At 39.1% G+C, this 60,948-nt stretch overlaps 1 long non-coding RNA gene across 1 annotated transcript; it reads right to left on the bottom strand.

Moving 5' to 3' along the window:
• Positions 1–21,572: 21,572 nt before the first annotated feature.
• LOC128634273 (uncharacterized) lies at positions 21,573–55,741 on the bottom strand. Its single transcript, XR_008397604.1, has 8 exons — positions 55,664–55,741; positions 55,183–55,220; positions 54,691–54,770; positions 43,571–43,671; positions 43,350–43,383; positions 26,957–26,983; positions 23,642–23,716; positions 21,573–22,115 (listed from the first exon to the last, which is right to left on the bottom strand). It is a non-coding gene; the product is annotated as an uncharacterized LOC128634273 (long non-coding RNA).
• Between the last annotated feature and the right edge of the window lie 5,207 nt (positions 55,742–60,948).

Below are 60,948 nucleotides of genomic sequence, written 5' to 3' on the forward strand. Positions count from 1 at the left end.
GTGAGTTTCACACTGTGGGAAGCGCACTCACACATAACCAGAATCTGAAGCTTGTGTAACATTATGCCTATTTATAGGCCTGCTGTGATCAGGTAACATGGTAATTATGCGTGTCCTGTGATATAAGAACGGCACCTGTGAACCACGCCATCAGCCTTATGATCTTCAGTGAGACTGCATGTCAGTCAGAAAAAAGCTAGACCCAGTGCAGTCAGTCAGCTAGACCCAGTGCAGTTCACTGGGTCTAGCTGACATTCCTCACACAATGTGACAAAAAGTTGCCACTTGAACGCATACAATTTCCACCTGGATGGTGCTCTAGCGTTCAACATGTTCAACAGTCTCGCTATGCCTCTGGGCATTAGGGCTCATTCCACTAGGAGAGTCGCCTCCTCAATGGCTTTGTCCAAAGGGGTACCCTTACAGGATGTGTGTGCTGCAGCAGGGTGGTCTACACCACACACATTAATTTGATATTACAGTCTGGATATACATTCCACCCCAGGCTCGAGTGTCTTACAGTGACTCTCTGGCTCGGATCTTTTTAACAGGCCATGCCCATAGTATGATGGAGGGGTATTCTCGTTCCCACAGCATGAAGCTCACCCAATGTCAAGTTCCCTTTGAAAGGGAGTGTCTGGGTTACCCTCTTCCCTATGAAGAGAACAAGACATTGCGTAGTTTTATCATACTGCTGCATGCCTGTGAATTGCATCTTCACTTCAGATAATAGAGGTTGATGGCGCAGATCACAGGTGCCTTTTTTATATCACCTGACACACTTAATTGCCACGTCACCTTATCACGGCAGGCCTATAAATAGGCATGATGTTACACAAGCTGCAGATGCCGGTCACGCACGAGGTCACTTCCCACAGTTAGGCTCACACAATGTCTCATTCCCTTCTCAGGGAACAGGGTAACCCAGATGTTTGTGCATGCATAAGCTCTGCAAAGTCCCAAAACTCATATTTTCCCCAAAGGTATTAATTCTATCTAACAGGGACACTGCTCCAAACATGTTGGTTGAGGTCCAGATTTACTGTCTACATCACAGTGTGCACTATCAGCATAATCCTGCCCAAAAGCATAAGAAAGAAAGAAGGCGAGGCTTCAGTGATATCATGATACGAAGTTGTGATGGATGCAAATGCAGACTTTTAAACATTTAATACGGTGCACGGTGCAGTGGCTGCTGGGAACTGAAGTCCAGAGTTCCTTCCCTGATACATAACAGAACCCCCCCACGGACACTTCTTCCGGAGCGCCAAAATACACTCCCTCCCGCTGGCGGTCCTGGCCCCCTGGGCCAAATGTCCCCAGCTGAACCAGAAGACTGAGCAGCGTCCTCAGCGAAGCAAGAAAGCAAAGCGACATCCTCTGTGGAGCAGGTAAGCAGAGTGACGTCCTCAGTGGAACAGGTAAACAGAGCCATGTCCTCAGCTGGGCAGGAAGGCAGAACTTGGTTGTCTGTGTCAACAGACTCGGGCATGATATCCCCGGCCCGGCTTGAATGCAGAGTGATGGCCACTGCACAGCCAGTGGGAGGAACAAGGCTCAAGGCGGAGCCTGAGGGGGAAGTGACATTCCCCATGATGCTAGAAGGGAGAGTGCCGCTCTCAGCATGGTTCACGGGGGGAGTGAAGTTCTCCGTGAGGCCAGAGAGGAGAGCGAGGTTCTCCGCGAAGGCCAAAGGGAGGAACGATGCTCTCCGCGAAGCACAAGGGGGAAACGATGCCCTCGGTGGAGCAGGAAGGGGGAGTGACATACGGCATGAAGCAAAGAAGAGGAGCGACGTCTTCAGCAGAATATGGAGGCAGAGTGATGTCCTCAGCGAAGCAGGATGGTAGAGCAATGACCTCAGCCGAGCAGGAAGGCGGAACTACGTCCTCAGCTGAGCAGGAAAGCGGAGCGAAGTCATCAGCCAAACAGGTAGGCAGAGCGACGTCCTCAGCCGGGCAGAAAAGCAGAGTGGCTTCCACAGCGGTGCGGTAAAGCCGTGCGATGCCCTCAGAGGAGCAGAAAAGCAGGACAAGGTCCTCAGCGGAGCTCATAGCGGAGCAGGCAAACAGAGCAGAGCACTTGGGCATGTCGGGACGCGGAGCAACGTCCTCGGTGAAACAGGAGAACAAAGTGGAGCACTTGGGCATGTCAGGACACAGAGCAACATCTTCAGCAAAACAGAAAGGCTGAGTGGCGACTTCGGACGAGCAGGGAGGCTGACTGACATTCTCTGTTGGCTTGGTTTGCTGTACAAGATCCACAATAGGGGAGGGAGGGTGGGAGGTGGTTCCAGCCCGGTTAAAAGGCTCCCACTTGTACAGGAACTCCTGGACCCTGAAAAATTCTTCTGCATCCATGTGTCGGTCTCACATTCTCTCATGACACGAAGTTGAGACTGATGCAAGTGCAGATTTTTAAACATTTAATACCAAACAAACAAAATACAAAAGACTCTACAACTAGGATACAAAACACTGTGGCAAAGACAAAACACAGTAGCAGAGACAAAGGTGTAGTTAGACGACATGAGACAAGGAAGCAGTGCAAACAGTGGCTATATATAGGAGTGCTCGTTTACCAGAAAGTGATTCAGGTGCCGGTGGTCATGTGACTGATGAGTACGGTGCAGTGGCTGCTGGGAATTGAAGTCCAGAGTTCCTTCCCTGATACATGACATACATTCAGGTGCCATGTCACAGGGACACTGTGTCTTTCGGTGCCAAAGCAAAACCTTGTTTAGTCTTCCGAAAACAGACAAAATTAGGAATCTGTGGTTACTGTTTATTTATAATGCTGTTCCTGAGCAGTACAACCAAAACGTTTGTTTGTGCACAGCTCATTTTGTGGAGGACAGCTTCCTGGACAAGGCAGGCTACACACAGTGGCTACTCCTGAAAAGTGGGGCAATTCCCATTTTGCTAGGACAATCTTGTGCTTCTGAATCAGAACCTGTAAGTGTGTTTGATTATTTTATGGCGTATCTGCTGTTGACTGTTCACAATACAAAATGGAGTTTTGTATTTGACAAATAATGTTTTAGTAAAAATGTTTTTTTTTAAATCATGATCTGACCCATTTAAAGAAGTTCTATTTGGAACCTTTTGTGATCGAGAAACTCACTGGTCTAAATTATATGTAGAACATTAAGGCTTTCCAACATACAGTCTAATTAAAGAACCCTTTAGACTTACTATAATTGTGCTCTCTGATTACAGTCTTAGAAAAATGGTTCCTCAAGGGTTCTTTGTGTGGTTGAACAGGTCTAAATATTCTAATGAAGCTTTTGTGATAGACAAACTGTTTGGTCTAGATTCCAGATAAAACATTAAGAACTTTCTGATCACACTGTTGGAATAAAGGTTCGTCAAGGGTTCTTTTGATGAATAAATGGTTCTGAACTTCCTTAAGAAGTTCCTCAGTGGTCCCTTAAGTTTTAAGGGTCCCTTAAGTTTTTGTTGTTGTTGTTGTTGTTGTTTAAATTACACTCTTTTCAGAACATTTTTTAGGTTATCATTCAGGTTCTTTTTCTCTAAATTGTTCACCCAGTCAGGTTTACAAGGTGTTCAAAGAACAACTTTATGTCACACATAAGCTACAGTGTTGTATGAATAAATGTAGAAACTTTTGTACAATGTTATTGCATCATGTCTTCGTTATTATTTTTTTAATGTTACAGCCTCAACTTCGTAACCTTGTGTTACATATGTCAGAAATTAGTGAAGGTTCTGCTAAAGTTCTGTGTGAGCTGGGAATATGCATAATGTAATAGTTGTGGGAAATTTGTCAGTTTGTGAACATATTGCACCTCTGTGACATTTAGTCACCTAATGATTGATATATATATATATGTATATATATATATATATATATATATATATATATATATATATATATATATATATATATATATATATATATATATATATATATGATATAGGAATTATTTCAGCTAAATTTATTTTTGTGGTTGATACTGCAGATTTAACAGAGGCATGCGCGCGCACACACGCACACAAACATACACACACACACAGCTCTACTGCACCAACAAACAAGCTAATTAGAAAAAAAAATCACAATGATGCAAATGGCTGCTGTTTGCCTTTGCTTCTCTATCACACCCATCACACTGAATTGCACACTCTATCACACACACATGCCTTCAAACACACACTCATTTAATATGACATACTGAGTGAATTGACTTGTCACGTCTCCAATGAGCTCCAGCAAGCCGCATGAGCTGATCGTGTGACCGTTTGCCCTCAGGTACAGCGGACAGTGAGCTCTGGGTGGCGGCCAAGTGCAGCATCTGTCCACCCGGATTGACCAATAAAAGCACACCATTCTCATAAACAACAATATTCAGACAAATGGAGAGCAATGAAGGACACATTCATATCCAAATCCACACACACACGACGACGAAGGTCATCGGCAGTCCCTTTGGCTCAGCCAGTGCAGTAATTGTCTCTCTCCTGACAACTCTGCTGTGAAGACATTGAACACGACGTGAGGGAGTATTTCTGTGTGTGTGTGTGTGTGTGTGTGTGTGTGTGTGTGTGTGTGTGTGTGTGTGTGTGTGTGTGTGTGTGAGAATGATGTGAAAAGATCCGGTTTTAAATAAATGATTCAAACACAAGAGGAAGGTAATGCCACTTATGCTATACTTCTCAAACTTCTCTCTGCCAGCATCATCTCTCTAGGGACAGCTGGGGACCTGCCCCTGCACCTTCACATGCGCATACACTCAAATCTATCACACACTCTAATGATCCCCGGCTTGGATATGGCAGCCATGCCATCGTCGGCCAGTGGTCATAGGTGTGTATGAGGGTCTCGAGAGTGCCACACTGGCCTAATGTGAATTTAATGACCTGGTGCTGCTGAATAAATGACAGGGATGTGGGCTGAAGGTGACAGTCGCTCAGCTTTGGGGACTTTATTCTCCTCATGTTTTATTAAAGTGATGAGAACGAAAACCTGGCGTTCATGCCCGTTTATTAGGTAGGAGTTGCCTAGAAAGTTGCCTGGAACCCCATGACACAAATTGTTCTCTTATGGTCTCAATGGTGTCATCTTACTGTACTGACACATTGTGTCATGAGGAAATCGCTCAGACAAGGCTGCCACCACTGAAGAAAATTCAATTACACATGCAGAAATGACTTGTCAGATTTTGAGTATGGACTGAGACACATTTCTTGGCATCATGCTCATCTCTGAGCTTTTTGCTTTCCTTTGGACATCAATTTAGAATACCAAAATTAACCTAAAAGATAAACGTTTGTATTATATACGACAGGTACTGTATAGAGAGATTTATAGTTTTATAGATGTATAGACTAATAGTTAGATATGTGTTGTTTTGAAACATACACGAGACAAGTTAGTTCTTGTTATCATTTACATTATAGGAATGATATCAGGCGCAAAAAAACGCAGCTTGTAATTTTAATGAGAAGCCAGAAAGCATAAACTCCTCTCTCTTAAAGGCTTTTTGTTTGGAAACTTTGTAAAACAATGTAACTGACACTCGAGACTCTGTCCAAAAAATGTTAAATAAAGGTCACAAGACATCGTCATCATCACTACATCAACAATTATACATTTTCTTGGTTAAACAACATTTGTTTATTATTATTATAAAGAGATTTCTGAGGACCTCAGAAAAAGAGTTGTTGATGCTCAACAGGCTAGAAAAGGTTACAAAACCATCTCTAAAGAGTTTGGATTCCACCAATCCACAGTCAGACAGACTGTGTACAAATGGAGGAAATTCAGGACCATTATTACTCTACCCATGAGTGGCTGACCTCTTAGTTGTGTAATAGTCTGGGAGGTCATAAAGGAACCAGTGTTACGGTACCGCCGGCAGATGACGCTGTGGCGGCAATGTGCACGAGTGGCTCGAGAGCACGCACGTGCACATTATTGAAGTGCGCATGGACACTAAAGCTGTGTCAAATGTTGCCAGCTGTCAGCAATCAAGAGACTGGTTACTTAAACCCCTCGCATTGCTGCGCACATCGCGCGACATTAACCTAACGTCAAGTAAAGTAAAGCGGAGAAAGGACTAATGGTGTAAGGACTAACAGAGAAGACGACGGAATGAATAATGGTGCCAGGTTGTGATGTTGCCATTCTCTGTCTGTTTTCCTGTTCCTTAGCTTACGCTTTTCTAAGAGTGTGTATGCCATTCCAGAGTTAAGATTGTGTATGCCTTGTCCTAGTTAAATGATGTGTTCATGCTCTAGTTGAATGAAGTGTTCATGCTCTAGTTAAATGATGTGTCCAGGCCACAGTTAGATGTGTTCATGTCTTAGTTCAGAGGAGTATTACTGCCTAAGTTAAATGTATGTTTGGTGCATGAGTTAAGCTACTGGTTCTCGGCATACGCCTGTCCTTACTTTTGTGTTTCATGTTTCATCCCGAGTTGAGGGATAGGTTTTTCATTGTAAGTCTTTAGCGTAAGTTCAAATAAAGACTGTACTCCTGCACTTACTTCCTGTCTCCAAGTCCTGTTTTGTAACAGAATGCCGCGCCAAACCATGGAAGTAGCAGGAGAGCTCCTGGTCGGGAGATGCTCGGATTACTGGCCGTGTTTCCTCTCAGTCCAGATTCCACAGAGGACGGCCACCGAACTCAGGAACCACAGGAACTGTGGAACTGCAGGAACCGCCATTCCTGTTCCTCAGCCAGGTGTACTTTGCCAGCCTGGCTCCCCCCAAGCCTACCAAGAAACAGTGGCTGGGCTTCCTAGTATCCCAGTTTTATGGCCCGGCCCGGGATTGGGAAGAGCAGCTGGTCCGATCAGGGTCCAGTGCCCTCCATGATGTCACCCAGTACTCTGAACTTTTTCTGAAGGACTTCTTGCAGCCCTGGCAACTAAACTGCCTGGATGTGCTGGAGAGGGGAATCGAGGTGACGGACAAGGAGAACTGCCCATTCCACCTCTATTATGCTAGGCTGGACCAGATTGAAGCAGCAGCTTCCCTGAGGTTCCAGTCGACGTGGTGGAGAGGACGTCTAGATGCGTGTCTGAGGGCTGCGGGAAGGAGACCAAGCTACAATGCCCTACCTGAAAAAATCTGGGTCTTCAGGAAGCATTCTACAGCTCAAAGGAATGTTTCAAGAGTAGCTGGCGGGAGCATAAACAATTACACCGGCTCTAGGGATAGGCTCTAGGCTCCCAGTGACCCTGTGTAGGATAAGCGGTACAGAAAATGGATAAATGTTTTATCTGAGGAGACATTTATTTAATCTTTTTGGAAGGAGTCTCCAGTGCCAGTTTTTCATAACAGTCAGAGATAAAGCTGTAACTTTCTTGGTAACATGATATGCTGAATTTTTTCTTAGATAAATATAAGCAACTGTTTATAGCTGTTATACTGTGAATGATAACAAATACTATCACGTTTCCCAGACATTAAACCTATGCATAAACGTTACTTTTATTTCTTAAAATAAATGTAATAGATTTTATTTGCTTATTTGTTTGTTTTTGTTTGTTCATTTATTAATGAACGTACACATTCTAAAATGCTTCAATATGGGTCAAATTAAACTTTCTTCCACCACTGCAGCCAGTCATAAAGATACATAGCTTTTACTTGAGCTAAGACACAAATACATATTTATGTCCAGCAAAAGCTTGCTTTCATACCAATACAGGAAGCATCACCCTGCCATAATGCTTTTTTCTTCAACTCTGAATTAATGCTTAACTCAATTAGGATTTAGGCCATTAGGGAACATTAGAAGAGTGGGAGAGCAATAGCTCAGCTGCTGAATGCTCTCTCAGATACGTCTAGTCCTGATTTACACACTCCAGACTCTGTGATCTGTCTCGGCGCAAGAGCACATGATGGTAAACGTCACAGTGTTGCACTGTAATTGAGATGCTCAAGCACTTAGTGCCAGGTCTTGATGTTTTCCTCTGTCCCAGAGACATTCCAAGATTCATAATAAGCCAGTAATTTATTTATCAATGATGAAATAAACGCACGGAGTTCATTATTGGTCCCCAGTATATTCACATGCCGAACATGTAATCGCCTTAAGGCAATTAGGCACTTCGTAATGAGGCCAATCCAGAATTATTGCTCCTTTTGGAACAATGTATATACGTTAGCTGTGTCAGAAGATGCACACACACCACATAATGTGTGTAAAGTGTATGGATAAATCTTCCCTCCAATGTTAAACATTCTCTAACATTTCTCCATTTGGGGTTTATTTCATGTCATTTTAAATGAGTATTTTTCCTTGGCTGGTTCGTCAATCAACCTGTCAGTCAACTTCACTGGACAAGATCAGTTATTATTACGGTAATGGGAAAGGAAAATAATCTGTTCAAGCAGCAAATAGCCTTAGAAAGTCTGCCAGTGGTTAAACTCCAAACCAGTAAGCTATGCTATGTTCGTGACAAAGTGAGAACTGGGAACTTTCAAAAAAAAATTTTAAATTCTCTAAAATTATAAATTCTCCACATCGGAAACTATTTTGTGAAGTCGTACTTGACTGAAGTGGAATTTTGGGATATGCTAAGTGCTAAGTATGAAAAAAGACATATTAACATGTAAACCTTTTGAGTATTTTTGAATTTTTCATTACATTTGTAATTTACACTGAAAAAATAATCCTCAGAGCAATGTATTTAAATTAAGGGTGGAATTTCCACTTAAGTTTAAAAAAAAAAAAAAAAAAAGTAAATAGGTGTATAATGGCAAGTTTATATTAAACCCATTAAATAGAAATACTGCATGTGCATTTATAAACTTAATTTATTGTAGTAACATGGACATTATATTAATATAGAAAAGCTACATAAGGTCATCACTTTTTAGAGTGTAGTTGGATCATTTAAAGGTTCGTTCATTTTGTGTAAGATTGTGTTTTTAATTAAACTGAGAGATATCACAAATAAATTAGCTTAGCTTACATCGTATATATCTACTTTGAAAAATTAAATTAGCATTCAAATCTTCTCAGTTAATTTAATTCTGTTTTTCCCCCACCTTAAATAGTTGAGGTCGTGTGATCAAATCTCTAGTCAAAAAATAAATGCACTGTAAGTACCATTGCTAAAGCTGCCAACATAATGTTAGTTAACATAATATCTATCTAAAAGAGTATAGTGTACCTGTGTTGGTACTCTACTATACTGCACCTTACCATACTCTCCGATTGACTTTGATGTATTGGTCATTGTACTGAAGAGCTAACACTGGCTAATGTTACAACAAATAGGACTGCAAAAACCTTCCTAATTTTACATGAAGTTGACAGACAAGCCGATTGTAAGTGATAACAGGTGCAAACTTGTTTCGTGGATGTTCACAACATTAAATGTAACTAGAGTATAAGCAGCTAAAAAGTATGACGTTCTTTAAAAAAAAATAATTTTAAGCAAATCGTCAGCTTCGGGCTGGTAACATTTAATTTAGCTTTTAATCAGGTTGCACCCCACCAATATGTTATTGATTATTTTCCTATACAGTGTGTATAGATGTTCCCTTTACTTAGTCATCTTTGTTCCTATATATTAGTTCCCTGTCCATACCAGTTCATCCAGTGGTAGTACAAATGGCACTTTTATGTTTGCCTACAACATAAAATGTAACAATAAAGGGATTAAAAGTATGATGTTCTTTAATAAATGAAAATAATTGTTGGCAAACTGCTATACTATAAGTGGAATAACATTCATGCTGTTATATGAAAATAATCAACTTCTGGTTGGTTACAGTTTTGCAACAGGCCACTGCTGATTACTTTCTTGTAACAGCACACCCTCAAACTATTTTATTCCTCTCAATGTTTATTTAGTCATCTTTGTTCCTATACTAGTTCCTCTGTCTGCAGATAAACATCCGGCACAGATAAAGCGCCCTGTGGCTAAACAGTGACCCTGGTGTTTGACACTGTAAATAATTTGTCAATCACAGATGCTTATGGCTCCATTTAGTGACCGACGGCCATCAGACACATGGCACAGAACGTGTTGGGGCAGTGCCCTCGCCAAGGCTTTATCCAGTCGACTCCATCGTTCAGCCGTCGCTGTGCCCTCCGTATGCCCTCCGGATGAACACCTGCCTGGCTGTGCGACCCTGCCCTCCTCTCTGTCGCCTTCCTAATGTTGATGAGCTCTCAGCAGTACAGCAGGAGAGGCCATTTCACCCCTCTCAAGCCATTAACGCCGCACTAATGCCCCTTCCTACTGCTACAACCAGCGCAGGCCTGATGGATGTGTGTGTGTGTGTGTGTGTGTGTGTGTAAGGGGGGGAAATATGAGATGCTGCTCAAGGTGGAGGTCTCGTGCTGTGTGTTTTGGTGTGGTTGCAAATTTGTGCTCATCTGTTATGAGTGTCATGAATAAATTCCCTTGGATGTATTATATTTCACTTTATACCACAGTGCTGTCGAATTCTCAATTCCGATTGGCCAGAAGGTGTTTATAATTTTCTATAACAGCAGTTCTGACAGTAGTTCCAGCTACAAGGCAAAGCACGGGGTTATATTAAAGTGTTTTTTTCTAATATGTTATCGGTTCTATAGCAACAGTTAATTCACGTGGACTTTAAAATGGACACTCAACATAATTTAAGCCTTAAAATAAAAAATAAAAAATTGTGTTGTTATTTAACATTTCTTTATGGAGGCATTTCTTTATTATTTGTGGAAGGAGGCCTCACTGTCAGCACTTTGTAACAGTCAAAGTGTGTTTGTAACACACACACACACACACACACACGCACACACACACGCACACACACACGCACACACACACGCACACACACACACACACACACACACACACACACACACACACACACACACACACACACACAGGGAGTACAACCCAGCCCGGCCTGTTTTTGCATAATTATATAATTAACAAACTCAGTTTATTTAATGTGCTCTGAATACATTAGGTTAACTAGTAGGGCATAATTATTACTAATTAATTACAGAATAAATAATAATTACTTTGCAAGGGGCTTGGCATCAGTGTGGGTGTACACATGTAAATAAGTGTTATCAATTATGTTTTGGTAATTAAGTTTTCTAGTCTGCATTGTTGCTGTTGTTACTGTACAACAACGAAACATTTATAATAAAGAAAGAGGACCGATCAGTAGCAACAATGATCAGCGCATTAGATAGGACAGTATTAAGAGTAATCACAGCATATGTGTTTAACCTTTAAGTCAGCATGGCGGAATAATAAACAGTCATAGCTCAAGCAAGAGAAATATGTCAGTGTCTTCGCTAATACATCGTCATTAACCTTGTCAAAGAGCCGCCATAGAAAGAATGGAATCTCATGCAAAGGCAAAATCTGTGAAGCAACCAATCTTTTTTTTCCGTCTTAAGAAGTCAAGGACAAACTGGCAATTAGTTGCAATGCTTCTCCTATACCCCACTCTGCTCTTGTCTACTCTATACTTTCTTATACTCTGGACTTCAGTAAAAGACAAGGTACGTGGCGTTCATATGGTGCCGATTATCATCCACAGACAGAAAGCAGAAAACTGAGGAATGATGAATTCGCTCACTTATCCGACGTCCGAATGAAATATGAGCACAGATAATAATCAACATTTAGTCCTGCCATATGCTCGTGATGTCCTGCCAAGCGCTTAGGTACAAGGGCTCTGAGCGTCGATGTGAGATTTAAAAAATTGCCCCAATGTGAAAAAAAAACGTTATATCGAAATGTCATTCCTTGACTGTGAGTCGTCTCCAAAAACGTCCTTGCCTATATTTATTTGAAATGATCATTACACAGCATTGATAAGTGGCTGCATTGTAGGAATTGACTGATTGCACTGAGTCACATCTGTTGGCTCAGCTCTCTAATTAGAGCTCCCAAATGCTTCTTTGTTCAGTAGCACTGCCAGATTTTTTCTGTCAAATCTGTCAAAGTTAGCTATATGATGACCCATGATTGTCTATTTTGCTTGTCTGTTCACTTATATTGTTCGGTGAAATATTTAATGTTAACTCATCATTATTTTGCATTTTGACACTATAGTAGACATTATGTATGTAAAAAGAAAAAAAAAACTTAGAGTTAAGTGAAAAAAATATATTATGTGTACATTATCGGTGGGATTTACAGTTTTCGGTTTCTCTGTAGCATGGCAAACAAAAAATTTTTTGTCTTAATAACTTCAAGGGTGAGGTAAAGAGGGAATCTGGTGAGGGAATGACTATATGTAGCTACTATAACGACTTCTTTCGCAGACTTTCAGTAATGTTAAATGTAACTATAAATTCTGGGTTCCATTCCCACCATGGCCCTGTGTGTGAAGTTTGCATGTTCTCCCCGTGTTGCGGGGGGTTCCTCCAGGTACTCCGGTTTCCTCCCCCAGTCCAAAGACATGCATGGTCAGCTGATTGGCATGTCCAAAGTGTCCGTAGTGTGTGAATGTGAATGTGTATGCGATTGTTCCCTGTGATGGATTGGCACCCCATCCAGGGTGTACCCCGCCCTGTGCTCCATGCTCCCCGGGATAGGCTCCAGGTTCCCGCAACCCTGAAGGAAAAACGGTATAGAAGATGGATGGATGGATGGATAATAATAATAATAATACAACCCCAATTCTGAATATTTATATATCTGCATAAATATGACCTAAAATATCATAAGATTTAAAAAAAAAAAAAAAAAACAATTAAACAAATCAGACAAAAACTTATTCATTTATTTATTGAGGAAAATGATCCAATATTACATATCTGTGAGGGCAAAAGTATGCAAACCTCTAAGATTAGCAGTTTAATTTAAAGGTGAAATTAGGCCACATTTACACTACATGGTTGAAGTGACCCAATTCCGATTTTTTCCTCCCATGTGGCACAGATCGTATATGATATAACTTTGCAAGTTGTGGGAAAACGCTGTAGAATAAAAAGAGGACTGAACCTTGCTATTACTGGAAAGTAATCAACTTTAGGATGGTAAGAGTAACTATACTTTGCGTCAGGCCACATCACAGCACCCTGTCGTTGATTATTTTCCTAAAGCAGAACAACAACAAAAAGGCAGGCTCATTGGCAGATAGTTTAGCATTGTACAGTGTGTGTGTGTGTGGTGTGTGTGTTTGTGTGTGTGTGGAAAACAGCGAGTGCCCTTCAAACGTTCTGTGTGAATGTAGTCGTTGAGAGACAGTCCCCGAAGCAACGTGTATGCCAACTCTCCAGCAGTAGCAGCATTAAGAGATTGGGTTTGTGAAATGCCGACAAAATGCCTCTTGGACATTTGCGCTGAAGGTAAACAAAACCGCTGGCAGCCGAGCCAATCCCTCTGCCCACGGCGCTGTCTTCATCATGACAATGCCAGACAGACAGAGATGTAGAGGGGGAGAGAGAGAGAGAGAGAGAGAGAGAGAGAGAGAGAGAGAGAGAGAGAGAGAGAGAGAGTCTGAAAGCTTTGTGCTACTTTGGAGATCTGGCTCCTGAGAAGGAGTTTCACTCAAGTGTGTGTTTGTGGTTTTCTTTTTTCTCTTCCCGAGAACTCTCTGCTCGATATTCCATCAGAGAAATTGTTGGCACCATGCAGTCCAACTTGGCAAATTCATTAAGCGCTCAGTAAATTCATGAGTATTTGCTGAGCTCCTCATTCAGGCAGACAGATACAGAATAAAGCTGCGTTCACAAGGAATATTTGGATGTGTTGCTGTTTTGTCAACTGTATAAGTATTCACCCACCCAACCCCCAACCCCGCTTGAACGTTTCCACATTTTGTACTGTTAAAACTTGGAACTGAAATGGACATAATTTGAATTGTACATCATGAGTTTACACATAAAAGCCCAAACACAAAATCTATATAGTTAGTAAAGGTATTTCCCAATACAAAACCATAAGGTTGTGATTGCATTCCCAGTATTCACCCCCATTGCTATGAAACCCCTAAAGTAGTGTGCATTAGATGTCACATCAATAGTGGAAGTTAAACTGTGTGCAGTTAAAGTGTCTTGTGATCTCAATATAAATACACTTGTTCCTGGAAGAACCCAGAGTTTGAAAGAGAACACTGTACCTAAACAAAGAGAAAAAAGTTTTGGAAAAGAATTAGAGTTACTTTTTTTGTGTGTAAATCCAAATGTTGAACACCCTGTATAGCATGATTAAATCTGAGGAGGTCATCCACCAAAACTCCTTATGCTAAGATATTTATTTGCAAAATACACTGATTTTTCCCTCCATTTTCCCTCCATTATTGGTTATGTTGGGTAGATTCATGGCATATTACATCCCAATTACACCTATTTCAGTTCCAGGTTGTAACACAAGACATAGAAAAGTTCAAGGGGGTGAATACTTATGCAAAGCACAATACATATTTTGTGCTGATCGGAAAGTTGCCATGAGTCGAACCAAACCGATGAATTTAGCTTCTCCTACTTTTTACTTAAAATCGGCATGAATGATTGACACCCCACCCAAAAGCATTACCTAATGGTTATGTTAGAGTATGTTCTATCATAAGTTCAAGTCTGATGAACTTTAAAATGGATGACAAAGAGTTATGCCAATATTTTGTTTATGATTATTACCAAAAAATGACTTGTGAATGCAGCCTAGGTTTCCCAGTCTCCCCTTTGCATCACCGTTCAACATGTGCTCATATTTTCTCTTCTGTTTTAGTCCCATCTCCACCTCTGTGCTATCATGTGTTTGTTACTTGATTGTGTTCACCTATTCTGTGTTTCTTCTTGATTAGTTTGTCTATGTATACCCAGTTTTTTAATGTATTGTTGCAAAGTTTAATCTGACATTTCCTGGTTTTGACCTTTGGCTATGTCATGGAATGGTGGTTTGTCCAAAGATGTGCGTTTTAGGCTGACTGCCATCTCTAAATTGTCTGTAATGTGTATATGTGATTGTGCCCTGAAATAGGTGTGCCCCGCCTTGTGCCCCGAGTCTCCTGGGATTGGCTCCAGGCTCCCCTGTAACCCTGTGTAGGATAAGTAGTACAGAAAATGGATGGATGGGACCTTTTGGCTGTTTTCACCTTTTTTGGAAAATGGATTTCTCTTGCTTGACACTGGCTGCCTTTGTTTTGACTCATGTTATAATTACGATTGGTTGGATTTGCATGCTTCCTCTCACAGCACATTAAACTAGGGTTGATTAGGCTAATATAGGTGTACTTATGTGCAGCCAAGTCGATGTGTATCCCATATGATCATGTATACTTCATTCATTGTTTAATGCAAACTTTTAGGGGTTAGGGGCATGCTATCATTAGTATGAAATCAAGCAATATACAACTGCTGGATTAGGATCCGCACCAATCATTGACTATGTTTACATGGACAGCAGTAATCTAATTATTGACCTTATCCTGAATAAGACAATATTGTTATTAAGATGTTTACATGAGTCACTTTTAGAATATTCCTTTCATGTTCCCGTTTTACATGTTACAGAACAAAGTTCGATTAACAGCACACGTCATTACGTCACCGCGTCACGCCATCCAACGTTCCCTCCAGAATTTCACGTATCAACATATAGTTCGTCTTCGTTATGATACCATATACAGTTGTGGGTGTTTTTTATTATTATTTTTACGAACACTTCAAGTGCAGTTAATTATCTGTCATGCTGTACGTGCAAATAGACGACCGCTTGAAGCCGTGGGCTGCGTGGCCTACTATATGCATGTGTTTCACCTACTGTGTGGTAGGTAAGTACATGGTTTCGGACACAGCCGTACTGTCTTGTTTGCCATAAAACGGTTGAGCACTGCCGTGTGTGATCATGTCCTGTCGCAAAATGCGGTGAAACTCTCACACGACGTTAATAATGTAATTAAGGTGTTTACATGTCTGTAATGCACTTCAATAATGAGACTAAAACAGGAGTACTCCACATAATAAAAAATTGCTGTTTACATGGTAGTTTCTTAATCAGAATATTGTCTTAATCGGGTTAATGTTGGATTATTGTTGTCCATGTAAACGTACTAATTGACTTTGCTGCTTCTATTTATGAAAAGAAAATGGAACGTGGTCAATCAGTTTGTGAATTTAAAATTTTCAAATATTCTGCCAACATATAGCAAGGATGCAAAAACAGTGCAACAATTCTTAACCAAATAGATCAAATAAAGAAACACAAACACGCCCAAACAACACAACCTCATTTTAAATGAACAGGTAATCTAATCAGGAAAATTAAAATGAGTAAATTTCCCAAGCCCTCTTACTTCCTGCACTGAGCAGTGCTAATGGTTAATAAATCTATGCTAACATGGCTCTCTACATCAACTCAGGAAATTCATTTTAGCTCTCGGAACCATAAAACAACTTGTACTGTCTGTCATGTATTCACCAAATTAGTTATACAGAGGACTTTAAAAGCATAGTGATGTCACTAAAGTGATTGGCTCAGCACAGCCAATCAGATTCCTCCCAACTATACTGCAACATGAGACAGGGTTAACTTTGAAATTATTAATCACTATGGTATTAACAAAGCGACTGAGAGTCGTCCAGACAGCATGACCGCTCGACTCTGCAGGACAATTCCCTTTTATTTAATGTCTCCTTTCACTTTAAGGGGCACACGAACAATTATCATTAACTTTCCATCCTGTAGGGAGCAATCAAGTCATCAAACCATCAAATCTCTCTCTCTCTCTCTCTCTCTCTCTCTCTCTCTCTCTCTCTCTATCTCTCTCTCTCTCTCTCTCATACACACACACACACACACACACTTTGTTGAGGTCAGGTCTCTAAATAAATGATGCACTGGGTGTGTGTGATCTGTGTCACATGCTTGGTCTTTCTGTTATAGGAAAATAATAAACGACAGGTTATATATGATGCAACCTTACACAAAATGTGGAGTTACTCTTACAACCCCAAAGTTGATTATTTTACAACATCAGCAAACTGTTTATTCTTCTTATCCTACAAGAATTTAACAAGGATTGCATTTTTTTGTTTTTTTAGAAATTAAAAAACAACATGTTGTACTTTTGGTCAGTGTATAGTTTTGTTTAGTGTTGTGGATCATCCATGAATCAAGTTAGATGGGGCAAAAGACATCCAGTGCGAACAGATCTGCAGGTGGAAACCCTTGTTGATGAGAGATAAATAACTGCAATAACGACTCTTTACAACCACGGTGAGCTGAAAAGCATCTCAGAAAGTGTAACACGTCAAACCTTGAGACAGATGGGCTACAACAGCAGAAGCCCATCGGAGTTCTACTCTTTTCAGTGGAGGCTATCTATCTATCTATCTATCTATCTATCTATCTATCTATCTATTTATCTATCTGTCTGTCTGTCTGTCTGTCTATCTATCTCTCTATCTATCTATCTATCTATCTATCTATCTATCTATCTATCTATCTATCTATCAATCTATATATATGTCTGTCTAGTATCTAACACAATTCCCTCAGGAAAAACACAAGCGAAAAAAGAACAAAACACTGCTACTCTCTTCTCTCGAGTCTTGATGCAGGCCACTTCATACTAAAACGAGCATCTCGTGCCGAGAGTCAGATGTAACACTGAGCATTTACAGACCCAGCTGCGCCTACCCATAATGCACAGCAGGTTAACCATACCAGAACATATTTAGAATCCTTTTTATAGCACAGTTTCTGTGCGCTGAATATAACTATGAGTGTGGTCTTTGTTTTGAAGTTTTATAAATGCTTTCTTTTGAAGGGAATAAGTGAGTGTCTTTTAGAGACGAATGCGACTGCGTCCTTATTCTCCTCCACGCCGGTGTCACATGCTTGTTTCTTTGAAGGCCAAGACCATGACGGGTGGAACAGAGGCATTTCTGCGCTTTCTCAATGACCTCTTTTAATGGAGCGCACAGAGTGTCATCTGTCTGCTTTGTCTCATTATGTGGAGCCAGCCGTTCTTAGTGTCTTAAGGCTGTTTTAGGAATAAAAGAGGCATTTAAATGCACCACTCTTTGAAAAATACAGATCTCCCAGAGAAATTTCAGGCTAGGATGCAGAAAACTTGGCTAGTTTCATTTAAAAAGCAACCACATGCTCCCAGCTTTGCACTTTTCACATCTAGTGTCAACCAAAATACAACTTACTGATATTTCTTTTTTATTATAACTTTTCCTGTTCATGCTGTGAGAAATAAATATGAAACTGCGCAAAAAAGGGCGATTAGCATAATGCTAGTGTGGCCTGTGACTTCCCGTTTCTTTGTCAAGCCATGAATGGGGATAGAAATCTGCGACATGTCATTTCCCGTCTTCTTGCTTGGGATCGATAGGAAGCGCGACCCTGAGAATCAGCCGGTCAGCAACACTTTACAAAAACACACTCATCTCTCTCTTACACACATACACACACAGGGGGGTTGAGTGGAACAAAAGAGGCTGTGTGACATTTAAGAGAAAAAAATGGTCAATTCCATGAGGGCAGAAGTTTGTATAGAATTTATAGCAGTGCATTTTTTATGAGAAATGCATTGCAGCATGGCAATTGTAAGAAAAATGTGATAATTATACAGAAATTAAATAGTGTGGGTAGACTATGTGATGTCATAGTGTGTGTGTGTGTGTTTGTGTGTGTGTGTGTGTGTGTGTGTGTGTGTGTGTGTGTGTGTGTGTGTGCGTGTGTGTGGTGTTACAGTATGCGTGTGTGGTGTGTGAGAGAGAGAGGGAGCATAACAGCAGTGATCCAAAGTAAGCATATTTCAGTGTACTCCGTATGTGTATACTTAATTCAGCTCTTTTCCACACTTTTTCAACAAGTTTCTAAAACAAAAATTTTGATTTATAAATGCAGCATGCATATTTCCCTCACACATTTTCATGTTCAGCAATAGAGCTGATTTGTATTCGCACACACACTCTTTCTCAGCTTTGCTTTCTAATTATTATCTGATTGCTCATTAGACATTGTGTTTCTCCGTGTCTCTATTTCGTTAGCAAGCAGTTGTGCATCTGCTTGTGAAGAGTTTTTTTTTTTTTTTTTTTCCAGATTTTACTGTGTTCATGATTTAGATGGTTGTTTAAAGGATATACAGTACACGCACATACACGCACGCACACACATACACACGGTATATATATATATATACACACACACACACACTCCTTCCCCCCATCTTAGGTCGCATGATGTGCCTATGAGATCTCTTTCCTTTTTGGGGTAATGACTGTACACTGAGATTTGAAGGGCCGTTCATGACAATCCCATTTTCTGTGTAATTTCATGCTTGTCTTGTTGAATGAAGATATTGGCTGCCGTGAGGCGTCGGGTCAGAGGCTGCCGCTCCCCTCACTCCCGCTCCCCTTCCGTGTTTCCTTTCACTTGATGAAAAGTAATTCATCATTTACACCCCTGAATTCTGCCACTTTTTTCCCCTCCTCTCGCTCTCTCCGGAACAACTTTCTCCGCCGCCCCGGCCGAGTCCCCGCGGTACAGAGGTCTGCTGAAAGAGATAAATCGGTTTAATCCGGAGCCGGAGAGGTGGGGCGCCGGGTGCAGGGTGGGGGAGGGGGGTTCCTGAGGCCCTGAGCTCACTCAGACTCCTGATGGAGTGTGTCACCTCTCTCACTCCTGATGGAGTGTGTCACCTCGCTCGTCCACTCAGGAAGCCCGCAGCGACTTGGCCCGGACGCTGAAATTGATTTTCTTCTTCTCCCTCGTCTCCTCGTTGAGATCGGCTCAGCTTCCTCCGGTGGAGAGCTCTGACAGCTCGTGGAGGCCTTTTGACCAATCATTTGACAGGGATCACTTTAGAAAGCCCCGCCCCCTGCACATAGAAGTTCCACTTGCACAGTGGATTCAGTTTTCATTGTCTCTCTCTGTCCGTATACAGTTTATCTGCATAGCTACTTGCCCTAACATGCAATAATTAAGATATTAATGAAACTATAAAGACGTGCTGTTATAGGGAAATAATCAATGACAGGTTAGTGTGACTCGCCTTCACGTGAAACAGAGTTACTCTTCCCACCCCGAAGTTCATTTTGAAGTTGGCTTTCCTGTAATAGCACGTATCCTAAGTGTTTTACTCCTCTTATACCACAGCGATATGCCAACAATGGCAATTTTTGCATCAAAGTGTACTTTTTATCCAATTATAGTTTACTGTTAGTTTATAGTATAATTATGATGATTGTAATGTGTGAAGCAAGTTAATTTCCATTATCTGTTACATTATAGCAGCTATAAACAGTCTTTTCCTCAGCAGCCTTTCTTTTTTTCTCTCTCTTAGATAAAAAATGCAAAGCACACACTACTCTGCTCTGACTTTCTTATATGAGAAAACTTAAAATATCAACTTTACCTCTGATTAGCCAGCTGATTCAAATAAATTTCATTTAAAAACGCTGACATATTTGCTGGAGTGGGATTGTGTATGTCTCTATGGGTGTGTGTAACAATGTGTAACCTTGACATACATTTACAAAAGCTAATAAGCATATACATTTACAAAAGGAAAAATAAGAAAATTAAAGGGATGGGTAGTTTAACGTCAAACATTTTTTTAGTTCTCAGGTCTCCCTCTTAATCCTTTCAATCCGAGCTTCACCTCTCACTTTTAATATCAGCCTAGAGCATCAAATTCTCCCAACCTCTGAAAAACAGAAGTCAGCCTGTGTCTTCTGCATCTTCATTTTTTCTTCATTTAACTTTTTTTTTAATATGCTGATGCCCTCAGAACACAAATGAACTGAAGGCTGCCTCATCCTACATGTCTGTGCTGCAGCCAGCGGGCATACAGGTGCCACCCACCCACACACACACACACACACACACACACACACATACACACACAGAGAGAGAGAGAGAGAGAGAGAGAGAGAGAGAGAGAGAGAGAGAGAGAGAGAGAGAGAGAAGTAGAGGCCAGAAGGCCTATGAGCTGTTGTGCATGAATGAGCTGAGTGTTTAAGAGATTCATGCGCAGATGGATGCGGTGTGAGTGTCTTTGCTTAAAAATACAATTAACACTCCCTGAAGCCACATTCCCAGGACGAATATGAATGTTTAGGACAATGTTGTTTTATAAGCAAGTCATACACATACACATCATGTTCCACTACTCTCCTAAAATAAAGTAAGGAATGTACGTTTTAATGTAAATAAGTTGCTTTCAGAGTCTTGAATCCATTTGATTCCTGCTGTTTGATTCAGAATGACTCATACTGATTCACAAAAAAAGACTCTTATTTTATTATTGAACATGAGTCTGAGGAAAAAGACTTAGGTGTTGGAACGGCTGTTTATAGCTGCTGTAATGTAAGTCTAACCTGTTTTACAGATGTTCCACGATGTTAAATGTAACTTTAGATGAATAAAAATCATATCATATATCATGTGTTGTTCTTTAATTGATACAGTGCAATTGCTGTGGTGTAAGAGGAATAAAACACTTCAGAATGTGCTGTTATAGGAAAATCTTCAAGGTGGCAAGAGTAACTTCACTTCACGTCAGGGTGCACCACACCACCTCATCGATGATTATTTTCCTGTAACAGCAACGATGAACAGATTACCTGAAGCTAACGATGAAATTATTTACCAGAAATTCATCTTGAAATGTTCTGAGCTTTATTGAGTCAAACGCATCAAGTGAAATGAAAAGGCTGTTATGCTGTGCTAAACACACTCACCGTGGAACCCAAGCCTGCAGTGAAATCACTACATAACACACACTCTGACACACTCGGCCAGTTTAGAGCTTACAGGTCTGAAGCGCCACAGCTACGATGATTATTTACGCGCATGCTAACTTGGTTATCTACAAATGGAGGTGAAGCCGAGTGTTTGAATGTACAGCCGAGTCATTCCTGTCGTAAACCCTTTACCGTACATCAGACAGGCTTGAGCCATGTCGAAATTTCTCCTCACACTTCAAATTCAGCTCTGCAGCACACACTGATCCCAGAACAGCTTTCAACTCCGTGTTGTCACTTCAACCTCTCTGAAAACACTGAATCCAAATCAGCAGCTCTGAAGAAACGCTCCATATTTTAGTAAAGGGTGCTGAAAATTGGTCAGACCAGGTTCCTCGGTGCTGGCAAGCTTGAGAACTCATAGTAAATCTCTCCCTCTTCCTCTTCACACGGTGATAAATCCGTTAACTCGTGCCCTGTGTAGTGAAAGAGATAGAACATGTGAGGAAGCCAAATAATATCCAGTCCAGAATTTTACATCTGTCCCAAAACAGAAAAGTAGATTTCCTCAGAAGTGTGTAAAGAACTGCTGGCTTCACTTTAACACAACAGATGTGTTTCAGAAAAGTCCTCTCTCTCTCTTACAGTACTGCCAAATAGCAATAAACTAGAAAAGAGAAAAGGGAAGAGATAAATACAGCAAGAGTAAATAAACATAAAGTTAAATCACTCAAGGCAATGGTCATTCAGTCCTGTTTGTGTGTGTGACTCTCTCTTTATCAGTAACTGTCTCTCTCTGTCTGACTCTCTGTGTCATAACCCCTCTGTGTTTCTCTGTCTATCTCTCTAGGGTGTTAAATACAGCACTTAAACCTGGATTATCATTGTTCGAAACCCCACTTTTACCCCGGTAGAGGAATGCTTCACACTTGTAATTTAGAATATTAGCACCACTTTTTACCCGGGGTTACGAAACCCTGCTGGGAATCAGGTTTATAGTGTACTGTATGAAAAGATGCAGCGTTAGAATCTTACGGCCAGATGCTTAGCAACAGACACCCAATCAGATATTGAACAGCGTCTGAATCATATCACATGCTTCATACAGTCACAGTGTGTTGTGTAAACAGTAACTGCAGCGTTTGAGGGAAGAATGAAACAAGTAATGTCAAATGGTGATGGAAAATGCTTCATTTGGGGCGGGGAGGAGACAGTTTTATTTTTACAACTATGGTCAGAAAAGTTATTTATTCAATCCAATGGTTGCTGACAAAGCAAATATGCAAATAAGAAAGTTAAACCAGGGATTAGGACTGTACAGTGTGAAACATCAAATTATGAATAACCAGGATTAATTGTTAAACCCGGGTAAAGTATGAACAATGTGAAACTTGAAACAAGATAACCCAGGATTCCTTTTACCTGGGGTTTACAATGACCCAAGGTTAACTATTTCAAGTGTGAAAAGCCCTTCTCTGTTTCTCCGTGTGTGTGTGTGTGTGTGTTTGTCTGTGTGTGTGTGTGTGTGTGTGTGTGTGTGTGTGTGTGTGTGTGTGTGTGTGTGTCTGTGTGTTTGTATCTTTCTCTGTTTTTCTCTCCTTTCAGTTTCTGTCTTCCTAATTCTCTCTCTCTCTCTCTCTCTCTCTCTCTCTCTCTCTCTCTCTCTCTCTCTCTCTCTCTCTCTCTTGCTCTCTCTCTCTGCACGGATGGAACGCATAAAGAGCTCCTTGGCGTCTTGCAGACTTTTCTGACCTTCTACATTCTATACTTTTCTTTCTTTTTCATTAAATAAATGGCAACGTTGCAGTTTTAGGTGAGTTGAAAGTGAGTGAGAGATAAAGTAAGCAGGACACCATGGCCCCTTAGGTGGAGAAGACATCACACCCATGGAGGACAGAGAGATCAGCTCAGATGAGCCAAATTTGTTCAGACTGAACAAAGTTTCTCTCCCTTCCTCTTTCTGTCTCTTTTCCCCTCTTTCTGTCTTTCTTGTAGCACTTACAATAGACATGACTGTACACTCCTATACAGTTTCCGGTATCTCGGTCTCCCCGTTTCTCCATCTCTCTGCTCCAGGCTGCACCAAAAAAAAAAGAAATAAAGATAAAAAGTAATACTTCCCCATTCTCCACAGCGCCTTTCATCATTATTCAAAAAAATCATTTTTTAATGTAACGAAGAGCTCCAATCACGTCAGGCTCTGCCTGGATCTGATGCTATCATAATTACAATTAGATTACATTATTGTAATCAGAGAAAGGGGCATCGTTAAGAGAAAGAGCGAAAATTGCTTTAGTACTGAGCAAGCACAAAATTGGAATTAATCTCCATTTAGGCATCGTAGTCCTCTCTCATGGTGAAGCGTAAAAGCCAACCGGGTTCTTCCAGGCCATCAGGATGAATTAGAGAAAAAGTAGGAACTTTCTTTGCTTCTGACATTTACGTTTTTTGGGGGGGGTTTTTTGTGATGTTAGTTCTATTAACATCAGGGCTCTCGGGCTTTGAACTGACTACAGCGGAATTCATTATTTCTGTAATAAGTAGGATTCTGAGTTTATAAGCATGCATTAGAGGAAGAGAGAGACTGTATTAATTTGCTGGTTCTGTCACTCAAAATCCATGATGCTATTTGCACACTTTTAACAGTAACAAGAAGCTTATATTTATTTTGTCACAGATTCTCCTCTCAAGCATGTGATGCACTTTGCAGCATAAAAAGTTGCTGCTCTTGTTTCGTTTTATTTATGCTCTGGTCATATAGCTTTGTTTTGGTTTCTCTCCTGTCTCCTCCCATACCTTACTACTGGTTTGTTTCCATAATGTGTGCACCTGTTCTGTGTTTAATTACTATGCTTATTTATACTCTCATTAGTGTTCCTTTGTCTTTTTGTGAAGTCTTGCCGCCTGCTCATACGCATTACCGAGGCTTGTTTTCTTTCCCTGTTTGTTGTGTTATCATTTTGATTATGGATTATCTCTTTTTGACCCCTGCATTGAACCATAATGGTGAGCCACGTTGAGTTTATGCTCTTGTGTCCTGCCTCATCACACAGCACGTTACACATTCACTATGAAAGTACAATAACACAGTATATGATTCTATGTGGTTTAACAAATCAGTGAATTTGGTGGAATTTAGGTTTTTTATCATTTGAAACTAACTACTGGTTGCGTCTTCTGTCTAGAGTTTGCTGATGAATTTCATTCAAATAATGAATGTAAATTTGTGACCAAGAATTTTATCCATTTATTTCTAAATTGCTAGAAATTTCAGACATTTCTTCTTCCTCATTGACTTTAAGCTTTTTCTCATTTTGTTATTTCACCGTGCGAAAGTATGACCTTTACAATAAATTTTATAATACATAATACATATTGTCTTAATTGCTTTATAAATTCATAAGAGTTTTATTTAAGTGTTTTATTTCTCTTATACCCTAAGAATTTGCCAGCACTCTTTATTTATTTATTTATTTATTCATTTATTTATTTATTATTAATGAAAAATCGCGGGGCTTTTTATCTGTTTTTGGTTACAATTAATGTTGTGGAATGTCTTTGAAACAAGTTATTACTTTATAGCCCATTATAGCAGCTATAAACAGTCATTCCATGACTCTACTTTTTCTCTCCCTTGACGTTAATAAGCAAAAATAAAAATGCAGCTTATGATGTTCCCAAAAATAAACACAAAATCTTTTCTGTGGTGTAAAACTTACAGCTTTACCTCTTGCTGTTAGAAAGCGCTGACACAGGAGACTCCTTCCATAAAATGTTAAATAAACATCTCTTCACAGAGAACTTCACCATATCAACCATTATGCACATTTTTTAAATCAGTTGATGTGGCACGTCCATTAAGTTGTTACTATAGAAACGATAATGTATCAGAATGAGTGCACTGATATCTGAACAATCAGATTTGAGAATTCAACACCTCTGTGCTATAACTATACAGTAGTTATACCACACTGGATTACACTTTCTTTTCTACCTGAGAAGTTCTATTATTTTTCTTAAATGTCACAATTGAAGATATTCTCTAAACTGCTCTGACAGCTCAGCGATAATTCACTGATTAAACTTTACTTTCTCAACTTCCTCCTTCTCTGTAATTTACACTTTTCTTCCCTTTCTTTTTTTTTTTTTAGAAGCGGTCTAAGATTAATGTGTCTGTCTGTAAATTACACACTGTGTGCTCGTTTATCAGGTCAGAGCGTCCTCCTTTACACTTTAGCAGACTTTACCAGACACACACTATGAGACTATGAGCTTCCTTTCTTTTCAGGTTTGAAAAGTTTTATTGCAGTCTTATCACGTGTAATGATGTGATGTATAAAAATGGCTTAGATGTGGTTTAAATGTGTCTTGGTTGCATTTACATCTCTAGCTAGACAAAATTCTGATAATCAAGAGACGGTCATTAATGACATAGCAATAGGCTTTTGTTTATGATATTACAAGAGATTATCATTAACAACGTAAGAAGAGACGGTTATTAAAGAAATAACAAGAGACTGTCATTAACAACAAAATGAGACGGTCATTAACAACATAACATGACTGTTATTAATGATATAACCGGGTACTCTCATTAATGACATAACATCAGACATTTGTTAATCTCATAACAAGTGATCTCTATCCAGCTCTCTAGGATCTCTATCCAGATATAATCCTGCTACTTAAAAGACTGTCATTAATTACATAACATGAGACTGCCATTAACTATATAACAAGAGACTGTCATTGACAACAAAACAAGGCTGTCATTAACAACATAATATAAGAATATTGTTTTAACAGGTATCCTATTATTTCCTTAATTTCATATTCTGTAAGGGATAAAACGCAGCATCACATGCTGTAATAGAAAAATAATAAATGGCAGGGTGGCATGATGTGGTCCAACAGGAAGCAGAGATACTTTTACCATCCAGAAGTTTGTTCTTTTCTAATAACAGCATGTCCATAAGTGGATTATTCCTTTTATACCACATTTGTCAATGATTAATTTATTATTATTATTATTATTATTATTATTATTATTATTATTACAGAACAAAACATCATACTTTGTCTCTGATTATAGTTACATTTAATGTAGTGGAACGTCTTTGAAACAAGCTGGCGTTTATTATAACAGCTGACTATTTGTTTGGGGTTTTGTGTGTGTGTGTGCGTGTGTGTGTGTGTGTGTGTGTGTGTGTGTGTGTGTGTTTCATGGCCTTTGTGCAGCACGTGACCTGCTGCTGACTTTGTGACAGAGAGCTACGCTGCATGACAGGCCAGTGTAATTAAAGTTCCAATCATTTACCAAACTCAGTTCCGCCTGGCGTCAGACCTGCAGCACGTGGCCCCATATCGATTTCCACCAATGCCATCCAAGCATTAGGCCGGAGAGAGAGAGAGAGAGAGAGAGAGAGAGAGAGAGAGAGAGAGAGAGAGAGATTGATTGAGCATTTTAATCACTTTTTATATTGCAATAATGAGTGCATTAATGCAATCATGTAATCTGTCTGATGATTAAAATACAGTGCAATCCAGAGTTTAGTTTGGGTCACCAAGTTCTCTGCTTAATTTCTGACCATCATCATCATCGGCATCATTATATCATCATCATTGTGCACTGCTGCTATTGAAAGCAGGTTAGTAATTTTCCAATAAACTTGTGATAATTAGGTGATATGTTTAAGGAGAGCTCCAGGAAACACTTACGCTATACTACTACTAATAAAGCTACTAACATTGGTGTAGGACAACTTAATATACTGTAGCCCTGAGATAAGACTGTATTTAAAAAGACCCTATAATAGTAGCACTTTAAATCAACACTCTAAAACTGTCAACAAAATATCTATAATCTCGTGAAGCAGCCTGTCAACTCATTTACAATCAAATATCTTATATTTACCTACTAGTATACCACAGCACAGTTCTCAATTCTCAATGATGATTGGTCAGAAGTTGGTTAATTTTCTATAGCAGCAGCTCTGACACTAGGGCTTCAAGATTTCTATTAATGCATCTTAATACATTATCATTTCTATAATAACAATTACAAAGTGACTTGTATAATGGAAGCTTGAAGCAAGCAAATTTTTCGAAAAATCAATCAAAAAACATGCTTGATGTGCAGTGACATACTGTTTGTAAATAAATAAATAAAAATATTTGTTGGCAATTAAAAAACATTGCTGGCAATTTGCTATAGTCTGAAAAGAGGAAATCACTTCAGGACATGCTGTTATAGAGAACTAATCAGCTTCCTGGTGTTAATAGTAACTTCATTTCATCAAACCAAACTGTTGTTGATTGGATCCCTATAACAGCACAGCCTGTTGTGGGTTATTTCTTACAAATTCAACAACAATCGTGTCCAAATATTCATTTATTCATCATCTTATGTCTGTGTCTAGAGGTGGTTTAATGACTGTAGAGTGTCTAAAGAATATTACATGTAACTACAAATGGATTTTTAAAATGTAACAAATAAATGGATGAAAAATGAAAAAGAAAGAAAGAAAGAAATTTACATTTAAGTTGCACAGCTGAAGAAATGCATAATGGATGAATGTGGGAAACTTCTGCTTACTAAACTTAACCAGCTGGTGTCTTCAGCGCCCAAACGTTTAATAAGTATTAGTAAAAGAAAAGGTGATGTTACACAGTGGTAAACAGTCGACTGTCCCAACGTTTTTGAAGTGTGTTGCAGTCATCAGATTAGAAATGAGTTTATATTTTCAAAAATAATTTAAATTCACAGAGTAAAACATCAAATAATGTGTTAAGAATGTTTTCAATATAGTACAAGGTGAACTCTATTTTCAAATGACCCTTTTTGTTTGTTTGTTTTTTTGCATTTTCCATACTGTCCCAACTTTTTTGGAATTGGAGTTTTACACAGAGGCAGGGATAGCGCTTGTAACTTTTTCTTATAACTTATTTATACCCAATCCAAAAAAAAACCTCTCTAATACTTACTCAAGTTTTGCCTGAGATCAGGTAAAAAATGTGGACATGCAAGTGAAGCAATATGTTTAAACAGACTTAAAAACTCTAAAGCGCTACACTTAACATCTCTCTCTCACACACACACACACACACACACACACACACACACACACACACACACACCATCATCTTTGCTTTTCACTGTGTTCTTTTTAGCCTGCTGTACATCATCACGGGATGGAGAAGAGATTTACGAGCTCTTCAGATTGAGGTAGAATTATCAGCTCACTGACATACATCTTGTGATATTTAAAATATCTGTGTGTGTGTGTGTGTATGTGTGTGTTTGCAGCAGGGGCTCATCACAACCTGAGAGTTAAAACCTCATCTGTCCTCCTGTGATCCTTACAAATCGCTCCTCCTTCACTCACAATGTGTCATTGTCGTTCAGCAGGTTGCAGTTGTAGGACTTTAGAAATCTGTCTCTCTCTGTCTGTCTGTCTCTCTCTCTCTCTCTCTCTCTCTCTCTCTCTCTCTCTACTGTGATTAGTGTGTCAGACATTAGGAATGCCAGTTTGCCGTAATCCCATCCCTCAGGCTTTTGAGCTCTACAGGTATTAGCTCTCAAAATAATCCGCAGTTCCTCAAGGAGAAAGCAGTGACGGTTTTAAGTTCAGTCTGCTAGGTGCGAGCTTCACTCCCTGACAGCAGCGATGAGACGTGTGGAGCTCCGTATGAGCCCAGGATCTGACAGAGTAATCTCAGAGTAGCGAGCGCTGCTGTAACACCTCGACATGCCAAAATTGGCTTTCTCCAAATCATATTTCTTGCATAAATATTTAATGTACACCTTCATTGAATCATTATTCTGAGCCAAATATAAGAGGTGGGAATTCTAGATCTTTTCAGCGACTCAGATCAGCCGACTCAATTTGCCAATTCACTCCCAAACAACGTATTGCCACTATTTGTTCTACAGTATGAGCAGTTCAGTTTGTCCAGTGAAACCTTCAAATCTTCTTCCCTGAGAAGAGTCACATTACTCAACACTCTGCTGCCTAACCCAGTAAGACTCAGTACCACTGCACATCAGTCACTTTTATATTATGGAACTCGTTTTTGCTGCCAGTATAGCTGCTATACTTGTGCTGTTACATCACACAATAGTTTACAGTTTACAGCTCATGTTCTGTGTACTTATTGTCTTGCGCTTGCACTCATTTGCACTTTATGTGGTCCTGTGTACTGGTCTGTGCTGCACCATGGTCATGAAGAAACAACATCTTGTGGTAATGTATATAAGCTATATAGAGGAACGACAATATAAACCCACTACTCCTCCATCCTGAAGACTTTCCAGGTATATCTTAATATCTTAATCAGTTTATTATTAGGTTTAGATTATGTGATGTGTCTGATCAGCTGTTACTATAGAATATAGTACTATATTAATATGTAATATGTACTATAGAACATATTTCAATGAGCACACTGATTTAAACCTTGCAGATGGAGACGGGACTACTGTCATAGCCACCGTTATAGAAATTTAATCAGCACCAGAATTGAGAAGTCAACATCATTGCTTTGTAAAGGTCAGTGTTGTTTGGTCACATCATTACTTAGTTAAAATAAAAATAAAATAAAGATATGAATCAAGGATAAAGGGTGGGGTTAGAGAATTGGTGTGGGAGAAAGGAAGGGTCGAGTGGGGCAGATTATGAACCATGTGAACACACAGAGGGCAAAAGCTCAGTGCATCTGCTCACATAGTATACACACACACACACACACACACACACACTCACACACGTCCAGCAGCACAGATGAGGCATGTCTTCAGGACACACAGAGAGAGTGCCAGTTTAGCTTCCTTGTGAGGCTGCATATGGTCCTCTCTCCCTCTGCCCTCCTTTTCCACACCCCTCAGGCTACACATTGAGAAAAAGAATGCGCTCCTTCATGTACTGTACATTCCTTCATATGCCAGTGATTACATCTTCATCTTTATCTTCATCTGCATTGCTGCCCTGTACAGGATCACGCATTTTGCCACAGGCTGCTCCGACAGTACATCCATCCTGTACACTTCAGTGAAGTCTGTATAATTAAGCATATCAGGTGCCTGGAGTCAGAGAAAAATGCACGGGACCCTTGTGGCATTTGTTTTCTCTCTTTCTTGCCATTATGTTACTCAGATTCCTTTATAAAGAATCAGAAAACAAAAAGCATTTAGAATGTAAACTATTTTTCTGCATGTCATACAGTATATAGTGCTAGATCAAGCTTTCCAATCAGACCATTGTTATCTTACATAAGCTAAAATAATATCTTTGGTAAAGTGTTGTCTCGTATACTCTGGCTAAGCCGTAGTGTAACAGTTGTATTGATTTAAAACCTGGTGCATTCATACAAATTTTGATTACTGTGATACGGTCCCAGGAGGCTCAGCCAATCAGATTTTATGACATCTGTTTGAGGGTAAAAACTTTGTAAATTATAATTAATAAATGTCTTTAGGTATCCATTTAAAATTAATATTTATTAGGTGTTACAACATTTCATTCATTTGAATAAAGATTAGTGTGCCTGTTCCAGAAGCAGCCATGCAAGCCCAAGCCATGACACTACCTCCACCATGTTTCACAGATGAGCTTGTATGTTTTGGATCATGAGCAGATCCTTTCTTTATCCACACTGGCTTTTCCATCACTCTGGTAGAGGTTAATCTTGGTTCCAGAACTTTTGTTGCTCATCTCTGTATTTCTTTTTGCGTGTTCCAATCTGGCTTTCCTGATTACTCTGATGGGGTCACAGGGGGCACAGCCAATCAGATTTTAGGACCAACCAACACTGTCTGTTTGAGGGTAAAAACTTTGTAAATTAGATTTAATTCATTAATTAATTTACTTATCCATTTAACATTATTAATATTAGTCTTTTTCATATTTCAAAGTTTCCTCTAATACAGAAAATTTAAATTTAATATAAGTAAAATTTTTATACATGCAAAAGGACCTCAGTATTAAAGTTTCAGCCGCTGTGTTTTCCCTCTTCGCTGATTTTTCATGACGTTTTTCATTGTGAAAGCGTAGTGGAGTGTATTTGTGTTTGACAATAAATCGTGAGGCGGATTAACACAAGAAACACTCCCACGTTTGATTCAATTTCCATCTGCCAAAGCTTAGCTCGAATGATTACGGGTGTATCTGCAGGATTGGATAATTCCGGTGCGGAGAGAAAGCTTACACCTGCTCGGGAGAATTAAGCTGAAGCCTTAATGAACATTTAGACCCGTCAAGCACAGCAGATAACTGCACTTGCGAAACCTGCACATCCGCTCGACACTTAATTCCAGCTGAGACACTCCACACACACACACACACACAGACACACCTGTGTGACTGAGTAAAAACTGAAAATTCAGTTGTCAGTGTTTTTGTATGAAGATGCAAAATGATAATCCTGATTTCATTTAATAATTCTTCCAGTATAGTCATAATGTTCCACAGCATTAAACATAAATATAAGCGGATAAAAGTATCATTCTTTAATTAATAAACGAAAAAGAAGAATAAAACACTTCTGGATGTGCTGTTATATTGTTTTGGGGTTTTTTTTACTGTTAACCTTTCGTAAACCTAGGACATTTTAGATTTTTCATGATTTTTCACGTTCAGTTCCAGGGCCTATCATTTCAGGCTGAAATGCAGCATGGCATTTTTTTCACGTGGTTTACATAGGAAAAACGTATTCCCAAGTGTGAAACACATTTTTTTTTTTCATGTAAGAGACCCAGTTGAAATGTGATGTCAGTGAGAAAGACGGCTGCCTCTGTTTCCTCTCCTGCTTTTCTCCACTCTACTCATCTTCGCCCCTCCTTTCTTCCACCCGACTGCATTCTGGAGCGTCAGGCGGGGGAGTGATGAGGCTCCACGCTAAAGACAGTTAGCGGATGTTAACTTCCCACTGCGAGAATTTCTCCAGGTCGAATGGGAAGCGTTCCACTAATCATCCGCGCCAGGAAAATACCAGCTGCGGCCTGTGCCAGGATGATCGCTCTCTCAGACCTCTTACCGCGCCGCGTGCTAAATGAAAAATCTGCCGTAGCCCCGGGGAGACGGGCCGAGCCGATGAGCGCGCAGGGTGTTTACGTAGACGCTGCGACGCTGCGCCCTGAACAGGTTTTCTCCTCCGCTTTTATTGTGCAGAAAAAAAAGAAAAAGCAATCACAGAAGCCATTAGGTTAGAAAGAGAAAAAAGAGAGCAGGAAAAAAGGAAGAAAACAGTAAGAAGTGCGAAAAAGATCAATGTATTTACACGTTTCATTTGCGGTGAGCTCTTAGAGGCTCATTAATTTAACGCAACTCCACAACTTCTGTCCCTGAATTGTTTCAACCTCTCCTCTCCTGTCAAACACCCACAGAGCCACACGCAATTACAGTACATATTACAAGCAGCAAAGAGGAAGAAATTCCCAAGATGCCATATGTTGCTCGATGGCTCGTGCCTACTGTTTCATCAAAAACTGAAAAGCCAAACTCATCAGGGAGTAGAGGTAGGAACGTGTGTGTGTGTGTGTGTGCTGTAATAGATCTCTATTTGGAAGCTGGATGTAAGCGCTGACAATAAGAAAGCCGCTCACCGTCAGACGGGCCTAACAAGGGCAGTGAATTTAGACCCATTAGACCTCTGAGCCCCATAACGACCAATCAGCTCCATTGGATCACCACAAAGGGGGGTACAGGAACAATTAAAAATCTTCTACACACACACACACTCACACGTAATAACACAATGATAGATAAGTCTTGGGGTCAGCGTGAGACTATCTCTCTAATTCTGTTACTCTGAAGCATGTTTTACATTGTGCAAATTGTGGTTGTAATTTTTTTGTTTGTTTGTTGTTGTTGTTGTTGTTGTTGTTGTTTAAAGATTATTACTCCGTAGATCATACATTATCATGTCTTCTCCATGTCACAGTTAACTGTATATGATGAAGATCTGCTAACGATAGACCTGGAATTAAAGAACTACAATCAGCAGGATGCTGAAATGAGGACTTGTAACGAATTTTGAAAAAAGCCTCAACAGGAAATAAAGAGAAGAATCTATTACACCGATAGACCACTAGACAGCTAAATGGTAGCTATACTAATCCATGTCCTTCAGTATGAAAAAATACTATGTTTATAGCTACAATTACTCACAACTAAGTAACCTTGCCAATTTGTCGCACAGATAGCTAGCTAGCATAGTTTGCTCAGAAAGATAACATTTTGCTAACTGAATCCAATTGTCTCTCATTAGACTCTCATGATAATATTGGATAAGTGTGATAGACACTTGTGCTTTTGTGATGGTTACTTGCAGCCTAGAGAGTTATCAAAGCTAGCTACATAGTGGTTTTATCTTCAATTGAGGGTCTGGTTAGCAAGTGTAGCTAGATAGGTAGCTAGCTATATCAAACAGCAGATATAGTAGATTATAGTATAAATATAGGTATGTTTGCTAGGCAGCTGTGTGCTGTGATGATGGATACTTATCTTGTGTGCAGTGTGCTGTGATGATGGATACTTATCTTGTTAGCTACATAGTGGTTTTCGATCTATTGATCTGTTTAGCCAGTTTAATCTATGTATCTAGTCAAACAACTAACTAAATCAAACAGCACATATACAGTAGTAGCCTGGACAGTTTGTGTTGTTATGATGGTAACTTGAAGCCTATCTAATTATCTAGCTAGCTACATTGATTGCAGTTGCTAATCAGATCATCGATCCTAGATAAAATGGTTAATATCTTCCTGTTTTGAAAGTACTCAGTTACTACTGATCATTTTGCTAGTTTAAAGGCTTAGTGGTATCAAGATAGAATATATCAGAAAGATATTTTTGATCATGGGGGGCACGGTGTCTTAGTAGTTGGCATGTTTGCCTCGCACCTCTGGGGTTGAGAGTTCAAATCCTGCCTCCACCCTGTGTGCTGGAGTTTGCATGTTCTCCCCATGCTTTGGGGGTTTTCTCCAGGTACTCCGGTTTCCTCCCCAGTCCAAAGACATGCACTGTTGGCTGTTTGCCATTTCCAAATTGTCCATAGTGTGTGAATGGGTGCATGAGTGTTTGTGCAACTGTGCCCTGCAATGGGCTGGCCCCCCTCCTCATGCCCCTAATTCCCTGGATGGCCTCCAGCATCCCAACAACCCTGTGTAGGATAAGTGGTACAGAAAATGGGTGGATTTTCAATCATTTTGATCCAAAAATTGGCAATACTAGGCAGCATGGTGGTGCAGTGGGTAGCATTGCCAACTCAGAGCTCCAGAATACCCGGCTCAATACTGAGCTTGGGTTATCGTCTAGGAAGTGTTCTTCCTGTGTCTATGTGGGTTTCTTCCGGGTTCTATTGTTTCTTCTATCCTCCCCAAAATAATGCTGCTAGGTGGATGTGTTCAAAGTCACTGCAATGGATTGGTGTCCTATTGAGGGTGTATTTCTGCCTCATTCCCATTATTCCTGAGATAGACCCTGACCAAGAGTCCAGGGGGATGTCTCCCTTTTGAGTCAAGTTCATCTCAACTCTCAAGGGTTCTTCCTCATGTCACCTCAGGAAGTATTCCTTGCCACCGTCTCATCTGGCTTGCTCATTAAGGACCTAAACCTAGGGCAGAGGTACTCACTGGTTAAGACGTCAGTCTTCTGAGCGGAGTGTTGTGAGAACAAATCCCAGCACCAGCAAGTTGCCGCTGCTGTGACCTTGAGCAAGGCCCTTAACCCTCAATTGCTCAAATGTATAAATGAGATGAATGTAAGTTTCTCTGGATAAAGGCACCTGCCAAATGCCATAAATTTCTGGAAATCTTTTTTGTAACAATGCCAATTGTTAAAAGCACTGTACAAATAAAATTTAATTGAATTTTATTGAAAAAACCTTCCAACAGAACATCTGGTCTAAAACTGCTCCCAAATCTCAAAGGCTCTAGAACCGTTTTGGGGCAAAATCACCAAAGAATTTGTCTCCATTTTGCTATTGTTCAACACAAATCAGTGTTTTTTTCATCCCAAGCAAGCAAAGCCTATCCCTTTGGTTACGGTCAATCTTTCCAGCAAACACTCAGAAAAGCAAAGGTGGTATGTTTTGGAAGCAAAACAGTGCCAGGGATGAGGCTATCAGTACCAGAGACAATATAAGAGCTCAGCCCTGTGATAGCGCTAAGCTAATTCTCCGAAAGGGATTGATAAATAACATTGGCACTTTGAATAAGTCCATCTTCCTGTTGACCAAACACAGTGGGTGCAGGATGCTGCTGTTTTTAATCCAATTGGCGCCCAATGTGTAAAGTAATCTATGCCTTAGTGAGAGCTCAGCGTCTCTCTCTGTGCTGTGTTTGCCCACAATGATAAGAATGCCAAACGAGAGAGATGGGCTTTAGCTGCTATTCTTCTCTTCCATGATCTTTCTCTGTCGCCGTTTATCACCCTACCTGTCTCACAGACCTATTAAAGATTAAGGTCACTAGCAGTAGAAGCTGCTCAGTGCCTTAAACATTTTTAAAATTCATAAGTCAAGAAGCTTAGTCTTTCTCAGCGCAAGTCTTCATAACAATGAGGGCTAGGATACTACATATAGGAATAGCTGACAGCAGGATTTTTTCTCTTTACCAAGGCTAAATATTCATGCAGTTTGACATGCCAGAGATTCTGATGGACATAAATCCCATCCAATCACATCACAGTCATATTTCTGATCAGAGCAAGGCATAACATATTGCACAGACTCCAAATGCGGAAAGAATAAATCTTTTATAAGTATGTAGAGAGAAGTAGCATACAGTCTGTTCTGTGGCCCGCTGTTAGTATCTCTATTTATTTATCTTTAACCCTTTCTAGCACCATTCCATTCCACCGGCAGAATGGAAATTAACATACTGGACATTTTCAATCAGCATTAAAAAATTAATAATTTTATCGTCTGTTATATGATTAGTGAGGACACTGTTGGGTTTCTGTTTGTAGAGTATCATGACTGTGTTTTGCTGCTGGTCAGCAGGGCGATGAGAAATGGGAGGGGTGTGAGCCACCTGCTGGGCAAACAATTCACACACGCAAATAAAAAGTTTGCCCTCTGGTTATGTAATATTTTTGGAAGGAGTCTCCACTGTCAGTGCTTTGTAACAATCTGTACGTTTTCTGACATGGGAAAGTCTTCAGGACAGAGCAGTTGACACTTTGGGTTGGCAGATATACAGATGTGGATTGTATAATCATAATCAACAGCTCCTTTTCTAATCACATTCACCTGACAAACATCTGTGGTGTAAGAAGAATATAATACTTCAGGATGTGCTGTTATTGGAAAACAATCAACTTCTGAGCGGTAACAGTAATTATCATTTATGATTTTCCTATAACAGGACGTCTCAGAGTGTTTTACTCCTTACATATCAAAGAAACATAGACCACTAGGGTAATGTACAATGTTGTGCACATTGTACTTACTCCATTACAACAATGCAGCTCCAGTGAACAAAAAAAGCATGCCTCTGCTCGTTTGTCATTCTGCCAGATGTAACGCCACAAATTGGATTGATTTACACATTGCAAGGTTCCCCTTCTCGAGCGTAGAACCACTGTGGCCTAGTTTTCCATCTGCACCACGCTGACACACACAAACATACACGTGTCAGGGTTGTACGCTACTGCTCAGCCCTATCCTGGCTCGTCTCTTTGAAGAAGAGGAGCATATGTAAGTTAATGGGCCATAATGGAGTGTTTATCCAGGAGAAACCTCAGGTTAAAGGCAAGCTGGAGATCAGGATTTATCCGAGCGCACGCTGCCTTCATTAAGGAGCACATCTGGACGCGTCGAGCAGACGGATGGGCCAGGAGAAGATTCTCTACAGCCATGGCGCTATCAGACTGAGTGAGCCACATACACACATATACACACACACACACACACACACACACACACCCATATGTCATGTTCATTGGACACGGAGCATGATCAGGCATCGTTTTCTTGTTCACATTAACATGTTGCTCAAAGCTTGTATCTTATATTCTACATCCATAATGGAAATTTTGATGATTTTGTAGAAACAACCTCAAGCTCATGTTTGTACTTTGTTATCATAAGTAAGACTTTATATGCTATATATACAGTATGTGTGGTGGCCTGGGAAAACCTTTCACATCCTGAAACAATTTCTCCTATATATAGTTCTGAAAACAATTTCTAGCATTTTAAAGTGAAAAAGGAAATAATTACATTTAAGATTTCATCCCAACTACGGAGCAGAAGCATCCCAAACATTTTGACAGCCAGTATCTGATTACAAACTGAATTGATTAGTCTGGTGTCCATTTCACTATCCACAATTGTGATCCAGTTGTAGCTAGCAATAGCTAGCAAGGTTTTAGACTAAGACTTTAGATCTTTAGCCTGACTGGCTATTTTTACCACTGTCTCCGTACACAACATTTTCTTTGCAGGAAGATAGCATAAGCAAGATTAAACAGTAAACATTTTCTCATTATTTTCGATTAAATATATTTATGGTTTCTTAGAGCTGAGTATATATTTTTTATTTTCCGTCACTGTTTGCCAGAATTCAGCCACGGTGACTGATGTGTTTTCCCAGAACACCACACATATACTCTAAATCAGGCAGTTAATTTCTTATTACTTTGAAACTTGTGATTTAAGAATTCAAATAAGTGATTGGATTTTGTTCGATTCCATTTGAGTGAAGGCCTAAGAAGAATTACGAATGCTAATCTTAACTCTAACCTTAACCGTTGTTTCTTCGAATACACTCTAAAAAAATTCTGGGTTTTTTTTTTTTTAGCCAAATGCTGGGTTGAGCCTTTTGGGTAGTTTAATTGGGTTATTTTCTCAGTCTTGGGTAGTTTTTGGGTAGTTTCATGTAAGCCAACTGCTGGGTTAGTGGCTGGGTCATTTTCACTGACAGTTGAATCAATGCACCCCTCCCCCATCCCGACGCCTTAGCCCAGCTCCTTGGGCCAAATCAACTCACGCGGACTGTTTGAATTCACCTCAGGTGGAGGTAGTGGTTTTCACATGTACAGACTGTTAGATTTATTTGGAGAAACAAGGTTCATGTTAGAGATGTAACGGTATGAAAATTTCATATCACAATTATTATGACCAAAACTATCATTGTTATCAGAATTATCAGGGTATTGTTCAAATGTACTGAGAATGTACAAAAAGTACTGATACACACAATGAAATCATTTAAACATGTTTTATATTTGATTATAAAGTGATGGATGGTTGTAACTAGGCTTACACCGATAGTCTGTGTTCCCAGTGTTACACGGTGTTCAGTTGCACTCCGATTACATCACTTACCCACCGCAGCACCGCCCCCAATGTCGTTTTGCATTTTTACAGTAATAAAAATCATTTCGTTCAGTTATAGAACATGGCAGAAGGCATGAAGGACCTTCCAAGGCATGAAGAACCTTCCAAGAGGTTTTGTGACTGTAAGTCATTCTCTTCAAATGCTATTGAGCTTTAAATTATGGTATATTTTGTGTATGATCCCATTTGGTAGTGAAATACATGCCAAATTTACACATGATTTGATAGTTTATTTTATTAAATACCAAATGCTATTGAAGTTAGAAACGTGTACACCAATGTCATATGTAACTTTAGAGACAGTCCCTTAATTTGCGATTATCGACTGTCCAACGTTAAGCCAACTTTATGCCAGTCTTTCTCCCTCACTTTTAAATCACTTATGAATGCTTGTGTGGCCAGGCGCATTTCACTTTTGCTTTCGAATTAGTGGGAAATTTGGGAGGGGCAGCAATTGCTTTAATGATGGGTTCATTATTATTCTTAATGAAAAACACAACAGCAACAAACCAATATAATGACAAACTTGCTTATATTAAACCAAATCTTCCACCATTATCTTGTCATTCAGCTCGCCTCAGTGTTCCTGTAAGTCAGCTCGCCTCATTTTCATCACGTGATAAATGAAATCTGACTCCTGCTGATCTGTGCTGCGACTCTGACTCATTCGGCTCATGCTGAATTGAGCAGACGCGTTCGGTTTTCAATTGTAGCGTTTTCATGCTCATAAAACAATGTTGCATGCTGCACCTGAGTCAGACTCATATTGTGTGGACAGCATTTACCGCGTGTTTTACAAATCACGATAATCGCACTCGGTTTTAACGATAAGTAAATGTGACACTGTACTGTCCCTTCTGAGAATTTTATTGGTTTTACAAGTAGCTTTGGCTTACTTGTTTGTAATGCCCACTGGATCGTAAGTTGGTGACTTTTAAACGTCTCCTTTGATCAAAATCTGGCATTTTTGTCTTAAATATATCACTTATTTGAGTCATTTACTTCAAAGTCTATATATAAACACCACTTTAGAAGCTCTAGCAATACATTTCTGAACACCTTGCTGTGTTCAGAACATGTCCAAAACCTCTCCAGCTAAATGTGATCTCCTCCTTTATCACTTTAACCAGTGTTCAAATGTTTATCACTGTTTGAGGTACATGAGAAAAAGCTCAACATATTGCAGTTTAGGAAGATCTGTAGATTTCAGAACTATACATTATGTAGCAGAAAATGACAAAATTTCACTATGTAAAAGGTTTTCCCACGGTTGAGCATAAAATGTAACTTTGGATTATATAGTTAGTACAGTTAAGGGATACCTAGCTTTCTAAATGGGTCCTATTGGGAACCATATTGAAAAGAAAAAAAACAGTACACAGTACATGACAAACTGAAGAACCCAGAAACCTTTCTTTCGCTTCTTCCTCACTTGTAAGTTCTTTTGGATTAAAAGTGCCTGCTAGATGAATAAGTCAATTACTTCTGAGAATTCCAGCCTGTGATTGATGTTAGCCATATGACAAACTAACAAAACCTCAGAGTTTCCACTCTGTACACTATTTTTCATATAGTATAATATAAATTCAGCCGTAATTCCGAATCCTTGCGTTTGGCGATGTTTATCAATATTTAAACATCTCAGTCGTCGGTCAGCTGGAGGAGTGAAGTGCCACAGAGCCGTGTCCATTTCCACAGCTGTGAAACTCACAGTGAGGGTATCAGGAGGTATTTGTGGACTAAACATTGTAAAATAAAGGATTTGTTCACACACAGTATTAAATGTGTATCATCTACACATTAAGAGTAAAAGTGGTGTGCGTTCTTTTTTCTTCTGGATGTGTTGGTGTGACATGGACAGAGCGACAGCAAAGTATTTTAATCCTCATATTAAACCATCTCCTGTAAAATCATAACATCTTTACTTAATTGTAAAAAGGTATAGTGTATGGACAAAATATGTGGACAGGGGATGAGATCAGGGCTCTGTGCAGGACACTCAAGTATCACATAGTGTGCCACGGTTAAGGTTGTAGCTAGGGGCGTGATTAGAGTTAATATCTTATGACTGTTGTCCCGATACTCACGTAATGGAGATTAGGATGGATGCAAGTGCATTTAAACGGTTTTATTAAAGGAGATAAAGGCAGACAAATCCATATCAGTAATCCAAAGCGTGGTACAAACACATGCAAAATCGGCAAACAGGCATGAATAGGGCGAGGCAATAATCAGAGTCAAGAAACGATAAACGAGGTCAGAGAACATGAAATGAAACGAAACGAGAACAAAGTACAATCGCTTGGTAAGCGAGTTAAACTCAATACTACGCAAAGTCATGGTGTTTAAACGGTCTCTTATATACTGTGGTGTGTGTGTGAGATTGGAAACAGGTGTGTTAGATTAGTATTCCGAAGAAGGTGACCGAGTGTGTGTGTGTGTGTGGGGGGGGGGGGGGGGTGTAGTCCATGGTGCCCATGTTTGTAGGCCGCTGTGCAGGGTGGGAAATGTAGTCACTGGTTTGCTGTGACATGACAACTGTATTCATATGAAATCAAACTAAATCAAACCATACTGTTTGCATTTCTTTGCCTTATTTTTTATAAATGCAGGTGATTTCAATAATCTGAATGGGTGTCCCTGAAAATCGACTTAAGTACTTGCATAATCTAACTCTGAATACAAGAAACTTTCCAATTGCAAATATTTACATAAATTGTGAATATGGCCCAGTGTGCCACATCTATTTAAAATATATATTCAGTGGTTTTAAAGGTAGCTAAAGCTAGCGTTCTTGTCGTTCAAAACCCAAACACGTATATTACAGCCCTTTATTAAGTGTTTTCTCCCAAGCCTAACCCAAAAATGACATACCTATGATAATGAGTCTTTATTGGTCACATATACATATGCACAGTGAAATTATTTTCTTTACATGCCCCAACATGTCATGAAGCTGGGGTCAGAGTGCAGGGTCAGCCATGATACAGCACCCCTGGAGCAGAGAGGGTTAAGGGCCTTTCTCAAGGGCCCAACAATGGCAGCTTGGCAGTGCAGTGGCTTGAACCCTGACCTGCTGATCAGTAACCCAGAGCCTTAACCGCCAAGCCACCACTGCCCTTCGTTGTTTAATACACACATACAAGTTAAGCCACTGACCCTGTGCTAAAAGAAAAGATGTTGTCACACATAGACTTAGGGGACCATCTTGTTAAAATACAAGGAGACCAGCATGCATTAACTTTTTAATGTGTATATATAAAATCTAATTGTTTTATTCAAACACAACGCAAAACAGCTGGAAGGAATGAGTGTAGAGATGATATACTACATGTGTTAGAGCACACACATATGCACATCACCTCACAGCTTTTTCTTTCCCATAGAAACCTGTAGTCTATTATAATCCAACCAGCAGCAAATATTTACTCATCGTATTATTGCGCTCACTGTGGGTCCGTGCCAAGATTACAGAGTGCGAGTGAACTGTTAGTATTAACACTTTTCCTGTTTCTTATTCCTAAACACACCAGGATAAATAGAAGCATTGTAAAGTAAACTGAGCATTCAGCAACTCCTTTCTGCACTTGCTATTGTTATATATGGCCGAGGCGTTACAGGGAGCGAGGAGCAGCATGGGCCTTAGGAGACACATAATACACTCACGACAATAAAATAAACTTAATGTGAATTGCTGTACATATAGGTTCTGCATACACTGTATTGTATATTTGGTACATGCTTGTCCTGTTTATTTGTTTATTTCATTTTTATTATTCTCTGGTTAATATTTCACTGCTCTAGAAATGAAAAAAGGAATAAAACATTTGGGGGTGTGCTGTTATAGGAAAATAATCAACTACAGGGTGGTGTTACGTGGCCCGTCATGAAGCAGAGTTACTGTTACCTCTAGAAAGTTGATTATTTTCACATAACAGCACATCCAGAAGTGTTTTATTCCTCTGCTACGACAACAATTTGTTGATGCTAACAATACTTTATTTATTAAAGAGCAATAAGTCATTCTTTTTATCCCTTAATAGTTACATTTAGTATTGTGGAACGTCCATGAAACAAGTTAGAGCCTGTTATCAATTACGTTGTAACCGCTATAAACAGATGGTTCCTGTCTCTTGAAGTGAATAAGACTAAAAAGATCCAGCATGTCATGTTACCAAGATAGTGAATCCATCTGTCCTGAAGATGTTCCTGTGTCTGAAAACTGACTGTTACAAAAGGCTGACACTGGGAACTCCTTTCATAAATGATGGTGGCAAAACGGTTCTTATTGTTAGAGCAGACTGAACACATTTTTAATATACAGTATAAAAGCACACTTTGGTAGGATTGGAGCATTATAATCAACTTACCTTTGTGGTTTTCACATTGGTGAAAAAAGCAGGCCTGAATGGGTATAAAAAAAAAAAAAAATTATAAGAGAACGGCTCCTTGTTGGCAGCTATTCCAGCACAATGCATTCGCATTTCCTGCCATGCATCTAAAAAGTACTGTTCTCAATTTCTTGAGTGCTGGTGCCAAAGATGCATACCATTTTACAAACTGCATGCACAAAAGTGACATTTGTACTTACATAAAGCCAGAGTTCAGAAGGATCCATGGTCAGCCTCAAGTATTCAAGTCATGTGAAAATGCCCAAAATTCTGGACCATCTGCTCTTGCTTGTTAGAATTCCTATGAATTTGTGAAAGTAGGAGCGAGTTAATTGGGCAGGTTTACACTCACTATACCGTTCCAGTAGCTCTTTCCCAGCCTACACTGAGCAAAAAACACCGTTTGTTCCAAGTGTCTTCTTAATGTAGGCAGGTTGAAGATGTCAGGCCTAATCTGACAGCAAGGTTTCCGATAAAGTGTCATATTTTAATTCTATTAGCAGGTCATGATAGCGCTATTAATGCCACATCAGCCTGCCTACTATCACCTCTAAGGTGCTAAGCGCTAAAACACCGAGACAGTTTAATACAGGAGCAAATGAAGCCACATTCAAGCTTGCGCAAATGGGTCGTAAATACCACTTATTGTTTAATTCAAACACTCTCCTCAGAGACGACGAGAGGGTGTGTGTTTATTTCGCTTAATGCTTTTTGATTTCAAAGGCATGAATGAAAACCTTGAACTAGTTTACCTTCTCGGCCCTTGCATAAGGGTGAAAGAACCAAACTTTTAGGTTTATAAGGATATATAAGGTATATAAGGATTTGGACTTCATGCAATAAATTTTCCTTTGAATTACTGGTTAAAAGACTATTATTTTTTACTAGTCAAACAGGAAAATTATGAAAAAATAGTCCAATAGTTTCTTTTACAATGTCCCCATGTGCCAATTCTTAATGAACCCAGGTGGATGATCTGTTGGTAGACAAAGCTCCACTGAAATCGTTGATTCTGAAACTGATAGTATGCAGATTGAAAGCTTGTGGCCATCAAGAGACCTTCCATATATGACCGTCTTTCCTTGGATGGGGAATGTGTATGGGATATAAGTTCAGATTGGATTCTTTGAGCTTGCACGCGCCACTGATATGATTGTGAACTGACTGAGTGAGATTGGATAATGATGTGCAACCCATGGCTCCAAATGCATGTTTTCGCCCCCACTTTGGTCATTCAACATGCTAGTGCAGGGATTTTGTTAAAAATTTCATTTAGCTTTCAAGGACAAAAGTTACTGCAGGAAAAAGACCACCTTATACACACCTTACACACTTGATACAAAGTAATATCATAGTAACAATGTTTCATTGAAGCAAAATAATTTTTTTTAAACAGTGTAGTATTCTCTTACACAGTGTGGTGTTGAATCTAAATTAGTTTCATCCAGTCAGAAATATTTAGACTAACACAATATAACACATTTACCTGCTTTCTTTACCATCTGCAGCCTCTACTCAACTCGACCATGTGAAATGTTTCAAGCCTGGTGGTTTTTACGAATGCTGTTGACTATACAGTTTACAGTATATAAATTGTCTTATTGTCAGGTTTTTTTATGCCAGATTACATGATGTCATTTCATTGGATGGAAATGTTCCCCCAGTCATTGTTATACACACACACACCCACACACACATATCCATGCGCTGATGACCTGTAAACCAGGCCAAAACCTCTCTGCTACTGGTGAATAATCTCTGTCACTCCCTCTGAATAATCACTTTTATAGATGCTCTCTCTGTTTTTCCCGTTTGTGCTGGCGATGGTGTCATGGAGCCTAAGTGTGTCTGAGATGTCACTTTTTTTTCTACACCTATACACACACTTGCAGTAGATCCTGCATCAGGCTTAGCCTCAGGGAGCTTAATTACATCAAAGGCCCTTGTTAAATTCAATACATGCACAAAATGACCTGCGCTTTTCAACTATTAGTTTGACACCGAGAAGACATGAACGAAAGGAGGCAGATGCGAGTAGGTCCAGAGAGACATGCAAAGTGTGTGATACAGCGAGATTCAAGGAGAGCTTGTCAGATGTCTTTCCATGCTGAAGCATGGAGGAATGCAAATGGATGCAGGAGAGAAAGCACAAGAGAATAAAGAAAGAAGACGAGGAGAGGGGAGAAGAGCGGCTACAAAGGTAGCGCTCCCTCTGGCCATTTTATTGACAGAGATGACAACAGTCCCCTGACACACCATTAATCCTGACCATCACACGCACTTCACTTCAAAACCTAACTGACAGGGCAGAAACAGAACGAACCAAAGAATAAGAGAAAGAAAGAGGCAACGAATACTAGAAAATCAGGGACCACCTTGGTTTGTCAAATACAGCCTTCATCCCATACACAAGCCAGGGGGGACTGTCGCCTTTCAAAGGACATACAGAGAGACAGGAGAGTAAAGAAAGAGACAGGAGACGGCTCCTCTGCATATGTTTACGCAAAAAAAATCTTTCATTTCAGGACGGCGATCTGGAATAGAAGACTCTTTGAAAGAGAGATGCTCTGATCTTCTCCTCATGCCGAAATAATTGAGGCAAACAAAAAAAATCTTTCGCAAACTCCAAGGCCACAATGTGAACCACACGAAGGCCTCGTGAGAGCCTGTAGTCGCCTTTGCATGTGCCTTTGTGCGTGTGCGTGTGTGTTTACGTGCCCTCCATCTCCTCTCTTAATAAAGTGTGTTGGATCAAATTAAAAGGGCTTGGCTCCAGGCATCTGCCGTCTGGCTGTAACCAACTGTCTCACAAAATATTTACACAATGTCGAGAGAGTGCCATGATTGAAAGGCTTTTTGGAGGAACAAGGAGAGGAGAGGCTCGGATTGTACACACACACAGGGACCTGGCTTTCGAAAGCAGTGTGTAAAACCCGTGGAGACTGCAAGGCTGGAGCTCCGAGTCCTAATGCAATACACTCGCTGTAAACCGTTTGAAGAGATTAAACAACACAGTGGTCGAGTTCGCACATGAGCCAATCCCAAAGCAGTCATCAGATGTTTGCGTTCGGGTGCATTAACAAGGATGCTGAAATAGGACTGCCACTCATTTTCACAAACTGTTGCATAAATATACAAACTACACAAGATATCATCTAGAGAGGCACCAAGGAACTCCCTCTTGTTGATTCTGTAGTTCTGTGGGTCTTGCAGGGGTAATAAAAATAAAAATTAAAATTGCTAGAATGCTTGACCTCAAGAAAATGCTTCAATGCTAATACCAAGTAACGGTCACGTTACGGTTGATCCAGAGCCTATCCCAGGAACACTGGGTGTGATGTGGGAATACACCCAGGATGTGATGCAGTCCATCACAGAGTACCATGTACATACACATTTACACCTAGGGTAGTATAACCAATCCAGTAACATGTTTGGGCAGTAGAGGAAGCAAGAGAACCTGAAGGAAATCCACATAGACATGGGAGAACAGGAAGAACATGCAAATTCCACATAGGGATCGAACCCCCAACCCTGAAGGTGTGAGGCAAATATGCTAACCACTAAGCACCAATACTATTTATTATGATATTGACCAAAATTCTAAACGTAACTGTAGCTAGATTGTTTGTAACAAGAAACTCACTAGAAACTCACTTAAATGCCTGTTTAAATCTAAACATATGGCAAGAAACAACAATTGGAAAACTTGAAGTTACAGTTTTATCTCCTACTGTTACAAAGCACTGACACTGGAGGCTCCTGTTTAAAAAATGTTAAATGAACATCACTGTACAGAAACAATTACATACATTATATAAACTCGTTTCTGTGGATATCCACCATACCAGTCCCTGTTTCAGTTGTTACTAAAGAAAGTATTTGAACAAGCAGAACTCATTTCTGTGCTGTACTGCTAGAGAAAATTAAACAAAAACCTTCTGATTAATCAGAATCAAGCATTCAGAGAGTGCTGTGGTATAAAAATGTGCATATTAGTGTATTATCTTGTAAAATATTTAAGTACTGTATTTGTATATATGAGAGTACTTAATGTACTGAATATTATTATTTTATGTTCCATGTTCTTGCAGGTTCTGTGTTTTCTACCAGACTGCAGTCTCTATAAGGAGTAAAGTATGAAGCGTGTCCTGTTTTTGGAAGTCGAGTCATCATAGAGTCCCGCTTCTCAGACATGTCAAATCATCCATGTAATGGCTACTGAGAGTTGGATGCATCTGAAGTTCCTGATTGGATTAGACACGTAATAAGTTTGGATTCGTATTTGAGGCCAAAATATTATGCTAATCACCCAATGCTAATGAATTTGGGAGCATAAATATTGCCAATGACGATGGTAAAGAAATGAAAGTTTTTTTTTAAAAAGCAGACTGGAGCACAGGGACTCCGAAACAGAGGGAGCAAAATAATAAAACCATAAGTAATGTGCTGATCATGCAGAAACAAAACACACACACACACACTCTCAGAAACACACAAAAAAAAAAACAAAAAAAAAAAAAAAAAAAAACACCACCGCCTTTTTCTTAATAAACAAAAAAAAATCCTAGCTTCAGTCCAGTCTCCAGACTCGGTTGCTAAATTTCTTTCCATTGGTTTTATGACCCGGATGCTTCATTAATGCCTTATGGTGATTCATGCCATTCCCTCTGCTATTCGAGTTTAGGTTTAGATAAGGGATCGGTTTAGGTCCCATAATGTTGCCAGCTAGTTTTTGTTTATGTTTCATGTGGTATTGGGGAAAATTGCTTTAATTCAGTCATAGCACATTAATCTATTAATTTTGTCCCAAAGTTAACCAACAGTAACACAGGCAGAAATTTCAGGAAAGGATTTCTGTTAAACATTCATCTATATATAGTTTATATATAAACTACCAATAAAGACCACCAGAAATATTTAACGGTTAATGGATTTTCAACAGATATTGTATTTTTACGATGCATTTCTTTTTTATATCATTCATCCAAATTGCTGTAACTGGGCAGTGGCCTTTTCATACACTCCACCTTCATAAACAAAAATCTTAGCTTCAGTCCACTCTCCAGACTCCTCAGTTACTAAATTTCTTTCCAGTGGTGCCATGACTCAGATGCTTCATTAATACATTATGGTAATTTCATGCCATTCCCTGCAATATCCTTTGTTAGGTTTAGGTAAGGGATCTGTTTAGGTCCCATGTGGATTTAGGGAAAATTGGTTGTTGCTGTGGTGCAAAAAAAAAAAAACTTTAGGAAACACTAGACATCCATCCATCCATTTTTTGTACCACCTGTCCTACACAGGTCGCAGGGAGCCTGGAGCCTATACTAGGGAACTCAAGGCACAAGGCAGGGGACATCCTGGATGGGTACAATCACACACACACACACACACACACACACACATTCACACACTACAGACAATTTGGAAATGCCACTCAGCCTACAATACATGTCTTTGGACTGGGGGAGGAAACCAGAGTACCTGGAGGAAACATCCGAAGCACAGGGAGAACATTCAAACTCCGTGCACTCAGAGCAGAGTCAAGAATCAAATCCCCAACCCTGGAGGTGCACTAGACATCTTTAATTGTTATTGGTTTTTCAGGAAGTATGTATTTTCTTTTTAAAAATATTTATTTTTTATATAATTAATCCAAGCTGCTCTATTTCCTACCTAAAGTTTGACTCTATTTTAACAGTAATAGAAATTGAAATAGAAATTGATACAGTCCACAAAGACAGACCCATGTCACCTATACCAAGGCGACAGAGGTCTGTGAGCTCCACTATCTTTCTTTTTTTCCTTCTGTCTTTCTTTCTCTCTCACTCTCTCTTTTGCTCAGCTGTCCTTGATGTTCATCTTGTATTCTGATGCACAAGCTCTATCATTATCTCTGCCTCTTGACGCTGCACGCTGCCATCTTTGCTACATCTGCACTTATCGCCCCGGGCAGCGACACAGCTCTACGGTTGATCTCGTCTTTTACATATCACGCTCGCGCTCTCTCTGTCTTTGTTACTGTGGCAGGAGAGAACGTTCTTATCTGTGGCTGCTGTTACTGTTAAGCTACAATACACCACATCAAAGCCAATTTATTTCAAGTGCGTTAGGTTTCAATTTGCAAAATAAGTTTATGACTTTATAAATTCATTTTTAGAACATATCTTGACAGCTCCAAGTATGACAAGTAGGGCAAAAAAATGGAGATTAAACAGTACCACAGCAGACATCCACACTGTTCCGGGGTGGTTTGTTGTTCTTCATCATCTCTCCTTGATTATAGTGAGCAGGACCGTGTGTGTGTGTGTGTGTGTGTGTGTGTGTGTGTGTGTGTGTGTGTGTGTGTGTGTGTACACAAACCCAAAGCCAGCATAGTGAAGGTGTTTCATATTATTCAGCTGTGTGAGAGGATTCAGGCTACACTTATGATCACATTACTGCAAACGGGATAAAGAAAGATAGTTAACAGATTCCTGTAAAAAATAAAAAATTTTAAATAAAACATCTCCAGGGTTTATGTTTCTGATTGAAAGCCAAGGATCCTTGTTATGGGATGTTTAAATGGTTAGTGCCACTTTTGAATATAATTATGCATTTTTCTTTCCAGAAAATGTCATTGTTAATGGAGTTGATGTTTGACTTGCAATGTCTGTGATAAAAAAGGGGAACGTTCTCTTGTGTACACATTAAGAAAATTCATTTGTAATATTTAAGATGAAACGTGCATGAAAATGATGAAATATTGTACTTACATTCTTTCATTTTCATGATTACCAATCACTTGGTTGCCGTAAAAAGATTTAAAAAGTCTTCTGTAAACTATTTCAAAGGATATATTGACATTTATATTGAAAGTACACTACATTACCTTTACTTTCCCTAGATAAACAGTCACTAAGGGAGTTTGTGTGTGTGTGTGTGTGTGTGTGTGTGTGTGTGTGTGTGTGTGTGTGTGTGTGAGAGAGAGAGATTCTCCCCAGACGCTCTGCCGTTTCAACGGCAGTTTGTGTCACAATGCAGCTGTTTGCAGGTGTAAGGCAGGGAAACTGAGCGGATGATTTGTAGTCGTTCCACTTATAGCTCTCAAGGGAACACTGCTAAACCTGTGTGTGTTTGTGTGTGAGCATGCTCTCTCTCTCTCTCTCTCTGATATATCCTCTTTGGTTCTTATACACTAATGCCAATAACTCAGCCTACAGGAAGAGAGCTCAATAACACGCCACACACAAAAACACACACACAGACTACGACCAGAGGACAAAAATATTTTAATTCTCTGGCGGTTTGATGTGCTGCCAAAAACGCAAGCACCCATCTGTGGCACTATATCTATTGAATAAAGATTTGTCAATAGCTGGAATCTCTTCCTTAAGCGACATTTTCCTTTAGCATTGTTTTATTGCAAGCTGAGCAATGAACACAGGATCAGAATACAGCATGAATCAGTTCAGAAAACAAAAGATGACAGCCTGAACTTTCTTAAGTGTGTGGACAAATTTGATTTGCATGATACATACTAGGTTTGTACTAACTTAACTAAGTGTAACTAAGCTAACAATACTAGCTATGTATGCTCACTAGAGGCACCAACAAGCTCTGCTACATCCTTCCCAGCTTTATTTCTTCATAATGCCTCTATTCATGTTTAATGAGATATGATATATGATAATATGATAACATGAGCCCACCATTATTCATTTCGGTTCCTTCCAGTTTTGCTTGTTGAGCAAGTAGAAACTAAAGTTATGAGTGGGGAAGTGAATAAACGTCAGACCACACACACCATAGAATTGGTCTGAGTAATCATTCAAGCCACTCGTTCAGATTTGTCACATTTCTGTGTCAGTTAGAACATTGCTTGTCATGTCATGCCGTCGTACATCCATGACACGGAAATCACAGTTCCGTGTCATGGATGTACGTAGAAAATAAAGAGTCACCTGATGCTTTGCCACTTGATAGTGTCAACACAGGGAAATGAAAATGCCAAGATGTGCCACGGTTTCTGGAAACAAAACCCAATTTAAAAGTCATGTGCTATAACTTTGGAGATTTGGAATCCACTCTGGGAGAAATACATTATTGTGAGCAACTTGCGGGAAGGCAATATGTGGATTGAACTGCAATCCCTCCATTGACCATTGAACGGCTAATAACTTTTTCCAGTAATTCAACCAGTAATTTGAAAATGCAGATGAATAGTCATCATTTCCACAGTTAAAGCAAAAACTGTTTCAAAGAATGCCTTAAACTGCACTTTAGTTAACAGCCACACACAAACTACATGGTACATAGTACATTTCCAGCTTCAATGCGTTTTCAAACTACATTGTTAACAACAAAAATAAATAAATCAGTGTAAAAATAAATAAATGTGCAAAATAATACATCTGTGTATCATATTTAAGGCTTACCATTTTTTAATGAACTCATGTGGGGACCTGGTGGACCTGGTTTAGCTGAAATTATTGATTCTGGAACTGAGAGTGCAAAGCATGGCAGTTCATAGCCATCAGCAGGGTCCTGTTCATAGCTCAATAACTGTGGCATAAGGTTGCAGTCGAGTTTGGGAGGGTTTTTTTCCCTTTTCGGAAAAATAGGGATTGGATAGTGATGTGCAACATGTGGCTCCAAATTCATTCTTTCGCACAGTGCTAATCATGACGGAAATCACTCTGCCACAGTACTGAGATTTTATTTAGCTGATTAGCCTATGCAAACTTTATGGTGTTCTGGCAGCATGGTAGTATGCTGTTTGGGACACAGCCCGAGTTGTTGTGGAGTCTTTGAGAATGGTGAACAGCTAGGTGTGAATTTGTGTTCCAGATGAGTTATGACACATCTTCATAACTTCGCCTAGAGATAGTTCACAAGTGAGTGAGGCTAATGCTCCCGCCCTCTCACCGCTTTAAAGCATTAAAGACTCATTGCATTTTCCCCAATTAACTTTACGTCGGGCTTTTTCTCTCTCCAGGGTGTGTTATTGTGCTGCCGCTGCTGTTGCTTCTACGGTTGATTCACACACCTAAAACTGCTCCATTCACACAACTAAATTGGTTGAACATAAATATAATTATGTTTTACAAGCATGCTCTTATCTCTCCTGGGCCCTGCTGACTGTGTGTGCTGGTTTAAAGTGGTGGAAAGATCTTTAGTTGACAATGTCACAGAGAAAAGCTCAAATGTTATTTGAACCTACTGCGTATCGGTGAGTTTCACATAATACTAGCATTTCTGGTTAAAAATCCAGTATAAATATTTTGATAGTTATTATAAGACAATTGTAATGTAAATATACCATAATAATTAGAATTCACTGTTGTACCACAGTACTGTTGAATTCTTACTTGTGGTTGGTCAGAAGGTGTTTTTTTCCTAGAACAGCAGCTTGAATGGTAGTTAAGGCTACAAGGCAAATTACTCAATAAAGCTTGATTTAAAAAGTAAATCAATGGTTTATAATGTTATTGTTTCTATAGTAACAGGGACTTGTATAGTCGATGCTGCAGCATCACAGACACAAGAACATACTGTAGAATAGTTTATATAGTGAAGTTTTCCTCGAGGAGATGTTTATTTAACATTTTTGGAAGGAGTCTCCAATGTCAGTCTTCAGAACAGAGGAGGTTGCGCTTTGCAGTTTCCGAAACATTCGGAAACAAAAGCAACTTATTTTCATCTTAATAAGGTCAAGCTAGAGAAAAAAAATGAACTGGTAAGAGAATGACTTTATAGTTTATAGCTGCTATAACATAATTTGATAACAGGAAATAAGTTGTGTCAAGGGTATACACAACATTAAAAATAACGGTAACACTTTACATTAAGGTTCTCACTGTAAAGCATTTATAAAGGTGTTCATTAATGAGTAATAACTCATTTACAAATGCATTATAAACCACTAATAGGCAGTTATGAATAATAGGAACTGTATGAATAAAAAAGGTGATTCTAATGAAATACCTGCTAAGTAGTGAGTCATCGTTAACTCATGTTATAAATGCTTAATAAATGTATTTATTGATAATTATTTGACTCAAAATCAGATTCATATTTATTATGATGCTAATTGCAAAAAAGACTGTTATAGTGAGACTGAAAAGTGTTGTATTGGTTTTTCTTGTAATTCTAATATCTCACGACTCATGTCACTTTTCCAACCATGTTGCTTACTAGGTGCTGCTCTGAATGTCTTACGGTTTTCTGTAAACTCAGTTCAAGATGCTTATCCACAGCAATTTTATAAAATGACTGATTTCTCTTGTTTATCAAGATGAATTTGTCAAACTTTATATCCTCCAAAACACTAAATGCAAAAAGGGTGACAAACTTATTTATTCGTGATATTTTATTAATGAATCAATTACTTCCAGTAGTAGTTATAACTCGTGCATAAATGGTTCACAGGCATCCATTTTACATTAATGTGCACTGTCACAGGTTACTAACATTTATACGTCATGAATAAATGTTTCACAGGCATTCACTTTACATTAAGGTACACTTTCACAGGTTACTATCTAAATTCATAGTAGTATTTGAGCTTTTTTGGTACGCCAAAAAAGCCCAAATACATCTATGTATTAAGTACATAGATTGCACTCAGCATCACTGCAACAGATCTGATGTGCTTGAGAATTATGACCCCATCAACAATAATTCCTCAAAGTGTCTAAGATCTCCTCCTTAATTTCTAATGACACAAATGTCCATGGTGGTGTTTGCCAGATCTTTCAAGAAGTCATCTCTTTGATGATCTCTATATTCATATTTTTGATTGGTAACTGATTGACGGTTTTAATTTGATAAGCTATACACCATTATTTTATTGTGGTTTTACTAAATCTATTTATAAATTATTTGGAACGAAGTGTCTCTCGAACAAAGAAAGATCTCCCCAAGGAATGCAATTCTTGTTACCGATGAGAGGGTCCTCTGTGGACTGGGCTGCACTGCTCAAAGAGCAGTGAGGGTTATTCTTACTTTATTCTTTAGCATATGAGTATATTATTAAATCTTGTAAATCTTGTAAAGCTGTTTGTGTCCATACAGTGAAGAGTAATGAGGACCAAAACTTTGACACACCAAAAAAGATATAAAGTCATTGCCAGTGTAATCCAGTTGACTCGTGAGGTTTAATCCAAGATGTCTTAGGTGATTCAATTCCATTGTGTTTTTTTGACAATGACAATGCTGTTAAAACTTTTGGAGCAACAAAGTGTTGGTCATCATTCACCTTCAGTGAATGTGAACAAATGGCAGGCAACTTTTAGGTGGACTATTCCTTTAAGATGCACAGTTCAAACAGACTCACCATGTACTCTTTCACTAGGCATCCCTCATCCTCACCAAGGTAGATGCAAAGAAGATAGCTTCTCTCTTTAGATGAATAGTCTGTAAATATTACAAATCTGAATATTACTTTATGTTTAAGCATATAATACATACACAGTGCTGGCATAAGGAAAAATTTAAAGGACTCCCTAAATATCTACTCAAGATATCAACACAAGGGCAGCATGTATGAATACATTTGAAGCAATGCCCAAAGTGGCCATGCTTAAGTTTGTAGTGTTTGAGAATTTCAGGTTGTCTTCTTACTTCACTGCCACTTTAGACTGATACATTGAACTGACAAACACATAAAATGCCAAAAAAAAAAAAAAAACAACACAAATTTATAGATGGTACATAGCCAAAAATGTAAATAAGTTGCTATGTAAGTGATCGCAATTGTGTGTGTGTGTTGGGGGGGGGGGGGGGGGGGGGGGTTGACATTAGTCAACATAGTTGTAACGTTTCTTACCAAAACCTTAGTATCCACCAAAATGTCCCTGTGCTGTCCTAAGAGAAAGAAAGAACACAGCAAGTGAGCACACATAATGATTAGTACTGTTAGTTTAAGATATACTCACATACCACACCATTAAAGCTAGTGAAAAGAGGGGATTTTTTTTAGTAGATATTTTAATTAATGCATGGCAGATTGATTACAGGATCTTTATTGTGAGCTTGTTGTGTCTCTGAAAAGATTCATAAATCTCGCAACATGAGTCTTATTTTTTCAGTAACATGCAAACCATAACATTTGTCTTAATGTGCTAGCATACAAGCAACTTCACGTGCAATGTTGACCTAAACTACAAAAAACTTCGTAACCTACAATACGAATGCTTTAACATTTAGCGTATTATATTGTGCGTCAGCACTACTATATTCTTTAATCAATCAACAGACTGTTTACTGTCATGAATGGTACTGCATAATATGAAATAGATCTTACTTACTGTGCAAATCGTCTGAATTATGAAACTCTGGGACCGGAATCAAAATGTCTTCAATTCACACTGTGCGGTACCAGAAATTCCCTCTGGCACCAAGGAAACTGCGCATGTGTTATATTCACACGCATGCACTGAAAGGACCTCAAATGAAATCATCTTATTTTTTTTCTAACTGACTTTAATTCATTCACAAAGCTTGGTACAAAACACATGTGATATGCATAAAACAATTAATGTTTTGTTAAAATCAAAAACAATATTGAAATTAATTAAATGAGCAAAATTTAATGTTGAATTTAATTAGGACACATGAGATATTATAATATTAAGAAAAACCAATCCAACACCCTTCAGTCTCACTATAACAGTCAATTTTGCAATTAACATCATGCTAAACATGAATCTTTTTTTGAGTCAAATATGCGTGAATGCAATACGAATAGAGTCACCCTTTTTATTCATGCAGTTATAACTGCTTATCAATGACTTATAGTGCACTTGTAAATGAGTTATTTATCATTTATGAACACCTTTATAAATGCTTTATAAAGGGAACCTCAATGTAAAGTGTTCAAAACAAATGTTATAATTGACAAATTCCTGTGGAATAAAAACTTCCAGACATGCTGTCATTGGAAAGTGATTAATTTGGGGTTGATTATCACATCAGATCATATCACACCAACTTCTTGTTTTCATATAACAGCACATGATTTATTCTTTACTTACAATATTTTGAGGTTATTTCTTATGTCTAGAATTGCTGATTCAATCTTATTGTGTGTGTGTGTGTGTGTGTGTGTGTGTGTGTGTGTGTGTGTGTGTGTGTGTGTGTGTGTGTGTGTGTGTGTGTTGATGCGGTAAAGTAGTAGGTGTGAATTACATAAATTGTGTCATTTTCTGTATTAGCTGAACTGCCCTGTGTTTCTCTCCTTGTTTCTCTGATCTCTGATCTTCAGGGAGCAGTTTATCTCAGTCAGACTTCAAAAAGCAAGAGATTAACATAAGCACCTCTCTTACTTCCTCACACTTTATCTGCACCACCGTCAGATATTATCAGGTCAGAGAATGCCCTTTCTCTCTCTCACCCTCTCTCTCTCTCTCTCACACACACACACACACACACACACACACACACACACACACACACACACACAAACATAGAAGAAATGGTATATCAGTAAGTACCTGATACTTATTGGTAAGTATGGGGTAAGTAGCTGGTATTTGGTAGGTACTAAAATTGGTAAACAATGGCTAATTTATGTTAAACACATTAAATAAAAATGTGTACATTTACTAACTTCATTTACTGTAGTAACATTTTATCAATATATTAAAGGTATATTTAACTTAACTGGAAATTCTGCCATTAATTTAAACACGCTGATTCATGAATTAATTTTATAGTGTACTTACCTATCAAATACATACTACTTACCACATTTCCCTTAGTATTAAAATGCTAACTACTAATCCCATGCTTTCCGGTTACTTCTAGATACTTACTTTTTAAATATTAGCTATTTAGCCCATACTAATCTGTTATTGCTTGCTATTTAAGTACAAATTTGCCTATTAAATATCAGATACTTACTTATTAAATACCAGCTACTTGCCCAATACTTACTTAGAAAGAATTAACTACTTACCACACACTTATCTATTGTTAGTAGATAATTACTTTTTTTTAATAACAGCTACTTACCATGTTCTTATACATTTACTACATATTTGCCTATTAAACCGTCATGAAACACTAAACTACATTTTCAGAGATTTTAACAGAGTTGTCAGTGTCGCACATCATAAAAGACAATCTTAGCATCCGTTAATCTTAACTGTAGGAGAAAATTGTTTAATTTTTAGCTTTTTTCCGCTATTTTCGTCTTCCGAGTTCAAAAGCTTGTCCTGTCACACATCACAGGCAATGACGTGGCCATGTACTACAGTACATCGATGATGCATCTGCGTCCCATAATTATTCTTAAGCCTGCGTGTTCTTATCCTATGAGAAGATGCTGTCTCTAAATTATTCATGACAGCACGTGGTGCTTTCCTATAGATGTAGTAGATGAGAGAGGCGCTCAAATGGGTCAGAGGTGTTTGTTTCAGTTGTGTAAGAGTTTGAGTGTATTTTCTCGGGAGAGCTATGAGAATTGGAGAAATGTGGACTTCAGACTTGCTCATGAAAGCAGTTTGCGTCTACACAATGATGTGGTACTAAGTCCCGAGGACTTTTCTATCCCTTCAAATGAAGTATGTGTCTACTTTTTAACCATATCAGTTTTACTTGCCTTTTGAGATAATTATACCGCTTAAAGCTTCACAGGCACCAGCGGGCCGTCTGTGTTGAAGGGACAAGCCTTTGCCTTTTTATTCGTGAACAGCTCGAGCCTATTAGCTAGCTACCATTCTGACACTTCTCCCATCTGCACTGCCTTCGGTTTTGTTTTGTTTTCCTCCATAGTCACGCCAGGGGCTAATGGTTCAAATAGATAGGGCAGAGGACCTGCACTGTTATCTATTGTGTCTCCATTTAGCCCTGGGGATTCAGGAGGAGAGAAGTCCTCTGCCTCATCTGAGCCCTGCGTACTGCTGCTACTGAAAACTTTTTGACACTATCTATCTTTATTGTGAGTGTTCTGAAGACCTGCCCCCCTCTTCCTCCCCTGCCTTTCCCTGCCACGCCCTCTCTCCCTCCCTTTTTCGCACAGCCATCCACGCCCATTTCAGTTGCATTTTTCAAAAACATTGAGAGGTAGACTTGAGCTGAAAGAGGGAGGTTTCACGACCATTTAAATACCAGCTACTTATTCCATAATTGAAGGTTAAAGCTAACTCCTTACCCCAGAATTACCTTATAATTACTAGCTATCACGTTTTAATTGTTAAAAACCAACAAACTACTTACTACTAAATAGAGCTACTTGCCTCATACCTACCAAATAAATACTAGCTACTTACCTTATACTTACCAACTAAATACCAGCTACTTACCCCACTGTTCCCAGCTACAGTAAATACCAGCTACTTGCCCCATACTTACTAAATAAATACCAGCTACTTACCTCATACTTACCAAATAAATACCAGCCACTTTTCGGATACTTAACTATTATTACTAGGTAATTACCATATAATTACTTAATAAATACCACCTATTTATAGTGCACTCAAATAAATTGCTACCTAAGTTGTTTGAAAATTTTACAATAAAGTTCAATTGCTTGTCATTTGTGAGGGGGAGGTTTGAAGTTCAAAGCTAGATTTAGTAACCAATTACACTGATACTGCATGACTAAAAACACACAGGCCAAGATTTGGACCTAAATAAACAGTGACAAATTGTAAGAAATTAAATAAAGATCCCATGAAAGCTGTAATAACTCGAGCGAGACATTTATAATGTTCACATTTATAATATCCACTTGCCTCCTGCAGACCCATGGGACTGTCTGCGATTGACCTATTACTATTCACCTCATCAAGATTAACAGTTAGTTGTTGCCTACACTTTCTCCATGTCACACATACACACACACACACACACACACACACACACAACCAAAACACACAAATATGGGAATCAGTATTATTACAGCATTAAAATTAAGCATGGTATCAGTAACATTACAGAAATGAAGAACGGTGATAAATGAACTGAATGTCCTTGATAGTGATAGTGTAAAGTACAAAATCTGTCTCTCTCACTCTATCACTCTCACTCACACACTTACACACACACATTCCTCATATTTGCGGCATGACTGATCCGCGATGGACAGATTGTAAAAATTTAATTACTAGTACACAATGGCCAAGCAACCTCTTGTTTTCCTCTTCTTGCCTTTTCTCGAAGACTGTAACAGACCCACATTCAGCTACACACACACACACACACACACACACACACACACACGCACCCAGATGTTTTACACCCTAAATGAGCAGCGTGTGTAGTAGCTTTAATTTGGCGCGGTGTAATCGTGAGTGGGAGAGAGAATGAGTTTAGTTGTAATATACAGAGAAACTAAATGAAGTAAGGACAGCTCTGCTGATGTGCTGACACTTGCTCTGTGCTCTTGCACACACACACAAAAAAAAAAAAAAACAGGCTCGATAAAACGGCGGAATGAAAAAGCCTTGTGAATTTTATTAATGACCGTAGGACAGTATGCAAAACATCAAAGGTCCGCATGAGAGATTAATGACCCACAGCCAGACTGTTTAATTACTGCCGGCTAATTAGATTCTTGACCAAATTTTTAATATCTGCATTCCCCTCCACCAGCTCATTGAGATTCCACCATATTTATCAAGCCTTCACCGAAACGCCTGACTTGGCCGCTTTTTGGCCCCTTTCTACCCTCTTGCTCATTTCCACTGACTATTTAAGAACGGTTATTAAATAAATATGAATAAAGACAAGATCAGGAAGGTAAAGTGAAACCTCTTTGCCCGTAATTCTGTATCGTGTTTATCTGTTTATAATGAAGTACTTTCGCTTAAAAAATAATAATAACATGACATTTTCTTGGCTAATCCATCCTCCCGCAAGTTGAATGCAAATTACCAGACTAATCCCACACACAATTTTGAGATCTGTCACTCAGCCCTTAAATTAACCCTGAAGTCCCAGTATATCATTTAGTTCAATTCATTACAATTCAATTTAAAGCATATTATTATTTAGTAACTACTATGAATTATTCAGTAATTACCATGAAACTAAGAGGAAAGGTCTGTAGTTACAAGAAATGGAAGTCTGGACCCTTTGGTCTTTTCCAAAAGGCTTGTAAATTCAAGAGAGGGTGTGTGTTTTAGAAAATGTCATTTGATTTCTCTCTGTCTCACTACCATTTAATGACCTTCATTCTGTAAAAAATTTTCAAGAAAAATATTCACAACATCACGCAAAATATGAAGAAGTTAGTTAAGGAAATCAGATTTGATGTCAATGCTTAGACTCTTTTCATCCCTAGCGATACATAAGGAATAATACACCTAGAAGCATGCTGTTATAGAAAACTAATCAATGAGAGAGGGTGGTGTGATGTTGCCCAATGTGAAGTAGAGTTACTGTTACCATCATGAAGATGATTATTTTCCAATAACAGCACAGCATGAAGTCCCTTTTGTACTACAGCAATTTGCCAACACTAACCAGTTTTCATTTATTAAAGAACATGTCGTACTTTTTTTCCATTTATAGATACTTTTATTGTTGTGGAACATAAGTGAAAGGTTCTGTTAAGTTATTAAGACAAAAAAATGCAGATTGTCAT

Source organism: Ictalurus punctatus, chromosome 12 (assembly GCF_001660625.3).
Source record: "Ictalurus punctatus breed USDA103 chromosome 12, Coco_2.0, whole genome shotgun sequence".
Classification (NCBI taxonomy): domain Eukaryota; kingdom Metazoa; phylum Chordata; class Actinopteri; order Siluriformes; family Ictaluridae; genus Ictalurus; species Ictalurus punctatus.